We start from the raw sequence: 61681 nt of genomic DNA on the forward strand, positions 1-61681 counted from the left end.
AGCACCACGATGACAGTTGACAGTGACCCCGATCACGCTCTCTCAAATGAGGCCATGTTTAGTTGCTCAATTTTGGAGTGCCAAAATTACTGTGCCAACACTGTAGTATACTGTAGCGTTTCGTTTATATTTGTGAATTATTGTCCAAACATTGACTAATTAGGCTCAAAAGATTCGTCTCACAAATTACAACAAAACTGTGCAATTAGTTTTTAATTTCGTCTACATTTAGTACTCCATGCATGTACCGCAAGTTTGATGTGATGGGAAATCTTCTTTTTGCAGTGTCAAAGTTGGGATTTAGGGGTGAACTAAATAAGACCTGATTCTTTCTGCATGCATCCCGAAAAGAAAAAAAGAAAATGGTTGTTATGCCGCCGCCTAAGCAAAGTGCACGTGCACGTGATGGTTGATTATGCCTGCGACTAAGTTGACCCTACTTGGATTCAATATTCATTGATTAGTGTTGCTAATAACACTGGAGGATGGGAGATTGGATCTACCACACGACAAAAGATCGATCGATGCGTGGTTAACTAATGAGCAGGTCGGGCCGTGCTCATCATTAATCCATGCCGACCGGAGTCAGCAGATCGATCTGGGTTCTCTGAATCTCTCTTGCCAGGCGATGGGCGATGGCCATGTCTCTGCTGTATTGTAAATGCATGCTACTCCGTACTCCATTGTCTAGTGCCTAGTGGACGCATGGGATGCCTCGTATGCCTGCTGTCTGCATGATAGCTCAGCTCAGATCCGCAGCCTGTGTGTGTACCCGGTCTTCAGTGTTTTGTTTCTATACAGCATCGTGCAAGAATATATGTACATCTTCTCTTTCTCCTTAGAAAAGAAGGTAAATGTCATTTTCATAGGAAGCTGAGATGACCGAGCTTTTCTTCTTCTTTTTTCTCAACATGTGCAATTTCATTAAGATGGAGAGAGAAGATGACGGAACTTTTTGGTTTGGTGCCGGAGATACGAACCAGCAAGGATGGCTGGTCGACAGAGAGAAAATGCATGCCATTCTCGTGTTTCATCAAATTCGGCAACACGGATAAGGCGGAGCTGAGATCGGTTATCCGATCTACATAGTTTAATGTTCTCGTCTGATCTACTGAATTTCCACTAGTACACAAACCCTAATCATTGCCAGCCCCAAATCCGGCATCATCGCCGGTTTTGGTGGTCGTCGGAAATAGGTTGGCGGTGATGGGGTTCCCCGTCACTACCGGATCAAGAGCTGGCAGTGATATTTATTAAAAAAATCCACCCGCCGACCTGAACCCGCTGGTCAGCCAACCGCACCCTAAACCTGCCTTCGTCCGCTCGAGCACCGGAGCCTCGGTCGTGCCCCGCCGCTGTCCCCCCGAGTGCTGGAGCCCTAGCCGCACAGCCGGAGCCCCGCCAGAGAGAGAGGTATTGCACTCACCCGTGCTGCCGCTGGGTCCAGCTCCTTCCTCACCAGATCTGTCGGATCCAACTCCTTCCTCGTCGGATCCATGTGCTGCCGCTGTTCTCGTTCCGCCGCCGCTCCTGACTGCCGCGAGTAAAGGGTGAGTGAAGGGGGGAGGGGAGGGGCAACTGAGGGAGGGCTGGAGGGAGAGCGCGCCGCTGGAGGGAGGAAGGGGATGGGCATGCCGCCGGATGAAGACGAGTCGAGGGCAGGGACGGCGCTATGTGAAGGAAAGGAGCGGCGGGGTGGGGAGGGAAGGGAGAGGAGGGGAGGGGCGGGGCGGCAGGGTAGGGAGGGAAGGGAGGGGCACCGGGTACCGACACGTGGCCTGTGGTGTGGGGATGGAAGAGGAAAGGGGAGGGGAGAGAGAGAGGTGAGGGACGTGCGGTCACCAACTGGCGGGAGGGGATAAGAGGGGACAGAGAGAGCGCGGACGTGAGCCGGTCAAAATCGAACTATATAAAATTTTCAAGTCCGAAAGAGCACCACCGCCGGCTTTAACTACACACCAGCAGTGATACTTTTCACCACCGATTTCAACTACCAACCGGCGGTGAAAAGTAGTGTCACCGCCGGTTCCACCATGTGCTGCCCCAACCAGCTCCATAATCGGCGGTGATGTGGTGGAAAGACATCAAACCGTGGTGATAGTCCGTTTGTGAAAGTTATTTCTGTAGTAGTGTTTAGTTTTGCCCTGTTGTGCAGTTTCTTTCAAGTTCCAAGCATGGTCCTGACTACCTCTCTTGTCCTGCCGGGCGTGCATGATCCTCTCTTCTCTGGAGCAGTTGTATGTGATCTCCCCGGCTCCATGATGCATTGATGCGCATGGAGTGGGAGCTTGGTTGCTCACGTACGCTGCGATCTTGTTGTATCTTCCAGTTAATGCTTGACGTTCAATAGAATACCGCCGCGCTTACGCTGCATCCTGATCTCTTTTAGATTTGTCCCCACCAACTCTGTGGAAGGACAACATGAAAGGAGGAGGAAGCAATTTGTTAGCCCCCACATTCCTAGCATTAAGAAAGAAAACTTCTTTATCTATATCTATATCTATACCTAATATTAAAGCGCAGTATTTTCTTCCAACCGTCGTAATCATTTTGCAAAAAGGTCCCTAATTTTTTTCTTAATCAACCTGCAGTCTTAATCACGGAAGAAATCCTTCATCCGTTCTCCACAGTTTCCCTGAAAAAAATGGCTGCTGCAGATTCCCCGTGAGGCAAGCGCTCCCCGCACCTAGGCCTGGCTGTTGCGTGTGCTGCCTCCTGCATAGCAGGCCTGGGCTGGCCTGCGTGAGTCAAGCCAATCAGCAGACAGCAGCGAATCGCAGCACCTGCACAGGCCAAATTGGCCGATGGTGCTGAGCGCCAGCATATCATGTGATGACATCATGGTTCCATGAACCCTTTCTGCGCTTTCTCTTCTAATCTCCAAAATATATGACATATCGAAAAAGTCATCTCCAATATTGTCTAAATTGATCCTACTTTATTTTTCAACATAAGCAAATATGCATCATTTGTATGATTTCCCCTATATTTTCAGCATTCTTTAGAGAAAATGAGCTACTTTAGGGATCGAAGAAGAATAACGAGAAGAAATCAACAAGTGCTGCCAGATCAAAAAAATACAAAAAAAAAACCCGTACATGATGCAAAAAAGAATTCGATGAGAGGCCGGCTTTTAGCTTGGAGGGGACAACATCTCCACCTATACACTTTCTTATCCTCAAGGTTGCCGCTACCGCAAGCTAGCCACGATGTTTGTCGTTCTCCACCAACACCCATCGCTGTTTAAGGATGTGCTGGCTGCTGCCAGTGTTAAGAATTTTGGCTAAAATTTCATGAAATTTTGATCTTTTCAATGGTGACCGAAATTACTCTTTGCTCAAAATTTCGTTGTCTTGGTCAAAAGATTAACTTTTTAGACCAAATTTCGGCCAAAATTTCACGAAATTCGGTGTTTTTTGCCAGGGACCGAAAAAATCAAAAAGCGAAATCCTAATCCCTAGCTACTGCGTTGCGCCCAGCACACATTGCGTACTAACCTTCCATAATAGATACGTTATTGGATGCGATCTAATCATGCATTATAGTGTGACAATATATGCGTATAGCTTGCATTCACCCATAGCAACGCACGAGCATATTTGCTAGTCGAGAAAAAATATGTAAAACAATTGGTCAAAGGCTTTACCAAGCAAAGGAGATCCTCTCGATGATCATGGCTTCAGTACCTTGATTTAAGTCTTGATTTAGATCATACTTGGATCCAACAGCTAAATTTAAGCGGGTTAAATTTACCAGCTAAAGTTTAGAGATTCTTTTTGCTGGTTGAACCTAGCTAAACTCAGCTAAACTGGTAAAAGACCAAATTGACCCTCCACCTTCCTTCAAAAAAGTTTCTAAAGTGGGAAGGAGGACAACTGTCATTTAGCTAATGGATCCAAATAGGATCTTAGAATAGACAAACTTTAGCTAGCTAAAAGAAAGTTTCTAAACTTTAGCTAGCTATAAGTTTTAGTTGGGTGGATCCAAACAGGAGCTTAGTGCCTTCTGTACTGTCCACCTCTTACTTTCACAGTTTGGATTGAGCTTTGGGATCCAGAATAATAACCTTGTGTTTTTTTTTCTAAAAAAAATGGTCCTCCTACTGATCCCGGAGCTATAGCCATTCATGTAATGTGATGTGAGTGCCCTTTTCCTAAAGTGCTTGCCGATTGGAAAGATCCAGATGCGTTTTTTCATGGTCTGGCGCTAATGATTATGTTTTGCGCATCGTAGCTAGCCTGTTGTGTGCATGTATAATCTCATGTATAAATATTACAGCTGCTGTTATCTTACCAGAAAATAAATTGTCTACCCATATATACATGTTCTCGCTTGTCAAAGCATTGTGCCAAGTAGAGGGACGAAAAGGGAGTTTGTTTTTTTCCCTTTTATTCAGAATATAAACAAAAAACTATTACTTGTATCCCGCTACTTGTGCTGCAAAAGATCTCCATATTCAGTCATCTCTACATAGTAAACTAAACTATGTGCACTGATTATTCCTCAGATTGCTTGTTGATATGTGCCACTAGTTTAGTAGTAGCAGCAAATCAGCTTTCCAGCACGATCCTGCACTCCTGCTGTAGGTGCAGGGCCGCAGTATGCGCATGTATGTGATGTTCTTTGCATGCGCGCGTGAGCGAGATGCACATGGAGTGGAGGCTGCTCACACTGTTCTCGGCACCATCATGTGCATAGCCACTAGGAATCCTCTGGTCTGCATCTGCAAAGGCTCTGCCACTGATGAGTGATGATGCCCTAGTCCTCCAATTTGTATTCACTTTTGTCGTCTGACCACTGCTCGGAAAAGCGCCTTGCCTCTACGGAAGAGGAGTACATTGTGCAACCAGTATTGCTAAGTCAGTACTAAAGGGGTCCTTTAGTACCAGTTCAAATAACCAGTACTAATGGGATCCAATTTAGTACCGGTCTTTTTCTTTTATGTTTCTTTTCTTATTTTCTTTTCTATTTCTTTATTCTATATTGGTATTTTGTATTTATTTCCTTTACGTATACTAGTTCTAATACACAATATATATAAAGTTGTATTTGATCTATAATATTACATTTGACATAATATTATACATAGACATATTGTACATACACAGATATGAATAATATTACATTGCATCAACTCTCCAAGTTCAACATTTTGGATCAACTATTCTAAACCCGAGTCCTGATGGTAATGCAGATTTAATTCATCATTATGAAACTCTCCCGCTGGATTTACTACCTCATCCAGAAGAAATCCACTGAGTTGTTTTTGGATTGCCCTGATTTTTTCCGTCTCGAGGAGTTCTTCCTTCATGTGCATAATCTATGTCATTAGCAAAAGTTATTATATTAGATGAATGGATGTGCGAACTAATTTATTGTTAAGAAATTTGTATACTTACTCTGAATTCGTGGTCAGTTATACGCTTGGGACCTACAAAGCCATGGATGAACTCACATACGTAGTATCCGCATAAATTACTTTCCGGATTCTATCTCAAACACTATATATATGACAAAAGAAGTTATGAAATATTTTTTGTATCCAAGAAAGTAACACGAGATGTGCAAATTCAATACATACTGGGAATTCAGAGTGGATATAAAGTTGCTCCTTGAATTCACCTGAGTGATGTTGATGGAAGCGAGCCCATGGTATCCTCAGAGATTCCAGGACATAGACAATGCTTCGAACAACCATGATAACAAGGAGTATCTAGTGGAAGTTGTACATATATGTATAGTGAAAAGCTATTTAGTCTTATTTTTAATTGCTAGTTCAAAAAATAAAAGAGATGGGAAACACGCTCACTTGAAGTTGTACGACAGAAGTATGTACTTCTTGTAATGTTGTTTGTCCAACAAATTATATATATTCTTCAAGATCCGATTTGGTTCATCTTTTACATTTGCCTCGTTTATAACATCCGGGTCCATGAAGCCGACGTCATACAATCCTATCCTCCAACAAGCTTGAATCTCCATCCTTCATGATACAAAAAGAATAGGAGATAAGACATCGCACAATGACTAGAGTGAGGATTTTGAAGTTAGAGAAAATTAAACACTTACAGAACTCAGGAACTGATGAGTGATTTATCAAGTGCGTCTTGATTGTAAATGAAATAAAGTTCCTTGAGCGGCACATTTATAATGGCATCACCATGGAAATAATGCTGATCTCCAATCCGAACTTCTAGCATGAGTAAACCAGTGGTTGAAGCCTCCATGTACCATTGGTGCAATTTGTACATCTTTGTTGGAAGACGGTCCACCAACTGCGGCCACTAAGATCTTTCCCTAACTCAAATTTCCATTTACTAGCCCCAGGGTGCTTTGGGATGTGATCCTCCCCTCGAAGTTGAACTGCAGTAAGATTTGTATCTTTGGCGAATAGAAGCAGGTTCTTACCAAACTCCGAAAATACCTGGAGCAGGGCAATCAATTGGTTGGATTGGGTTTCGAGCTGTGGAATACTTGACCCACTTTTATTCTTCTTCTAAAAAGCTTTTGTTATAGTGCGGTCATAGTCAGATAGTGGTGGTTTCTCTAGATTTTTCTTTTTCTCCAACTCTATGCCTCTAATGAAAGCCCAAAATTTAACCTTATCAAGTGGTGGATCTTTCTTCACGGGAGGCTTTGGTGCGAAGTGAGATTTAACCTCAACATCCACTACTGCGTTGATTTCTACATCAGTCTTCTCATAAGCTTTCTTGGGCTCTGGTTGCTTCTCCTTCTACTTCTTCTGCTTCTTCTTTGTAGGCGGAACTGGGGGCGTCTTTTGCCGTGTAGCCTTGCTCATAACAGGAGGAGGTGGACTCATGTTAGGATCCCTGTCAACCTATGGAAAGCATGGACTCATGCTAGGATCCCTGTTAGCTAGTGGACTCATGCTAGGATCCCTGTCAGCTAGTCGACTCATGCTAGGATCCCTGTCAGCTAGTGGAGAGGGTGCCTGGGCAGATGGTGTAGGTGATCTTGCCCTTGAGCCTTGAGGAGATGATCCCATGGTCGGGGGATTCGGTTGCGGAATCCTTATGTAGCGCTTGGGCTATAGAATCCAACCGTGGATGGCTTCTCCTAGATTCTTTTCCCTATCACCTCCAGGTACCTCTAGTTTGTGGTCATCCCAACCGTCGACCATTCAGTCCACCCCAACTTTGGCATAACTGCGAGTTGGAATCTCCACACCATGAATTGTTTGGCCTTGTGTCGGTTGTTCAACCACACCATAAGCCACCACGATGAGCTTGTTTTTCACGGGAGTAACAAGCTCACAAGGGACCCTCCCAGTGATGTCATCCATGGGGTGGAGTTGGTTGTCCTCAACCATGTCAGAAGATCCTCCAGCTGGGGCTTCCGTGGAAGCAATGCTGTTTCGACTCTGAGAAGGGCTTTCGTCTACATTAACCCCTGATGATGCAGCTGCTTGTTCACTGGCTTGCTTGCTAAGAGCTAGAGCCACACGCTGGTCGATTGTTTCCTCCATTCTTGCCTCTGTCAAAGCTACGTGTTCTTGCAACTCTCGCAGCTGTCGTGCGTGTTCGGCCTTACTTCTTTGACGACTTCTATAGGTATCAATGTGCTCACAAAAGGTAAACTTCCATGAAATTACTCCTTTGCCTCGGCAACGTCCAGAGTGTTCTAGATTACCTAGTGCCATAGTCAGCTCGTCCTTCTCTCGATCAGGCACGAAAGATCCTTCAGCCGTATCCTTTATTAACTCAACAAGCCTCGTAGCCACTTCTCTTAATTCTTGGCCGAACACAAATGATCCATCTTCGGGATTGAGCATGTCGCCATGAGCATAATACCAATGCTTTGCTTGGTCTAGCCATTCAAGAGTCTCCGGTACTATTCCCTTAGCAATTATGTCATATTCCATCCTTTGCCATTTGATGATCCCCTTCTTGTAACCACTTGGCCCAGGATGGTGAAAGTATTTCTTCTGAAGAGCATTGTCGGTGTTGGTTTTAGTTGCCTTAGCGCTCTTTTATGACTACTTGAACTGCGCAAATGAATTCTATGATCTCTTAACTTTGGGTGCTTCGTGAAATCTGGTGTCAGGCTCTCTTTATGTAGTCTTTGTTCAGATTCTTCTTGTACGTCTGCAAAGCAATTGCACCCTTCCGAAAATCTCATTCTTTCACTTTTTCTTCATGTACACCTTCGAACGTGAAGTTTTGTTTTATCTGCTCCCATATCATTGCCTTCTCTCGCTTGGGGACCGTTCTTATGGGGATCGTGCTTGTGGGGACCACGCTCTCATTGATTTCTGGGCTTTTCCAATTTTGAAAGCTTATTGGGATGTTATCCCTAACAAGAAACCCAACCTTATTCACCAATTTGGTCTTAGCATTATCTGGAGCAATTGGTTCACCCTCTTCATTAAGTTCTGTGATGATGATACAGTCCTCTAACTTCTTCGGCCTCGTTTCCGTTTAGGCCTGCTCGATCCAGATGGCTGAAAAATGAAAGAACTATTAATTTCTAATAATCTTGATAAGTAGAGAATTCAAATCATGTTTATGTATAATATTGATATATATTGCCTTGTTGCCCATCATTGTCACCCTCGGCAATTGGTTGCTCCTCATTGCCATCACCAGACATGTTGAGGTAGATGTCATCCTGGTTGTGATCAACCTCTTCATTTGGTGGATCGTTCGTGCGACCTTGAGCACTCAAGTCCATTAGGTATTCCTCGTCCAATCGGGCTTGCTCGTCCTTGGATCGCGCCATTGTAACTAATATAATATAAAAATAATTATTCTAAGAATGACAATGACTTATACAATTTTCAAACAATAAATGACTAAAAAAAGAATAAAACACTTGTACAATTTGTTATAATAAATGACTATAATAATATTTAATGTGAATTGCTACTAAATGACAACTAAAAAAGAATGACTAAATAAAACTTATACATTTTATAACAATAATTGACTACGGAATTAATGACTAATATTTATAAATTTGTAACAATAATTGACTATAAATAAGAATGGGTAAAACTTATACTTTTTTAAAAGTAAATGACTAATATTTATACAATTTGTTACAAAAAATGACTAATACTTATATAATTTGTTATAATAAATGACTAGTCAATGTTGTACATAGATCAAATTACAATTAATAGGCTTTTCCAACACTTTTTCTATAATTTCTAGCTAATTAAAGATTTTATGCCCATTTCTATAATTTATTGAACTATACTATAGCTCAATTTGTGGCATAATAAAAGAATTATTATAAGTAGTAGGTAGTTTACAATTTATAGCACCATTTATATATTTTGTACCACTATTCCACTAATAAAACAATGCATGGCAACAATGTACATTAATTTCCTAGCAATATTTATAAATTTTCTAATTTTTATAACACAATTTCTATATTCACCATTTCCATACTAATAATTTTAATATTTTTTCTATAATTTCTAGCTATTCTAACAATTTTGTATAATTTCTAGCTATTTTAACTTATTCCTAAAAAACTATAATTAAAAAAAATAAAAAGAAAAAAAATGACGACAGCACGACTAGGGGCTTACATCAACAAACAAGACGACAAGCCTGCGGCCGCGCGCACTATCTCGGGAGGCCGCCGGGGAGGAGTGCCGGCGGGGCACAGTACGGTCGTCGACAGGTTGGGGCTGCCGGGGCCGGGGACGGCGTGATAGAGACGGCGCCAAGGGCGGTACGGTAGAGATGGCGGCGCCGGGAGCGTGGACGGGCCAGGTTGGGGGAGGAGGAGCACGTTGTAGCGAGTCGGGGCACGGCGGCATCACGGGGGGAGGGCCGGCGGAGGGGCGGTGGCGTTGGGAAGGAGGGTCAGCGTCACCGGGGAGGAGGAGGGCCAGTGGAGGGGCGGGCGTCCTTGGGCCAAGGAGGACTGCCAGAGGGGTGGCGGCGGCGCGGCCACCGGGGAAAGAGGAGTGCCGGCGGAGTGGATGCGGGGCGTGGTGGCATCGTGGGGAGGAGGGCCGACGAAGGGGTGGCATCGTGGGGATTGGAGGAGGGCCATCAGAGGGGCACGACGGCGTACATTGTTGGGGAAGAGGGCCGACACGCGGAGGGGCGGCGTCATTGCAGCCGCTGGGGAGGACGCGGCTGGTGGGGAGAGGAGGAGGAGCGCGGCCGCCGGCGTCAACGGGGCCGAGGATCGGACAACATGGCGGTGGCGGCAGATCAAGGTTGATGACACGAACGTCTAAGTGTTGGGGCGAGGAAGACAATGGGCTTATATGCCCCCCTAGTACCGGTGCTAGAGAGGACCCGGTACTAAAAGCCTTTGGTACCGAGTGACAATTTACACAGATACTAAAGACCTAGCCTTTAGTAACGGGTCCAGCTAACACCCGATACTAAAGGGGGCAGAGCGCGCCAAAACGAACTGCCCCCTTTAGTACTAGGTATTTTTATCACCTCGTACAAAAGAGCTTTGTATCCCACTGTTCTGGCTTCCCGCCTAAACATCTTTTTTTTTACAAATGCTATTATATTAATTTATTGTGTAGTAAATTAAGTAACGTTCATAAATATTGCAAAAATAATTTGTTAGCTTGTTGTTGATCAGATATACACTATAAAAATATTACATGTAGTCAAATATCAAACATAGTAAAGTTATTAATTTTAACTTAGTAATTGGTTATAATAGTGATAATACTTATGTTAACTTTAAAATTAGAAAAAATAGATATTTTGACCATGCAAGAATTTAGAAAAATAGTGCCTGTTGTGTTATTAACATGTTTACCATGACTTAGTCATGTAGTTGTTTAATTGTACCTAAATTTATTGTTTAATTTTTAATGGTGCTAAAAATCAAAATATTTAATATTTTCACCATACAAAAATTATTTCTTGTTTAATAGGGAGAGATTTTTGCAAATAGTATTGTTAATAAACTCATAGAATACATTACATATCATTACAATATGTTATTACATTAATTTGTCACTTGACCACCAAATACATCATTATGGTTCTAATATATTACACATCATCATCTAATGGAACGTTAATAACCTTCCTCTTGATGAACATCCCTTGGTTGTGATCGCAACATAAGTATGGAGCGTCTTCTTTTCCTAACAGGATGCTAGGGTCAATCTTGACTGGAAATGGAGGAAGATGATCGAACTGATCATAATCTTCTGAAAGTCAGTTTTATCCTCAACTCCAATAATTTTTCTTTTCCCTGGAAGAACTGTGTGGCGCTTTGGCTGGTCATCTAACTTATTATCACCCTTCTATTTTTGTTTGCTTGACATGTCCTTCACATAAAAAACTTGAGTCACATCATTGGTTACGACGAATGGTTCGTCTCTATATCCAATCTTGTTGAGGTCTACTATTGTCATCCCATAATTGTCTATCATTACGCCTCCTTCAGTAAGTTTTACCCATTGGCACCAAAACAGAGGTATTTTTAAAGGTCCATAGTCAAGTTTCCATATCTCCTCAATGACACTATGGTATCTGTTTTTTTTCTATTGTTGTCTATTGTATCTATACAGACACCACTATTTTGGTTTGTGCTCTTTTGGTCTTGGGTTGTCGTCTAAAATGTGTACCCATTTATCTCGTATCCTTTGAATGTCGATACTGACATAGATGGACCCCTAGCCAACCATGCTAGTTGCTCTTCAATCATATCATCACCCATCAGTCCTCGCCGCAACCAAGAGGCGAAAGTGTCAATGTGATGATATGTAATCCAGGCCTCAATCTTCCCCTGGTTTGAGGAGTGTACAATGGTCTTGTGCTCCTCCAAATATGGAGCCATCAGGGATGATTGTTGTAGGACCGTGAAGTGTGCTTTATGAAATGTACCCTCATCGATGTCCATACGAGCTTTCCTCTCCTAGTATGCCCTTTCCCTTGAGTCTCCTCTCATAGTGTGATGTAGATACTCCAATCGAACTTAGGTCATTAATAAAGTCAACACAAAACTCAATGACCTCCTCTGCTCCATATCTTTTTGCGATGATTCCTTCTGGACGGGCATGATTACGAACATACTTCTTCAGAACTGCCATAAACATCTCGAAAGGGAATATATTGTGTAGAAATACAGGACCGAGAATAAAAATCTTTTCAAAAAGGTGGACTAGAAGGTGGGTCATGATATTAAAGAAGGAAGGTGGAAAGACCATCTCAAAGCTGATAAGGAATTGCACCACGTCATTCTATAGCTTTAGTAGATTGTTTGGATGGATTGCCTTCTGAGAAATCACGTTGAGGAATGCACATAATTTCACGATTGCCATTCTCACATTCTCATGTAAAATACCCCTCAGTGCAATAGGCAGCAATTGTGTCATCAGGACGTGGTAATCATGGGCCTTTAGGTTTATTAATTTCTTCTCTTTAATATTTATTATCCCCTCTATATTCGAGGTATAGCCCGATGGAACCTTGATACTATTCAAGCACTTAAACATGCTTTCCTTCTCTTCCTTATTGAGAGTGTAACTGATAGGATGCAAGTAATGTCTATCATCTCTCTTTTTCGGATGTAGGTCATTTCGTTATTTCACACGTTTCAGGTCCCGACGTGCTTCAATTGTATCCTTTGTCTTTCCATATGTACCCAGGAAGCCAGGCACATTCATGCAAAGATTTTTCGTTAGGTGCATCACATCAATTGCATTACAGACCTCAAGGACTTCCTAATAAAGCAGCTCCCAAATATATGGATTTCTTCTTCCACATGGGTACATGTCCATCCTCATCGTTCGGAATAGGTTGGCTATCAAAGCCCTTGCCAAAGACTATCATCACATCATTTATCATAAAAAATACACGTTTATCATTACGATGAATGGGCTTAGTATGTTTTTCTTCCACCCCTTCAAAATGCTTCCCTTTCTTTCTTAACGGGTGCTTAGTAGGAAGAAATCGACGATGGCCCGTATACACGACCTTCCTACAGTGTTTCAAATACATGCTGCAAGTATCATCTAAACAGTGTGTGCAGGCTTGATATCCCTTGTTTATCTGTCCGGATAGATTACCAAGCGCTGGCCCATCATCGATGGTTATGAACAACAATGCTTGTCGATTAAAAGTATCCTTTTTGTCCTCATCCCACACACGTACACCATCTTCCTTCCATAACAGTAAAAGTTCATCAACCAACAGTCTTAGGTAAACATCAATATTGTTGCCAACCAACCTTGGATAATTACAGGCATCATAATGAACTTCCGCTCCATGTACATCCAGGGTAGAAGGTTGAAAATATATAAGGTCACAGGCCAAGTGTTATAACCACTACTGAACTCACCGAATGGATTGAATTCATCTGTACTTAAACCAAACCGTGTGTTTCTTGCATCCGTTTCAAACTTGGAAAATTCTCTGTCAACTGTTCTCCATGGGACCCATCAGCACAATGTCTGATCATTTCATCTTGCTTACATTCTTGTTTGTACCAACGCATCAACTTTGCATGTGCCTTGTTTCTGAACAAACGCTTCAAGGGTGGTACTATAGGAAAATACCACGTTACCTTCGCAGGAACTTTCTTCTTGCTGGTTTGCCCCTCAACATCATCGGATTCATCTCACCTGATCTTATAACACAGCGCTTCGCACACAGGACAAACCTTCAATATCTTGTATTCCACACCGCGATAGAGGATACAATCATTAGGACATGCATGTATCTTTTGTATCTCCAAACCTAGAGGGAAAACAACCTTTTTGCTTTGTACATTGAGGATGGCAATTCGTTCCCCTCGGGAAGCATATTCTTTATGATTTTCATTAAATCATCAAAACCCTTGTCAGAAAATCCATTTTTGCCTTCCATTGCAGCCTTTCCAGTGTGATACCCAACTTTTTTGCGCTCCTATTTGCAATCTAGGTACAACATTCGTTCCCCTCGGGAAGCATATTCTTTATGATTTTCATTAAATCATCAAAACCCTTGTCAGAAAATCCGTTTTTGCCTTCCATTGCAGCCTTTCCAGTGTGATACCCAACTTTTTTGCGCTCCTATTTGCAATCTAGGTACAACATGTTCTTATGATCTTCTAGCATACGCTCGAACTTCTTTGACTCCTTCATATTCTCGCAGTCTTCCTTTGCAATTCGCAACACCTGACCTAAATCATCGGTAGGACCTTCTTTTGCAACCATCTCTTCTTCAGGCTCGCCCATTGCAGCATCTACAAAGGCACCTCCTTGAGTCCAATCAGGAATGTAGTTATCATCATCATCATCTTCCATCATAACTCCTCTTTCTCCGTGCTTGGTCCAACGAAATAGTTAGGCATGAATCCCGAACTGTATATGTGGGCACGAATAGTCTTTCTTGATGAGTAATCCTTCCATTTTTGCAAATTTGGCATAGACAAAAAATGAAACCAGACAACGGCTTGTTGGACTCTGCCAGATTGAGAAAATCACGCAAGCCATTAATGTATTCCATAGAGCATTTGTTCACGTTGTACATCCATGGTCGATCCATCTACAAAGTATTACCGAACCAAAAATATTCTGATCATCCATAGAATTATACATGAAACATAACAAACATGATATAAATTTCACTAAACTTAAATGTTGCTGAAAGTTTAGATAGAAATACACAAAATTAAATTTCAGACCCAAACAACATGATACACTACGACAAACTCAAATGTTGCTGAAAATTTAGATAGAAATACACAAATTTAAATTTTAGACCCAAACAATGATACACTACGACAAATCATCCACTGAGTATTATTCCCTCGGTCCCAAATTACTATTCATTTTGGCTTTTCTAAATACATAGCGTTTGCTATGCACCTAGATATATAATATGTCTAGATACGTAGTAAAAGCTATGTATCTAGAAAAGCCAAAACGAATAGTTATTTGGGACGGAGGGAGTATCTAGGAGGACTTTAAGCATCCTTGGGCGGCGAAGACGAAGGTTTCACTGACCCAGCCTCATCCTGTGGTTTATTTATGCCTCCTGTGACAGTAGTACTAAGTGGACCTGAAACCCCGGGACTAGCGGTGGAGCATAACGACCACCAAAAGAAGATTCCTGACCTACCGTAACAGCATCTTCATGACATCTTCCCAAATAACGAAGCATTGCTCTCTTCCACGTGCTCATTTTCTTCGACTTATCATGATGGCGAACTATGGTTTTCCCCTTACCTCAAGAGGAACGACGATCGCCCCCACCATCGCCACTACCTTTAGCAGCAGTAGCCATCTCTATATATCACAATTTATTTATCTCATATTTGCAAATGACTAAACTATGAACAAATTTTTTTCCCACAATTTATTTAGCTGAACATAACATATAAATGAAAAATTTCTCTATTGTAGATTTTTCTAAAAATGACTAATTACATACCTCTATTTCATCTCATTATCTCTATGTACCACAATTTATCTCGCTCATATTTGCAAATGACTAAAATATGAATAAATTATATATTTCCCATAATTTATTTAGCTCATATTTGTGAAGGACTAAACTATGAAATTATTCCTCTAACCTCATATCAATTTCTTTGTCTAATACGAAACATAGCATCCAAAAAAATTGTAGCTTATTCTAAAAATCACAAATATGAGCTCTAAATAACGCATGCATATAAATAAAAAAATTTCTCCATTGTACCTTATTCTGAAAATCACAAATTACTCTTGCTCTCTTGCTCTAAAGCATAAAACTTAGTATACTAACCATATATAAAGGGAAGATGAAGTTTCTAATCTTTAGAACACTTGAATGAGTGAAATCTCCACAAAATGTTCAAAAATCCGTAAGCACCTCCCCTATTTCGCCATGAATGGATGAAGCCCGAGTTGGAAGAAATGGCTAGGGTAGGAGGAAGAAGGCACCTGATTTATAGGAGCCTTCAACCGGTACTAAAGGGGGCTAGGGGGGGCTCCTAGGGAACTAGCCGTTAGACCCGGTACTAGGTCTCAGGATAAATGTCGAGTTTTTCAGTAGTGGACTGATATAGTACTGTAGATCATAAACTGAACATGACCTTCGTAAATCGTCGGTCCATTTTTCTATACTGCCAATGACTGTTGGAGCCCCGTACTGTGTGTGTCCTCGTACTACGCTACCCCAGTAACAATTGGTTGGAAGAAACTCGATGGGCATTATTCTGTATATGATAAAAAGAACGTGGGGGTGTGATTGCATGCGCCATCTCCTTATTCAGGGGTGTGGTTTGCGTGCGCCGTCTCCGTAATCGGAAACAAACCACACACATGTGCTTTGATCTGTCTCTTGACTTGTGCTATGAAGGTGAAATGTGGCTGAACTGATGAAGCAAGCAGACCTTGCGGGGCGTCGAGGCTATGGGATGAACTTACGTTGTTCATTTGAAGGTCTAGGAGCATATTTTTTTAAGATGGTATCGGTCGAGTCAAGGAGAAAGGTGATGATGATAAGTTCAAGTAGCAGGTTGTTGGAAGCGTGAAAGAATTGAAGGCGTCTGCGCTTTGATGGAGGTGGGTTCATGTCAACATCGAGATGATTGAATAGCCGCTACGTGGGCTCCGAGGTTTGACGGTTTGGACCTCAAAACCATTAACGGATTGGTTTTCCGGTTTATTAGGCTACAAGACCAGGGGTTCTCATTTACAACCTATATACAGAGAATTCTTTTTTTTTTGGGTCATATCCAGGTAATTTTATTTCATGCTGGTTAGAAAATCGGCAAGGATAAGGATTGCACCTTGGCTATGACAAGATGTTATCTAATACTAGTCACATACGAGATTCTTGTAAATTTACGGGTTCCAAATATGCTCGTTTACCTTGCTATAAGAACTCTTATTAATGATGGCTTAGAAGGAGGTCTCAGTTATCATGATGTAGATAGGTTTTCACTCAGCCGTTCTTTCATTAGGCTATTCTCACTCACGGATTTCATGTTTATGTTCCCAAAATGCCCACATAAGCAATGAAACATTTAATTCATAGTTGAAATGGTTTCATACAATGTATCGTTTCGTTCATTGTTGTTTCCTAGGCTACATGCAGAACACAAACAGTGTTCGAAACAGTGTATACATGGTTTCATCATCATGAAACTCATTTCACATATCTCTTCATTAACTCTTTGCCATGTTATCAAAAACACTGACATGGAACTCTATTTAATGAGAATGAAACTCCAGCGACCTTATCATGAAAGGATACCCTCTTGATATCAAGAGTCACAAGTGCATTGGAAACCGAACCAAACCTCACTTTAATTGCGGGTGCTTACTTAATCATATGCATGCAAAATTAAATGGCTTCCAAAATTTATAAGGGCTATCAAAGCCAACTAAATAAATGATTAGAGGCATGTAGGACATTTAGCATCCTTACTATTTTATCTGTAATTTTCTAAAAAAGCATTTATTTTGGGATCAAGGAAATGTTACTCGCCAGGAATACATGCTCTGGCTTGGTCAAAGCGTTGTGCTAAGCTAAGTACAGGCATAAAAAAGAATGTGTTTTTTCTTTTATTCAGAATATAAACAAAACAGTATTAAACTGCATATCCCAATGGCCACTACACGCCCCTTGTGCTGCCAATCAGCTTTCCAGCAGGATCCTGCTGCAGGTACAGGGTCGCGGTGTACGAACATGTATCATGAATATGATGTCCTCTGCAAGCGTGAGCAAGATGCACAAAGAGTTATTAGAGTGAACATGACCCCTTGTGATTCCTGTACTCAAGCTAGGGCTAAATCGGTCACTTCCTCTGTACTGCCACTTGCTGGTGGGCCCTCTCTGGTCCTCGCACATAAGAATGGATGGAGCGGACATAAAGAAGAGGCTGGTGTGAAGGAGCCAAGCAGGAGCTTTCGCAGTGGTAATGACTTGACAGGAATAACTCGGTGTGCACTATTTGTAGAAAAGAATTTAAGAATGTGTGGGATTGTGCTTGCCTGCGTCATCTCAGTATTCGAAAAAAGAACTCACGGTGATCAGATGCTTTGGTCTGGACTCTTATAGTGGCTTCGTCGGCTTAGTTAAAGTATGCTAAGATGATTGAGCTTTTGCTTGTTCTGGAGGTAACGATCGACTGAATGAATGCTGGGTTAACAGAGATATTAGCCCGTTTTATTTTCATACTGCATGAAATTTCAGAATGCATACGAGACAACTCAGATCGATTATCTAAATATCTGCAGTTTTTCTCTTCTTTGATATGACCTGCAGATTTTCAGTAGCTCTGTTGTTATTGTACCGCACATTAGTGCTATTATATCAGCTTTCCAGCATGGTCATGACTCCTTCCCTTCATCCCTTATCCTGCTGCAGGGGCACGCATGGCATGATCTTCTCATGGGGTGTAGCTATGTTGGTTACACTGCTTCCTCCACACATGCTCCCTGTATTTTCGAAATTAACGAGCAGTGCCGGAATATCCTCTCAACTGAAAATATAACGCTCTCTGTTGATACTAAATCTTGATTACCAATGTGTGGGCAGGGGGCTAATATAGAGATGTGAATCCCAAGTGAAGTACATTGTCCCTGATGATTGCCGAAAGCTGTTCCTTGCTATTGTTTTTTTAACAAACTACACTCTGACAAGCTAAGTGTGTTTCTATTGATATAGTAGAATACAAGATTATATCCCTTAGAGGTCATAACCAGACAACCGAAAGAAACTCAGAAAACAACTAAATAAAACGGTGCGCACTGAAAGAAGCACCGCCACAACCCCAGCCGAACATAGTTAGACACTGAACTTGCTACCGTTAAGCATGACCGATCACCGTCAAGCCACAAAGGAGCCACAAGCGAAGCGCCAAACCATATGAGCAGCTGCACACTACTAACATCGTGGACACCCGGACTCCAGCATAGGCAAGGAGTGCACAGGGAGAGGACGAGAAAGAAAAAGAATCCACGTATCCCTCTCGCACAAACCCGTTGGTGCCAAAGACCAAGAGTACCACCGCCGTCCAGGATGAGCCGCTAGCAAGATGAAGAGGCCGGAAGCAGAACCCCCAACAAAATGATGCCATCAAGAAGGAAAAGCGATGCCAAAAAGGCGCCGCCGCCACCGCCGCCACCCTCCTAGGAGATCATGGGCAAGGTTTTCAAGGGGAGAACCGCCAAGAAGGATGGTACCACCTCAACAACACCCCCAAATAAGAAATATGATGTTAGAGAACACCACCGCTGTCGACCCGGCTCAAAGCCGGGCGAAGCTTTAGCCACAAAAGATATCATTCATTGTCGTAACTCCATCCCCTCAGGTCACCGCTGCTGCCAACCTGCAAGCATGGCACCACCCGTTGTGTAAAAGCTGCACGAAAACAAGGCAGCCACCACAGACACCAAACACGCCACCGTGCCTACGTGGCCTCCACACCACCATGCCTCGATGCACACGGCCTCCACGCCATCACATGTATGGCCACTCCTTATGCGCATGTCCTCCATGCCTTCTCACGCACGACCACTGTGTCGGCTTGCCTCTTCGTGTGCAACTAGTCCGCACAGGCGAGTGCACATGGAGAGGACAAGAAAGAAAAAGAATCCACTTATCCCTCTCGCATGAACACGTTGGTGTCAAAGACCAAGAGTACCACCGCTGTCAAGGAAGAGCCGCTAGCAAGATGGAGAGGCCGCATGCAGACCCGCAAGTAGACCCCCAAAGTGATGCCATCAAGAAGGAAAAGTGATGCCAAAAGGCACCATAACCGCCACCCTCCTAGGAGATCATAGGCAAGGTTTTCAATGGTTGAACTGCCAAGAAGGATGGTAGTGCCTCAACAACACCCCCAAAGAGGAAATACGTTGTTAGAGAATGCCGTTGCTGTCAGCCCAGCTCGAAACCAGGTGAAGCTTTTGCTAGGAACGACACGATTCTTTGTCATAGCTCCATCCTCCCCATGCCACTATTGTTGCCAACCTGCCACCATGGCACCACGACCGTCGTACAGTAACTGCACGAAAACGAGGCAGCCACCGTGGGTACCAAACACACTATGGTGCCTCACGCACACAGCCTTCATACCATTTGGCCTTGATGGATACGTCCTCTGCACCATCACATGCGCGGCCACTCCTCACGTGCATGGCCTCCACGCAATCACACGCGTAGCCGCTCATCGCGTGCATGGCCTCCGCGCCTCCTCGCACATAGCCACTATGTCAGCTCGTCTCTTCGTGTAAAAGTGGCTGGAACTGGTCCGCACGGCAGCACCTCACCACCGTGCTCACACGTGCCCCACAGCCACAACGTGTTCCCATGCCTACAAGCGGCCCAGCCCTTGCACGCAGCCGCACTCACTTGCCCGTGTAGCCCACGGTTTCCGCACACCGCTTGCCGACTCTCCACGCAGAACAGGCCATGGGAGCACCAGATCCAGTCTCCAAAGCACTAGATATGTTGCCCGAGCTATTGCCGTCATTATGCCCACCGGTGCCATCGATTTGTTGCATCAAATCACATCACAAGGAATGGCCTCGCCACTGCCTTCCTTGCGCCCACATGGGCTTTTGATAGAGCACTCTAGCGGCGGCAAGGTAGAGGAGTGGGGAGGGGGTTGGTGATGTCGAGGCTGCGTTTCCATCCGTGCCACCCGAGAGGGAGTGACGCGGGGAGCCTTTCTACGATGGATGGGTCCGCCAGGATGTTGTTCCTTGCTGTTGTTCTTGTTCTTGCTTACACTAGCAAATGATGACATTGCATGCATTCTGAAGCGTCCCCACATAAGTAGAGACTAAATGTGATTCAATTATCAGTCCCAGGAGGCTGATAACACATTTATTCAACAGATAGTTCAGAAACCGTACAGCTCTCGAAGGAGCGGGCGGGCAAGCCACACCCAAAGTAAAACTAAAGCGATAACAATACAAATCCAAGTTGCAGTCCAGTCGGACTCTGGGCTGCAATCGGAACTATGCGTCAGCAGAAGCATCCTGCAAAAGGGCCAACACCGCAGGCAGCGTTGGGTGCAGACGCGACCTCCTACTCGAAGTCCTCGGCGACGTAGTCCGGATCCTCCTCTGAAGCAACAAAACAGGGGTGAGTACAAAAGTACTCAACAAGTCCAGCCCCATCCACGGAGGGGGATACAACAAGAATATGCATGGGATACAACAAGGATAAGGTTATGGTTTATTTGCAACAAAGCTAGTTTTTTATGCAAGGGTTCATTTTCCAAGAGTTTTCACAAGTACTTTATTTTAATAACCGAAACATTAAGTGGGGTTGACCCTACACAAAGGATCCAAGTTTTATCGCTACCGGACTCCCCGTCCGCCGTAGCACACGGCACACCTGCCGGACACTTCCAAAATCCAACACACACCGAATAAATCAACCATCCCCAAAAGCTAGTTATGTGACCAAGCCGTAACTCGTCCAATGCCGTGGACACGGCTACCCAGATAGATTTTAACTCTGCAGAGGTTGTACACTTTTTCCACAAGTAGGGTACTGCAACACGAATCACCCTAGTGCCGATGCGGATCCTAACAAAGCCATTACCCACCTTAGCTAAAACTGACTAGTCAACCCGGAAGCACCCAAGAGGTTAACGACCCATCCACGAGGCCGAAACTGGGACCTAAGTCACCAAGAGCTTAATCCTATTCCATGGGCTCCCGTCACTCACCAGCACACCTGAAGCCTAGCAGTTTAGCTAGTGGGGTTTATGCTAAGCCGTTGCCCATACAACGGTCGAATGGTTGCACGATGGTTGAATTAGGCAAGATGACACATCAACTCGGTCCGTAGCCATGACAAGATGGATATCTCCCAACTTTGCTCAACCACTAAGGTACGAGCTCATCAACCCGGCATTTCACACAAGGAACGCCCATCCATCTCATCCAAGCACCACTTCTCTTTACACCCGGAAACCCATCTCCTCAGTTTAACACACTCACACATTTATTTTCCGAAGAAGCAAGTGTAGTCATGATTGAATATGAGTAACGAGTTCCTAAGCATTCTAGCAGTATTTATCATCTAAACAGAGCAACTCATATTTAGAGACAAATATAGGTTAACAAGGAATAATCACAACAATCAAGGGGTGGCTATCCAACCATGTCTTGCAATAAAACAATATACATTTTAGAAAACAGGCCAATAGGTTGTGTTTGAAAAACTAGGTATTAAATATACATCAAAGGATAACGTTGGACTTGCCGTTCTCAAAGCCCTCCGGGAGCTCCTGCTCGCGGTACTGGTCCTCGAGCTCGGGCTCGCGGTCGAACTCCTCCTCGTGCTCCTCCTCGGGTACTCCGCGATCTACGGCACACACAAACGAGCACACAATAAATAAAAAGGAAATAAGATTTTACCCGTTGAGCTCTGAACAGGAAATATGAACGGAAAATAGGTAGGAAAGGTATTTTCATGAAATTTGGATATGCGTCGGCGGAAATATATGAGAGGAGGCCGTGGTCGAATTTGGGATCGATTGGAGGAAGTTTGGCACATGAAATGACGGGTTAAAGGGATGTTAGGAGCTTTAAAACAAGGTTTACGACTGAATTGTGACAACCGAGGACCTATTTGTAAATATTCTAAAAAGTGGAAGGGCTCAGCTGTGAGAATCCCTGGAGAGAGGGGGAAGGATCGGGTTGTAAATAAAGGAAAATAGAGGGGCGGATCGAAAATCGAGTTCTTTTCTTCCTTCTTCCTTCCTCTGCTTTAGAACAGAGGTGGGGGGAGGCGCACAGCCGGCGACGGGCCGGCCGGCTTGGCCTGCCGATGGCGAGGCCGAGCGGTGGGGAAGGGGAAGGAGAGGATGGGGAACCCATTTGAGGGGTCACCTCGGGCGATTGGTGGCCGGAGCGAGGGGGGCCAGCGGTGGCAGGGAGACGGCGGCGGAGTTCCTGGCGGCGGCGGCAGGTGGCGCAGGGGCAGAGAGAGGGGCGGTGAGCTGGGGCACGGCGAGATGGTGATGAGGATGGCTGGGCCTTGGCCCTCTTTTATAGGCGACGGGAGGGGTGGTGTGCGGCCGGGCAATGATGGCGGCCGGTCCTCCGGCCGGTGGCGTGCCGGAGTAGTGCAGCTCATGGATGGCGTGGTGGGGGGCGCGGCTCGTTCGACGAGGGCACAGGGGCGGCGACTGGTGTGGGGAGGCGCGCTGGAAGGGGGCATCGTGCGGTGACCGGCGGGCGGGCCGGTGCACAAGAGCGGAGATGGGACGGCGGCTTGGCGCGGAGTTGGCGGCGCGGCGCGGTTGACCCGGCTCGGACATGCGCGTGGGCGAGCAGGCGCTCGTGGCGTGGGGCCGGCACGGCAGGAGGCGGCGCGGGCGAGCGGCGGCGAGCTGAGCGGCGCGGCGCGGCGCGGCCCGGCGCGCGTGCGCGGCGCCCTGGCGGCAAGCGGCCAGGCGCCTTGTGCCAGAGAGAAGAAAAGGGGCGGCAGCAGGAAGGAGAAAGAGGGAGAAAAAGGAGGAAGGAAAAAGAAGGAAAACGAGAGAAAAGAGGGGGAAAAGAAGAAGGAAAGTGAGGAGGAAAAGGGAGGGGCGGTTCGGCGAAAGTTGCGGGATTTGACGGCACGCCGTGAAAATTACGGGGAACGGAAAAAGAGGGTTGACAACGTCAGGTCCGGGACGGCAAATCCGACGGGAAGGAAAAGATTTAACGGGGCTCAACGGTCGGAAAGAATTTTGGAATGCATTTTTAAGGAGTGATTTAATTTGGTAATTTCCACGGGCGTTACACATTCCAAGATCTGTTACTTCATACTTATTGCATGAATGAATGCAAAATATGCATTATTTCACCTTCAAATGAATGTGCATTCATCTTCAAATGAATACAATGGGTTTTCTGCCGTTCATTTAGACCAAGTATAGGAACTGCATTTAAAATTAACCTAATGTTGTTGTGAAACCATTCTTTTCTTTGTAGCTTTGCCACCGGTACTCCTACCAGTTCATGGTTACGCTGGGTATGCTATCTGTACCAGTTCTATGTTAATTAGAGGGAGTAATACGTTGGCTATCCAAACTGGCTCTCATTTACAACCTGTTTGGATAACGCCTTTTCCTTCCAGTTACACAACTGGCCAGGATGCCTGCCCCTATCATTGTCACTCTGTAAAATGCCGATAACACTACCGGAAACAGAACGTACGAGTGCCTGGGGCACTCGGCGAAGGCTCAAAAACACTCGGCGAAACATTTGCGAGTGTAACACTCGGCAAACGTTACACTCGGCAAACGGCACACGGTAAATTTTGACTCAGCAAAGTTAAGTTTGCCGAGTGTTTTCTGTTGTACACTCGGCGAAGCTTTCGCTGAGTGAAAAAAAACACCCGGCAGACATATTTTTCGAAAAAAATAAAAAAAATACAAAAATGCCAGGACACCACTGCCGGCCACCACCACCGGCCTCCACCACCGCCGCCTCACCACAGCCGCCGCCCACCGACCTCCACCATCGCCACAACTGCCACCCGCCGTCACGCCGCCTCGCCACGGCCGCCGCCCCCCACGCCGCCACATCCGCCGGGGAGGGGCGGGCCACCCGGAGCTTCCGGCGGCCGACCTTGTCGACGAGGATGATGGAGACGACGGTGGCGGGGGAGAGCCGGATTTGGCCCGTCCGCCCGGATCTAGCCCGTCCGCCGCCCGGATCTAGCCCCCGCCGCCCACCGGACGCCGCCTCCCCTTCTCCCCTCCTCCTCCCCTCCTCCGCCGCCGCCCGCCGGTCGACGTGGATGATGGAGCCGGATCTAGCCCCCGCCGCCCAGATCTGGCCTGTCCGCCGGGGGAGAGTCGGATCTGGGGGGACAAGGGGAGAAGGGGAGGCGGCGTCCGGCGGGAGGGGAGGAGGAGGGGGGCGGCGGAAAAGGGGTGCGGCAGAGGAGGGGGCGGCGGTGTGAGGGGAGGAGGAGGGGGCCGGCGGCGTGAGGGGAGGAGGAGGGGGCCGGTGTGAGGAGAAGGGGGGCAGCGGCGTGACGGGAGGAGGAGGGGGGCGGCGTGAGGGAAGGGGCGGGACGGCGGCGTGAAGAGCTGAGGGGAGGCGCGGGCCCGGGGGGGCGGGGGGGTGTTTTGAGGGGGGGGGGCGGTCTGGTTTGCCGAGTGTACGATGTGGACACTCGGTAAAGGTCGCCGAGTGTCCAAAGTAGGACACTCTTTGGACACTCGGCAAACGTTTTTTGAAAAAAAAATAAAAAATATGCAACAGTTTCAAAAAATACCAAATTTTCACACGAACCAATATATGTTCTCTATTGACTATACAAAAAGTTTTGTAGTCAAACCAAACTCGACCATCACTTCGACTCTAAATCTTATCGAATCCTCTCAAAGTTCTTATTCTTATTCTGAGATGCTTCGGTTTGTAATCATTGTACATGATGAAATGTGCAAAACCTTCTCAATTTTTTTCCACAGCCTCCACGTATTATAACATCACATCATGACAAATCTCATGATTTTTAGACTTTGCTTGTTTTTTTACAATTTAAAAACACTACTGCCACACGTTCATGGTCGTGTTTCTTGAACAATATGTTCGAAATTTCTTTTGATTTCATGGGTCAGGTCTCAAATTGGGCCAAATAACATGAATACCATTTTTCTACTCATTTTGTTCCATAATTTGAATCACTTGCAGTTCAAATTTGACTTATACCAAAAATATCCTTGAAACGCAATTAATTAATTAAATATAGCAAAAAAATCCAAAAATGTACCAAATTTTAACATGGAGTACCAAATGTTGTATGTGGAGAGTAGAAAATATTTCATGGTGAAAAGAGGGAAAAAAATTATTTTTTTGCCGAGTGTCAAAAAAACAGTCGGCAAACCCCCCTCTTTGCCGAGTGTCTTTTTTGACACTCGGCAAACCCCCCTCTTTGCCGAGTGTTTTTTATTTGACACTCGGCAAAGCGCCGATTTGCCGAGTGTTTTTTATTTGCCGAGTGTTTTGGCTTGGCACTCGGCGAAGAGCTTGTTTGCTGAGTGCTCGAAAAAAAATACTCGGCAAAAAAAATACACTCGGCAATTTTTAGCTTTCCCGTAGTGTAAGAAAATCGGTACGGATTGACAAAATGTGCGCCTAATAGTCGATCAATATATGCTCTTAGATTGTAGATACGCTAGACTTGTTTCTTTGCTACTAAGAACTCTTAATAATGATGGCTCGAAAGGAGCTCTCGGTTATCATGATTTAGATAGGTTTTTGCCAGGGTGTTCTTTCATTATCACACACGTGATGAAGCAGTGCCTCCCTAATTACTATAAGATCGACATTGAAAGGTCAGTTTGGCACCACTCCAAATTTTTCCTCTTCCACATATAAAAGCAAAGCCCCGCCAAACAAGTAATTTTAAGTAACATGTAGCTGCATTTTTTATTGGGTTGGGGTTACGGCAGTGTAAATTTAATATCTTTATATTCCCATTCCATGATCCATAGTTCCATGTATGTATTCTTACACAAAGATCCATATAAGTATTGTCCCTTATAATTCAGATACCTTCGCCGATCGAATTTTATGTTGCTAAACAATTACCAAGAGAAATCCAATCAGAATCTTCTAAGGAAGCAATAATTGTGTACAGATCCGTAGTGGGTCAAGGTGTTCATCATAATAGAGCTAGGGCCCAAAATTTTGTTCTTTAAGATGAAAGAGATTGGTGACAAAGAAACAAACCGATCTGGATCCGAGTCAGAGAGGAACACAAAAACTAGTGTCCCTCTACTTGTGGTACAGAAAATTGTTTGATACTTCCAACCAAATTCAGATTTCTCTAAATACAAGCTGGCATATTGAACTCTCTGTGCATTGGTCGTTGCCATCCCCTGTGGGTCCAGGGGCCGCACTGGGCCGCGTCTATCCAGCAGATCCAACGGTGCATGTTCCCAGTCCCCTTGAATGGTGGTGGAGAGGAAATTAAGTTGGTGTATGTGAGTAAGTTTCACATGCCAGTGCCAGCATTGTCTTTCTTTAAAAAAACATGTGGCAGCATTATTGTCCAGGCGAGTGATTGATACTAGCTAGATCGCAAGGACCGGAAGCGACCTTGTCTCCGTGGCCCTCCCGCCTTTGGCAGTTGGCACACTTGTTGTGAGATCTTGGCCGCATCCTCTGCTTGCACTGGTGTCAGGTGGTGCTCCATATGATCGTCATGTCCTAGGTACCTTTCAGACAGGTGTGCTTCGCCGGAGCTATGAACCTGAACCATAACAATTATATTCTTTTCAGAAACACAAAACTCTATACGTAGAGGGAGAAAAAAAAAAATGAGCCGTGGAAAGCTTGTGCGACCTAAAAGCGGCGAGGGCTTATCGCGAGAAGCACATGACAAATCCTAACACTTTTGTGTATATTCTTGGCAAAAGAAAACTGACATTTATTTAAGAATGGATGGGTATTTGTTAACGACATTTACTTATTTCAATGAGTGGATGTGTATTATTTGCTGGGGCGACATCGATCAAACGGGCCCTGCTGATTGTTCAACGTATGTACTATACACCGTGCATGTCACTCTCCAAGAAAGCTAAGCTGTGGTGGAGGTTTGCCGTTTGCTCCTTCCTTCCGGAGATAAGGATCCAATGATGCCAGCAGGGATCAGAAAAAAACTCCATGCTTATCTGAAAACGCAGTGTCCAGATGAGGCCACAGGAGCTCTGGTTGGCTATCTGATCTGCGTGCTCGTTTTTCTCGATCTGATCTGAAGCCGGGGATTTCATGCAGATTATTGCTCCTATAAGTTTTATTGAGCCTACAGGACACGTACTGCAGTTTTGTTTGGGGGACCAAGTCCATCATCGCAACCTGCCACTGCACGCCAGTGCCAGCATGGCCGTGGCTCCTTGTTGTGTCCTTGTGTCCCTGTGAGGCAAGGGCACGATCGAGGAAGAAAGGGATGGCCTCCTACCGCTGGCCTCTACGTGATGCGCGTGAATTAAGAGCGTGTTTGGGTGACGGCCACAGCTTACTACGTCCCAAATCAAAAGCCACACTTGTGGCGAGATTTTGTGCTGGGAAGGCACGTGGCTGCTGTAGCTTTTGGCTGAACCAAGTAGCAGCCTATACTAGCTTTTGTTTTGTGGCACGCCGCGTGTTAGGTGTGAACCACGGTGGGAACCAAACACGCCCTTGCAGTATTATTGATAGCTAGATGTGTTATACGTACTCTCCACTTGCTCTTCCTCTTTTTTTAAAAAAAATTGAATCACCTCTTCTCCCTGCACTCACATACACTGATCATTTAGCAGGGATCAGAAATACGGATTCCACCAAACAGCACAAACGAGGGGAGTGGCTGTCAATTCTTAGGATCAAACTCAGAATTGTCCTTCTCTTTGGTGATTGTCATGCATGCTCATGTCTCAGAGGATATAGAAGTGGTTCACACATGACACATGGCTTCATATACTATTGCTGACCTGCCGATCCATTCACGATGTCTCGTCGCTTGTGCCACAAGGTTTCATCCCCGGAATGCTCGTCACTTTCAAAGATCCAGATGCGCCTCTCTGCATGGCTTTTGGCCGTAGTGATTATGTTACGCCGCTCCTGCTCTCCTAGCCCGTTGTGAGTGTATATAATATACAAATACACCACATGACCACAGTAGCTAGCTGCTAAGCACTTTATTGACGTACCCTAGTGTCGTTACGAAAACAAGAGTGAAATGTACCAATAATGTACCGTAGGATTCTAAACTACGTACTCCTGCATTCTCATATATATGGGTCGTCTATGAACTCTCAAAATAATCATATAGGTCATTCACTTAAAAAGTTGGACAGACACATATAAAAACGTACAAATTGTTTAGAAGCAGTTGCAGTTCTCTCCGAAGAGCAAGCTAGCTGCAGTTCCAACTTTTTGTTACCTCCGTGCTAGGACGAGCGAGGCCGCTGCCCGGGACCGGAGGTAGCTCTTGGGTCTTGGCAACTAATGAACGGTGGCCAACGCATTCCGTCGCCGCCGCGCACGTGGCGCCGCCATGAGAACCGGAGCCGGCCAGCGCTAGCATGGGGATCCCCTAGGTGCTCCTTGATGCAAAGGTTATTTTCCTAGCCGGCTTTTGTGCCCTCGAAAGTAGGGAGAGATAGAAATGCTTGTCACTTTCCACTGCACAACACCCAGACGTGCCTCGACCCCAATCATTGCTGCTACACCTTTTCTTTCCAATCCGAATTACCAGTACAGTAGAAATCCCTATTACGCAGCAGTGTTTAGCATGGTAACAACCAGGGGCATTTCAGTCACGGTCCTCGCTATCAGGACGCGTTTGGCCGGGCCGTGGCCAGCTCCGGCTCCACTGACACGGCATCCTGTACGGTACTATAGCATGGACAAACCGAGACACCAAATGAACCAGAAAGGGGAAGGAGCCGGAGGAGTTTGAAAAAGTGGATCCTCCGACTTCACCTCGCTACAGTACGCTACAGGAGGAGGAACTGTTTGGGTGGAGCCGTACCAAACCGCTCTCAGTGTCAGGCCATAAGTAATTGCTCCAGCGGTGTACATGTCCGGGGAGGATGCAAATGCATGCGCCACAGCAATTGCAGGAAAATTAAGTGATTGGGACCCGGGACAGTTCGATCTGGATCCCTGTCAGATCAAATCAAAGAGAGCTAAACAAAACATAAAACAAAAAGGAGAAATTGGACCACGGCTCGTCTTCAAATTGCTTGTGCCGTCAACAACCAACTGTCAGCCTGTCTCCTCCCTCTACAGTCTATATGAGATCCAGCGTCATCAGGCATATGGCATCCGGCGCCCGGTCATGTCTGGATCGATCTCGGCCGTCCAGCCACCCGATCGGACGGCTCGCGCTCCGACCAGCATCTCGCGTGCGGCGCAGTGGGTGCGGGGGATTCACATGAGACCAGAATCTTGTCTCTCTTTCCTCTTTCTTTTTTCTGAAAGACAGAGATCTGGCCTTTTTCTGAAGCTAGCTAGTGGTATCTTCTTGCTGTGAAGAGTGAGGATATGATGGTACGAGCACTACAACACGTCAGGAGTATATGAAAAGTTTCCAATCTTATTACAGAGTTACCATTGTTTCTTCTTTAATTTCTTACTTTTTCCCTTGAACCACGAGATCTCAGTTTAACTTGTGTAACGAAAACGACTACGAGTACTAGACATGCCATGTGGTGCCAAATAAACATATGACATACATGCTCAACTAACCCGACGGATTGAACATCCATGCATGAAGAGGACATGCTTCAAGACAATGTACGTTTTCCCCACTCCAAAAGACATCCGCGTCTCTAAATCAACTTTAATTTGTTTTCATTTTTTCTGATAAGAAAATCAACTTTAATTTGGTTCGAAAAAGATTGATCACACACATCTACACAAAAATAAAAAGGAAAATGATTGAGCTTGCCACCAACACCATTACACCATGCATGCATATCCAATATTTTGTGTGGCATTAACTGCGTGTGTACCATGCATGCATGAGGTCCTAGGGACGAGCATGTCAAGGGGGCAACCCTGGCTAGAGCCTAGAGGAAAAGGAGGATAGAACTTCACTGCCCTCGTGAAGAATAGCGCCAAAACAAGGCTTTTGTTTTTCTTCTACTTTGAAATCAATAAAGCTCTTGTTTCTTCTACGAAACGGCAAAAACGTAGCACCACTGCTACATTCTTCATCACTACACGACGTGTGTAGTGGAAGGAATGTCTCGGAAAAAGAGAAAAAGGCTTTTCTTTCTTTTACAATAAGCCAAAAAATACATGAAATGCTTTTTCATCATAAAATGACATGCTCACAATGTTAATTTCATTATTTCTTTAACTCGTTTTGCCAATGTGCTACCGAATTTCTCACGTATACATATACCTAATGAAGCAACTGGCCAAACAATTAACGAAGACTTTTAGTAGTTATAGTGCTACCTTTTACCTCCAGTATTTTTCATATATCTTTTGTCACGGGATGCATGTTGATATATCAGCTGAGAATATTATGAGTTATAGATTACTGCATGCTACTTTAATTTTCCACTGCTTGTTTCAGCCGCATGAACGTGCAGGCGACAAGAGCAGTTTTAGTGAATATCATATGCACACCCCTACCAGCCTCGCCAACATTTGGCGGCGTCAGAGTTTGTGGTGGAGTTTTTCGGCACCACAGCCGTGACGGGAATCACTACTCATATGCACTTTTTTTTCTTTGGTGTGGCTAATGTTGCTATCCAACCAAATAAATGCTTAAATTGATGTAGCAGCCACAACTTGTGGCGTGGTAAGTAGTGGCGTAGCATCAAACATACCCTAAATGTTACCATCTCTATATGTGACAAATACTTGAACAAGAAAAAGAAAACCTCTGGAGGTTAACACGATGAGGCAACCTGCCCATATGCTCCCATAACTATGAAAAAAGTCATATTTGAGAGATACTCTATGAGGCAAATCAGAGGTACCATAATAAGCTCGAGGTCTGGTGTCGGCAGATCTAGAACTCTTAACATGGGATCATTATGCCTTAATGTTGCCTTGGGTGTCTTCCTGTTGTATGTATAACAACATAGAGCCACAAGACAATCCCATAAGGCCCCGTTTGGATCCTTAGAATTGAATTCCACTCTAATAATCATAATTTAGACACAAATTAATTAAGCTAATATAATTGTATGTGGAATATATTTGTATATTATTGTTGGCCATATGAAAGAGATACTTATGTGCTGCATTTCTGCTACATGGAAGCGAGTCGAAGAGCGTGCTATAAGAATTGAATTCCATTCTAATAATCATAATCTATAGAATCAATTTCCATCTCCCACCCTATGAATTTAACATAGGCTTATATCTAAACTTTGGAAAGTTGTGGAATCCCATATTCCAAGATAAATTAGCCTACTCCATTAAATAGATTCCAATTCCTTCAAAATGAAGGGAACCAAACGGGGCCTAATGAGATTTTCTTGGTGTGCAATTTTCCCACGAAAATGTGGTTCATGTTTTTTGTAGAAAAAAAAGGGAGTGAGGGAGGGAGAGAGAGTATGGACCGTGCATCGCGATTTCAAGCACTTATTTAACAACATTTTCCCTTTCAACTTCAGCGTCCAGCTTTGGAAAAGTGCGATTGTACAGTGGCCAAAACGGAAAAGCGTCACGCCTCTAAATTTGGCACCGAGTTCATCGCCTCCCCATCCCGTCTCCGGAGACCGCAGTTCACACGTTCCCTGCCGCTCCCCCTCTCTCTATCTCCTCCTCCCTCCCTACACCGCCGTGCATCTTAATTCCTCCCCCATTGCCGTTGCGTTCGTCCCACTTGCCGCGGGTTCTTCCTCCCCGAACAAGCGCCGCCGCCATTCCTGCAGTTCTCCTCGTCCCGCTCACTCAATCTTCCAAGAAAACCAACCTTTGCACGTTTTCCCAGCCTGGGACCGCAAGAACGCGTTCGATCCCGTGATTTCCGAGGCTCCTATCTTTCCTTGGATTCTTTTCGGTTCCTGGAAACCGCATATAACTCTTCATCAGTTGGTGGTGTCCGGGAGCAATGGGGAGGAAGTGGCACGCCGTGGCCGCGCTCGCCGTCGCGTTTGCGGCGGCCGCCGCCGCCGTCGCCGCCGACCGTGGGCTGTCGCTGGTTGGCGCAGCGGTGGCGCCAGAGGAGGAGGAGATAGGCCTCCTGCGGAAGATCGCCAATCTGATGTGGAACAGTGGCAACACGTACCAACACGTTTGGCCGGTAACGCGAAATTACAAACTGCTTCATATTTTCGAGCATTCTTTTCGTTTGACGGAAAGGGCATTTGTTTGTTGAATTGCTAGTTTAGCAGTTTGATTTGGATAAAGTTTGCTATTTTAGAAGATTGGATACGTAAATACTTGTAGGCTCACAGTGTCAGAGCTCTTCTGCTCTGGATTGTATCACGGGATTCAGTCTTGCTCATGCAGATAGAACGGAGCTATCTTATTTAATTTGCCGTGACTTGTTGAACTGCTGTGATCCGAATTGTACTTCTCAGTACTTCCTTTTCACTACTGTTTATAAGACATGAGGTTCTGATTTGGTGAATCTTGTGGGTTGCTTTCAACAGCCAATGAAATTCGGGTGGCGAATTGTGCTGGGAACACTGATCGGATTCTTTGGTGCGGCATTCGGAAGTGTTGGCGGAGTTGGTGGTGGTGGGATCTTTGTGCCGATGCTGACACTCATCATTGGGTTTGATCCAAAGTCATCGACTGCGATTTCAAAATGTGAGGATCTAAGTGCTTCCTGTGGATGCTTCCTCTTGTATGCATACTCTGAAAGCAACAGCTCTCTGTTCGCAATTGATTTATCAAGCTTATTTAGTATTATGTGCTTTCGTGAATGATTCATGTGTGCAGTGGTATGCATCTTCATCTGGTATCTTTTCTGGCCCCTTGCTGTTGTAGTATACTTCTGGAAAGCGAGCTTTTGGCTAATTGGTGTCCTTTTATTATATCCTAAAAGCTGTAGTTGCTGCTATTCTTTTCAGTAGTTTTTTATGCCATGCAGGTTCCTGTGGTGGTTGGTAATTATAGATTCATGTGTAGACAGATTACATCTTTTTACCTTTATTGGAAGTAGTACTTATTTTTCAGCAACACCTTGATCCCATGTATAGAAATGGAAGCTATACTGATCGAAAGCTGTACACAAGTAAATATGTAATAGAAAATCTAAAATATGGATGAAAGTTGAAAGGGACACATGTACTGTGTTGCCCATATCCATAGTGATACACCTTGCCTGATGGATGTCTTTAACTTGCAAACTAATTTTCTGATATCCTTCTCTATTGTCAGGTATGGATGGTTTACATTATTTTCTGTTTTTTTGGAGCTCCTTTTTTTTTGTTAAAATCTAATTACCTAACTATTCTTTGTATGGTCGGTTTACATTATTTTCAGCCCAATTCAAGGAAAAATCTTCTTATGAATTTCGATGTATCCATTCAAGATATAACAAATTACATAATAAGAACATATACTGTAGAGTATCAATTTTTATTACTTCTTATTGTGATGTTATACTCTTTGGCACAGGTATGATTATGGGAGCGGCTGTTTCAACTGTTTACTATAACCTCAAGCTGAAACATCCGACTTTGGACATGCCAATGATCGATTATGACCTAGCTTTGCTCATCCAGCCTATGCTAATGCTTGGGATCAGCATTGGTGTTATTTTCAATGTTATATTCCCTGACTGGCTGGTCACAGTTCTCCTGATAGTCCTTTTCCTAGGTAATCCTATACCAATTCCCAAAACTGAGAAAATAGCTCATCTATTGTTCTTGAAGCCTTACACCTTGAAACTGAATAACAGGCACATCTACTAAAGCCTTTCTGAAGGGCATTGAGACATGGAAGAAAGAGACAATAATCCAAAGGGTAATCTCTTGTAATTTCTTTGCCTTCTTTATGAACAGTGAGACTTTTTCTTTCCTTATTTTCACGGATCTCAGGTTATACTAATGAGATTACTTTATTTTCTTTCAGGAGGCTGCAAAACGGTTGGAGACTGCAGGTAAGAGCTAAGCGCGCATGAAAAAAATTGCTTTCTGTCATGAATATGAAAGTTCCTCCTTACCTTTTTCAACCTTTCAGGTGGGGAAGCAGAGTACGCACCACTTCCTACTGGACCAGATGCGGCAGCTGGCACGAAAGCCCTCACATCAGATGAGGCGGTAAACATCTAATGATCATATACATACTCAGCTGCATTCTTTTGTAACCATGTCATAAGGATTTTAAGCTAAAAAATTGCCAAAATTTCAGGCATCAATGATGGATAACATCCAATGGAAGGAGTTTGGTCTTCTTTCATTTGTGTGGGTGGCATTCCTTGTTCTTCAGGTCACAAAGGTGAGTATTTCAGCACAAAGTTACAATTTGAAATTGTAGACCATCGACATCAGCCTCATCTAAGACTAAGTGGATCTTGTGTAAACTCAGATAATTTATTGCCAGTATTTTCCAGTTTCTTTGGGCCTTTTCAAAGGTAATTTGTTGACATCTATGCTGTTTTCCTTCCATGGTTTCAGAATTACACTTCTACTTGCTCCACATGGTACTGGGTCTTGAACCTTCTCCAGGTACTACATGTTTGAATACAAAAGATGGATGCTGTATGGTTGCAATATTGTCCACACCCCATATAGCAAGCACAACATGATTAAATCTTTCTGCTGATTGGACATAGGTCCCAGTGTCAGTTGGAGTGACAATGTATGAAGGGCTTGGGCTGATGAGTGGGAAGAGGGTGCTATCATCAAAGGGAAGTGAACAAAGTACCCTGAAACTTTACCAGATATTCATATACGGCTTCTTCGGTATCGCTGCTGGACTTGTTGGTGGTCTGCTGGGTCTTGGAGGTGGCTTCGTTATGGGGCCACTGTTCTTGGAGCTCGGCATCCCTCCCCAGGTACACTCCTCCCCAATCCTTCTTTTCATGTCTGCTCATGTTACGGATTGACACTGAAACGCCTCTATAACTGAAACCATGGTAGGTTTCAAGTGCTACAGCCACCTTTGCAATGATGTTCTCATCTTCCATGTCGGTTGTTGAATACTACCTCTTGAACCGGTTTCCGGTGCCTTATGGTACGAGCTGTTTCTTTACATATTTATTTACCCTTCTCAAAGTACATATACTGACTTGACTTATTTCTCACTCTTCAGCTGTTTTTTTCGTCGTTGTGGCATTCTTTGCTGCCATCATCGGTCAGCATATAGTGAGGAAGTTGGTTAACTGGTTAGGGCGGGCATCGCTTATCATCTTCATATTGGCTTTCATGATCTTCGTCAGCGCTCTCTCTCTTGGTACCGTCTTCTACACCTGATTGCAGCTGACCAATCCCACTCTTTGAGCTATGTTACCTATACAATCCTCCTCTTGACCTGCAGGTGGGGTCGGCATCTCAAACATGGTTAACAAGATTGCACACCACGAGTACATGGGCTTCGAGAACCTTTGCAAGTACGAAGCATAGGAAGCGAAAGTGGATTTTGATTGAAGAACCGAAGTGTTGGATGATTCGATTTTCAGGGCAGGTGACCGAAAAGATTCTAGTTGTGCCACAGCTTCGATTGGAGGCAATCTGCATAGATTGGAATCAGATGAATTTTAGAGCATGTTTCTAAGTGGTTCCTGATTTCCAGTTTATGTCAATTCAGTGTGCATCATACTTATTCTGTACGAATTTTTGTATCAATTGTAGAGCTGCCTTTCTGCCAGCACAGAATGTAGTCAGTTCATTACCCAAGCTATATATATGCGTTTTTGTTATCAGAAACTCTCATGGCAGCTCTTTAGACAACATACCATAGTATTCTGCAAGATAAAATCTTCGGAAAGCTGTATTGTTGTGCTCCCTCTGTGTGCATCAGTAGCAGCGAAAATTCCTCATTGATTCCACCTGTTGAGCCGAAGTCTTCCTAAATCTGAAGATCGAGTTTCTAACCTAACCTAACTAAAAAATCACAGTTGTTCTCTGTTAGTGTTCAGTTTAATCGTTTCTAATATTGAGTTCAAACGAGCTGTGTGAAGCCCTATTGCATTCGGAGAGCTGCCTTTTCCTTCTACAAGTGTGTCTGAAACTTCCGAGTTCCAACATAACATGATAAAATCACCCGTCACACCCATTTCTCTAAGGTGCAAGATATCATCAAGCCAAGTTCTGTCTCTGTTATTTTTCTCATGCCTTTGCGACAAAAATCATGCGAGAACAATGCCTGATCCAATGAGATTGGGAGGAGAATCTGATGCTCACTTTCTGCAGGCAGCACTAGCAAAGGACAAGATTCTTGATTCCAACTGGTGAGCCAACAAGGATTGTTGGTTATCTATATCAGCACGCTCAAAGAACTCATCAGGCATCAGCCTGCAAATTCACACCAGCGAAAAGCCCAGGCGGCTCTCGGGCGATCGGCCGGGTGGCGAGATGACGGACAGCCGGCGGCCGGACGGGAGCTACGGGCCGGAGTACGGCCCTTTGCCCCCTGAGCATGAATACGCCATGTACCGTCACTTGTCATCCAGGAGGAGGGCCCCTTGGCCTCTGCAACATGGGGATGGGGTAGCAACCCTGCATCTTTCTTCTTTGCAAATTTCAGAGAGATAGGGACTATTATGTTTCTGAGGATGAAATATTTTGATCGAATTTATTTGCTCGTTGTTTTCATACTTGAAGGCGTGCTTTTGAATTTGAATTTTTTGATCCAGGGTTACCCTGGGAGGATATTGGAGCAGAGATTGAGAAGAGAACCTTTTGGGCTTTCCAGGTACAGTTCAGTAGACTGTTATTTCTCTCTTCTTCATTTCAGCTTCAATTCCTTCAAATTTTGGAAATAGGAAACCCATGAATCCATGGTAATTGCCATTTTATCACAAGTAGAATATGGATATGTTAATACTGTGCTCAGGCACCCTCTGCAACCATATGCACCATTCCGAATTCGCCATGCCAACGGCGGAGGTGGCCCAAGACACAGGCGAGAGGACCCTGGACTAACTGATGAGGAGTTCAGGGAAGCCATGGATCAGCTTAGGAAGCAGGAATACAGGCCCTCAAACCCTCAGAAGAAGAGACATCACTGGACCGGGAGTGCCAGAGCTGGGGCGCCACCGGCAGTCACAGAAGAGGAGAAAGCATGCACCATATGCCTGGAGACGTTCCTGGTAGAAGAGCAGGTTGTGGTCACGCCCTGCAACCACATGTTCCACCAAGGTTGCATCGCCCCCTGGGTGAAGAGCCACGGCACCTGCCCCGTGTGCCGGTCTGCACTCTGCGAGAGGAGGAACGCCGTCACAGGGAACATCAACAGCAGCAGGAGGAACGCCGTCACAGGGAACATCAACAGCAGCAGCAGCAATGGCGAAGATGGTGAGGTGGATCTGGACCTGGTGGCAATGATGAGGGCCATGGAGGAGGCCTTCAGCCGGTTCAGGCTCTCTGACTTCATGTCATACCACCACTAGGTGAATGAGCATCAGGACATGGCACATGTAACGTTCCAACTCTACTAGCACCAGCACATTGTAATTCAGTTTCATGACATTCCGGTGCCATCAGACATCTGGCAATAATGTAAAAACTGGCATAAGGTATTTCCATTGTGATTTGCTGCTTACCATGCATTTACTTTGCAACGTCAGACCAGATAATGACTGCTAAAACTGCAAGACAAACTTAAATCTGTCATTTGCAATGTAATTCACTGAAAGAGATGTGACATGTTGCTTCTCAAATGTATACCTTACTCCAACTTGTATCATGATAACCAATGGGAACGATTTAAAGCAGCATTCTAACTCATTGCAAATATTTCTAAGCAGACTCATGTTTACAGTAGGACCAACACCACGGAGGGGAGGGTATGAAAAACTTTATCCAAACACCAGAAGAAGTTGGAGAGAACACCGTATGCTACTAACAACAGAAAAGCCTTTTTCTCAAAGTTACCAAAGCAAGCTTGAAATCTGCATCAAGCATGCTCCAGTTACCAGGACACTCAAGCAGGGATTGATTTAGCATCTGAAGTCATTTACAGTTTTTTACATCACTAGGTCTTTCTACGGCTGCTCTTCAGCTGTCTCGGATAAGGTTGGTTGGTTCACTCAAAACATACTTGGGCAGTTCATACTTGGCACCTGGCATATCAAAGAGACTTATTAAAACGTTAAAAATGTAAGGAGTACAGAAGGCAAAGGAATAAGCTGGAAAAAGTCGCACCCCTTTCATCATAGCAGAGAGTCAGATCAGCATTAGAAACGATTATGCCTGCACTTTCCACAATAGCCTGGGCATGGGATACCTCAGATTCTGATGCAACTCGAAGGGCATCCCAAATTTCTGTACAATGCATGAAATGTTTAGTGCAAGAACTATAGACAAGTGCAACTAGAAAGCTAAACTACGCATCCAAGCAGGAAAAACACGATGAGTTAGCTAGTATGATGCGAATAAGATGGGATCATGGAAAGACACATGAACACAGCAAGGATGACAATTACCTTTCTGACCACCATAGTGAGGAGCTGTGTCCCAAAACTCGTCGCGCATCTGCCTGAGCTGGGCCACTGTTATGGGTTGGGGATGCTTCCAGGGCTTGGGCTTCCTGACTTTCTTAGTACTGTCTGCATATTATAATATAAAACTCACCAAATAAGATGAACAATGAAGCATGCAAAAGCTTCCAAAGGTAATCACTATCATAATAAAACCTGTAAATGTGAATAGCGGACATGGTAAAATGAATTTGTCAATACAGGACAAAAAAATGAATGTATACAATGAGTAAATAATCCGATTCTTTCCTTGCACATGGTTTGATAAAAAAAAGCTAATCTTTAGAATTATTCTTCCTAGTTCCTACCATTATTCTTTGTGTTAGTTAGGTACTTTGTTCCTACGCGGTTAACACATGTATATCCATCCTGCAGATGTGCTATTAGTATCAATAAGCTACTTTCAGTCGACATGACCAGCTAGTTATCCAGGCACCAGGAGGGTAACTGGTATATGATCAAGAATATAAATGCAATACTTGAACAATGTTCATAAATAAACTTGATTGTCATGATTTAACCAGATAACAAGCCACTGCACTTAGCTGAATCCATAAAAGTGCAATTCAATGCAATGTAAGCAAATAACAAAATTGCATGCATGTGCCATCTTCCTTACAATATAGAAAAAGATCACGTCCGCAAATATAATATGAATATCTACATTGCTACCACCCCCACCCAAAAAAGAAAATAATAGCACGCACTTAAAAGTTTATATTCTTGCAAATATGCTATACAGGGCATCAGAAATCAGAACTATAAGTGTGCATAGCTGTGCATGTGCTCAAATCAAGGAACAGGCAGATCAAGCACAAAAGACTATACACATGGATTGCACTCAAGGATAAACATATTTATTATCCATGCTTTATATGGGCTACATGTTCTTACAATTTAATGGGACAAACAGTATAGTGTCGTCACTTAACGATCTTGGAGAATCCAGATATAAATACAAGCCAAGTTGCCTAAATATCTCATAGTGCAGGAGACCCTTCAAGTCTCACCTCAGACAACTATAATCATAACAAACCCAACCAATCAAGACATTCTAATGGCTCTTCATGGACACCTGCAGGATCATGCTCTTCCTATCTTTAATAAGAGCATACATTCGACAAGAAGAAAATGGCAGGTACCATAATCGACACACTAATAAGAAATGATAAGTGCAAAAGAAAACGGCTGTCCAGTTCACTCTCTTGTCGCCACTCCATAGCATTACCCAAATGCATAGTTCATCCAGAACGCACTGGCTGTGGCAGTGCAATTACAGACACCGCACAACCTCATCCTCGCCCAATCTCAAGAAACCCGTTCTCCCAAACTCACCAGTCTACAGAGAAATTCCACAACACCAAGAATTCAATTCATTCCCCAGTTTCAAGAAGGGACATTCCTTCAGCTACTTGAATGGGATAATTCAGAAAACCACTTGACCCTCACCCATTTATTTCCATCAATAACTAGGTCCCCTACGACAGCATAACTCTTATCCCTCCCAAGATTTCACCCAAAAAAAAAAACTCAAATTGATTCAGAAACCCACTTGTGACCCTCATCCGTTTAATTCCATCAATAACAAGGTCCCCTACGACAGCATCACTCGTATATCTCCCAAGATTTCACCCAAAAAAATAAACAACTAAGACCTCAAATTTGTAATCGAGCTGGGACCAAGAACTACACCCTCGCCGAGCACAGCTCGACCGTGGAGCCCATCCCTTGCGGCCACACGATCGGCCGCAACTCACTCCATCCCAACCAGCAGTACCGCATTGCGCCGCCCAAAGCCCTCCTAAGATCATGCCTTGGCGAGGGGCCAATAAATCCCCAAACCCAAGAACCCAAAATTTTCCCCCCAAGAAAACCCCGATTCCAACCGGACGGATCGCCCGGCAAAGCGAAGAACTTGGGGATCGGTATCGTGAGCCCTTACCGCTGCTTCCTCCGGTTTCCTTGGTGGCCGGGGTGGATCCTGCGCAGCCCATGGGAAGGGAGAGGGGAGCCCGCCGCGTCTCGGCGGCGGCGAGGCAGTGGTTTGTGGGGGCGGCGGCGCTGGCTTTGGCTCGGCTTGCCTTCCAACGAAAGAAACGAACGGAAAGCGACTGTGCTTGTTTTTTTAGCCTTTTCTTTTTTTTTTTCTTTCCTTCACGGGATGGCTTACTTGTGCGGTTAAGCCTAACTCGTACTAGTACCCGTGATTGGATGACGTGGCAGGATAAGAGCAGCATGTTATCACTAAGCTTAGTAAGTACAATGGTGTCGTCTAATAGGTTGTCTCATGCATTGACACGTAATCTTGAGACGATTCAACAGGCAACTCGTATAATGGGTTGTCCTATAAGTTATCTGGTAGTATATAATTCCTTAATTTGTGCATAAGAAAAATAAAATATTATGAGTTGCATGGCAACAATAACTCGTACAATGGTTGTTAAGTTGTCTCGTAGTCCTACAATTTAGCTCATGAGGTGGTTGTTTCGCAAAGCAACGACCTCTTTCTCTCTCCTCGCTCTCTCTCCTCCACATCGTCAAAAATCCTACGTGGCACTGCATGAGATGACCTATGAGACCGCTGACGTGTAGCAATGTACTTGCCCTAATCCCTGTAACGTGTGAGGTGAGCTGGCAATTGGCATCGACGGTTGATAAGGGCAAAAGATGGGCCACACGAGAGTGGGCTATATGCTTATTTTCAGTCTCACAACGTTGAGCCAATAAAAATCTCACCCTTAGTAAAACCTCCCGTTCCCCTCTTTCTCTCTGCCTCGTGCTTCTTCCTTCCTTCGCGCCGCCATCCATCTCCCGCAAGTGCTGCCATCGCCCATCCTCCCATACCCTCCCTCCTCATCTGCACTATGCACGGATCAAATTCCCTACATAGCACCTCCCTCCGGTCTGAGTTACCCTTTGTTTCAAGTTTTGCAAGGGAGAAGGGGAGATCTGTCCAACCTTTGGCTACCTCCATGAGCTGCCGCCAAGGTGGCCGTCTTCCCAATCCATGCGGCGTACATGGCTAGGGAAGACTAGAGCGTGGAGAAGACTGCACGGAAGGTGTCACTGGCGTTGAGGTCTGCGAGCAAGGAAGGGGGCGTGTTGCGGAGGTTTGGATGGACCGGCGCCTGCGGCTTCAACCTCCTCTTCGATTTCAGGTTAACAGCATCCTCCTTCAACTTCATCCTCGTACTCGTGGTGGAGCTCACGGCTCACGCATCTCTCGAGCTCAAGTTGGTGGCGGGAGCAAACGACGAGAACACAAATAATGGGAGGAGATGGTAGTGGAGAGAGAGAATATTGATTTTTTATCTATATGGCTAGTCTTCTCATAAGTTATGAACCACTATAAAGACTGCTCCACAATGGTGAGCCGGCCCATATAGATCTATAAAGATCACTTTTCCTCTCAATTGTAGCTGCCCTAACTAGTACGACCGGTCAAGATCACGTTGTATATATTGGTGTTAGCTAGGCGCGTAGCAATAACCAGAATCGCGCAACAAGATGCGTGCTTCTGCGTGACAACTGATACACTCGCTCATTTGCTTTTGTTAGTAATTAGTGATATGTAGAGGAGATCATCGAGAAGCCCTCTAGATTCATCGTCATAAGAGAAAAATCAGAACTGTATTATACTACCATTTAACTTAATTCTAGATTGTACTGGACCTCTGAAAACTTGTATTAATTTGTGTCATTGCTGCGTGCGCGTAAACGAACCACATTTCCATTGCCAAGCTGCATTGATCTCCTAGTAGCCGATTTGTGAACTCTCCTTATTTCCATTGCCGTGCACTAGACCATGCATGATTGATGTGCATCGGTACGCTGCATGCACTCCTTTGGTACCCAAGAAGCTATACATCTTCCGATGAGTGGTGGGTCCAAATTTGAAGCTAGCATCCATCAGGCCACGGGGGCAGCATGTATGGGTGCACGCGCGTGTAGAGTTTGACTTCCATCTCTTCGGAGTTCTGATGAGTGATGACAGGAGCGAAGACCGGGAGGAGTTAACAGGAGATTGAGCAAAGGCCTAGCCGGCTAGTAGCTACGACATCATGAGCCTCGGGCTAGTGAAATGGCCTACCGGTGAGCAGCTTGGCCTGGGTGTTTTAGGCCCGTTTGGATACCCTTGTTAAAGTTTAGCACCTGTCACATCGGATGTTTGATGCTAATTAGGAGTATTAAACATAAATTAATTGTACATATGGAGTCGCGAATTGGAGTCTAATTCGCGAGACGAATCTATTAAGCCTAATTAGTCCATGATTTGACAATGTGATGCTACAGTAACCATTTACTAATGATGGATTAGCACAGGGGTTCTGCAATTAGTTTTATAATTAGCTCATGTTTAGTCCTCCTAATTAGTATTCGAACATCCGATGTGACACTGCTAAAGTTGAGCACATAGTATCCAAACACCCCACTCTGGACCTAGTACAAATCAATCAATAATGACCACGCCCACCAATCCAATTCCAAACGAAAAATGGAAGTGACACTGTCAGGTATACTTGAACTTAGGGCCTGTTTGGATACCCTGTGTTAAAGTAGGCCCTTTGGATACCCTGTGTTAAAGTTTAAATGTGTTAAAGTTTTAACACTCTCAAATGGAGTGCTAAAGTTTAACACAGTGGTGTGTTTGGATGGTGTGTTAAACTTTAACACCTTTGGTGGGAAATGACTCCATTGCCCCCTCATTTATGGCTAGCGGAGAGAGAGGGAGGAGAGAGAAGGGGGTAATGGTGGGAAAAAGTGGAGAGGGGACCACTTTTAACAAGTTTAACAACTTTTAATACCCCTTTGAGGTGTTTATGAAATTGGAGGTGTTAAACTTTAACACATCCCTTTTAACACATGTGTTTGGGAGGTAATGTGATAAAAAAGGTATTAAAAGTGGGGTGTTAAACTTTAACACCCCCTATCCAAATAGGACCTTATCGATCTGTACCGAACTCTGTGTTTTTTTTCCTTCTACATGTATTTAGGACCTATTTGGGAAGGGGGTGTTAAAGTTTAACAGGGTGTTAAACTTTAACACCCTCAAATGGAGTGTTAAACTTTAGTATCTTGAAGTGTTTGGATAGTTTGTTAAACTTTAACACGTTACATGAGAAATGACAATATTGCCCCTCCTTCCTCTTGCACACTACCCTTTCCCGTGCTGCTGCGCTATCTCTGCTCTCGTAAAATCGATGAGAGGTGGGAACTGCGTGCTCTCCTAACATTGCCCCTTAGGAGAGGAGAGGACCGGGGATGGAGGGGCTGTACTTAGGGGCCGATGGTGGTGGAGGAGAAGCCGCTCGCCAGCTCTCCCACGCGGCCACTCATCGGCGCCGCTCGAAGCCGCCCTCCGCGCCCGCGCCTACTCCTGCCGAAGCCGCCTCTCGCACCCACCGCCGAAGCCGCCACCTGCCCCGAAGCCGCGCCGCCGAAGTCGCCACCTACCCCGCCGCCGAAGCTGCGCTGCCCCGGTCCCTCCTGCGCCCATCACTGAAGCCGCCACCCCCGCCGCCGCCTGCCCCGCCGCCGAAGCCACGCCCGCCCGGCCGCTGTTGCCGCGCCAGCTGCTCCCGGTCGCCCGCCGCTACCTCCGAGAGGAGAGAGGATGGAAGAGAGGAGGACCTGTGGGCGGGAGGAGATGCCACCGCCCGCTGCCCGCGCGAGGCCACCAGCTAGCCGCGGGGCCGGAGGGGAAGACCAAGGTGCCGTCCACCGGCTCGCCGCGCCGTGGATCTGGGGTGGCGTGGGGAGGAGACGAAGGTGGGCGGAATGGGAGGACCTGCGGGTGGGGATGGCCGGCGGGATGGATAGCCCGACGCTGCTTGCTTCCGCCGTCGCCCTCCTCCCGAGATCCTGTCCCGGCGCAGGAGCGAAGCGGACCGGTGGTGGCAGGCACAGCGGCGGCGCGCGACGGGCGGACCGGCGGTGGCGGGCACAGGCGCACAGCGGAGGGAGCGCAGAGCGGCAGCGCCGCGCGCGGATCGAGGGAGGAAGATGGGGGGCAGCGGAGGAGAGGGGGGCAACCAGGGGATATGTGAACTAGGGGACCACTTTTAACACCTTTAGCAAGTTTTAACACCCCCTCTGTGTGTTTATGAAAAATAGGGTGTTAAACTTTAACACAACTATTTTAACACAACTATTTGGCAGCCAATATGTTAAAAAGATGTTAAAAGGGTGTTAAACTTTAACACCCCTTCCCAAACAGGAGCTTAAGAGCGTATATCAATTTTTTTTCCGCATTGTATAGAGACCGGCTCTAGAATCCGGACTGCATGGACATGACATAAGCCACTTTATGTGCAGGGCTGATGACTTTATATCATGTGCTGTGCATAAAAGGATACTTCATTTCATGTGAAAAGCTACCTTTGTTAATTTTCGTGCGCCCCTCCAATAGTTTCTTACCACTTTCCCATGTGCTGCCAGCAGCTTTTTTTCTCCTTTCAGGAATATTTTAACATATGATGTGCTCCGTCAGGGCCTTCGAGTAAATATCAGTGGTACATCAATATGCAACGGTGTACACATAGGTGCAAATCAGAAAGAATCTGTACAGTCCCGGTACATCGTTGTTCACTAAAAAAACAAAATGAATTCTAGCCACCGCCTGCGTGTACACCCACCACCACCGAATCTGACCCCAGCGCCGCCGCCACCGTCGTCGGATTCGTGCCACCGCTGATGGATGTGTAGAGAGAGAAGATGGCCGGATGAAAGAGAAAAGGAGGTGGTTCAAATGAATTTGAAATCTTGTACATGAATGTATTGCGCTATTTATTATATCTACAACACGTATAAAATATGGTCCTGTATGCATACATGTACATGATGTGTTTATATCTCAAGACGCATACAACTGATACATCAATGGGTAGGGTAACATCTACGATAGCATTAGGAAGTATTAAATCTTAGTCCAATTCCAAACCCATGCTGCCCTCTGGCACTAACATGCTCGTATTGCCGCCGTATCCTGCACCGAACGCGTTCGAGCTTCTCCCTCACAGTCTCACACACACTGTGCTCGCACATACGCATATACTGTGCTTCCGCTGTGTTACCACTGTAGCAACATACACGATCCTCCCATCATCATTGTGCTGGAGACTGGAGGAAGCTTTTGGCGGTCGGTAGATCAACTTGCTCACGTCATTATAGAAAGGAAATTATTATTATTATTATTATTATTATTATTATTATTAGAAGCAATTCAAAGTCCATGACGGATTCGGTGCAAAAGTACTAATACACATGCATGATCTCGTCATTAAGAACATAATAAGGTAACAATACAATTGTACAAAGCAGCTAACTTGCGTCTTCATGAGAATAGTCAACACGTGGATGTGCCGTGTGCGTGCAGTGCAGTGCAACTAGTTCTGGTCCTAAACACAACGAGCGAATCTGTCAGGTAGACGTACACCATACAATTGCATTAGCTAGCCAAAACATTTCATCTAATCATCAAATCGATGAGCTCTAGTAACATTTGAACCAAAGCAAACTGCACACCTGATGTTTTCTACGAATTAAAGATAGCAAGCATATACGGACAGGTGCAAGCCAGGACCAGGAGGTGAGAATATACGCGGCGCCACGAGTCTTTCACGCCCTCTGCGACGGCAACCAGAAAGAACAGGCCAGGCCCTTACCCAGGTGAGACCCGACCAACACAGCTGAAGCTGACCGACCGTTGGGTCTCGAAGACATTTCCCCTCGCTAGCATCGGTGATGACCGTCCTAATACGCCGCTACCGGTGGATTGATCATTCGAGTCTTATTGGCACTTTGACGTGCGCCCACAGCAAAAAAAAATTATGTACAGAGATACGGACAGCACTGGAGCCAAAATGCAATGATATATAGCAGGTAAAAGAGAGCCCCTTCTTCTGTGTGCGAGCTAGTACCACAGTGCACTGGGCAGCTAGCGAATGAATATTGCTATGGCATACACATGATATGTGTAGATAGGGTGCATGCAACACACAAATATCTCTTCCTTTTTTTGAAAAGGAAATCTCTTCCTTGAACATGTGTACAGACTTGCGAGGGTATCAGTGGCAGCGGCGCAGCGCAGCGTAGGGGCGTGGGAGCTGAGAGCGTTGGCTTGGTCTTACGTACGTACGTCTACGGTAAATTGCTGGAAAAAGGCAGAGAGGAGACAGAAGATGAGGAGAGCCTAAATTAGAGGAGATGGGTGCGTGCATCTCATGAGTCATGCATGACTCATGGCAACACCACAAATGTTTGCCATCAATTGCATGCACATTCGGATTTTTTTTTTTGCATTGTGCGAATTGAATTGGAAGGAGTTTTGAATTTAACTTTGCAAGGAAGTATATATATATCATCACATGAAGTATAGATATGGGCTAATTTCATTTTTTTTTAAAAAAAACTAGTGATGGTTTTTTCAACAAACTTTTACCTTTTCCAATAATGTCATGTGTTGTACGTGCTACCAGAGATGCACCTGTGTCAACGTCAAGACGACAACCTCTTTCTTCTACGGCTCCATGCCATGGTAGGAAACACTAGCAAGGCAGGCGCACTACGCCGCGCCAGTACAATAGAGCACCTGAGATGACGTGACATTGTACGCATCCAATTTGTTCATCTTTTCAGCGGTAGCCCCTGCTTGCTTCTAAGCATACAGCTAGCTGTTATATATACCACCAGAAATTATATCTGAACTTTTTTCCTGTGAATCAGCAATGTAATAACCCAAAGGATCTTACATACTCATCATGTTCCCAGATGCATTGTACATAGAACTGCTTCATGCATGGTCTCCCATGGGCGAATGTATATCAAATATTAAGCAGCACAGACCTTAATCAACTTGCTATTTGAGTTCTCCGATGCGCTATGCAGCAAGGCTCATACAAAAGCAGATTGTATATTAGATATTAATCACTAAGGGCCTTCAGCAGCTTTCCATTTGGTATAATTGCTACATCTAAGGGGCAGAACACACCTCAAGGTAGTAGATAGTTCCAAAATGGCAAGATCCATGCATTTATAGGAATTCAGGGCATGTTTGGATACATGCTCATAAAGTTTAGTACCTGTCACATTGAATGTTTGGATACTAATTAGGAGTATTAAATATAGTCTAATTACAAAACTAATTACACAGATGGAGTCTAATTCGCGAGACGAATCTATTAAACCTAATTAGTCCATGATTTGACAATGTGGTGCTACAGTAACCATTTGCCAATGATGGATTAATTAGGCTTGATAGATTCGTCTCGCGAATTAGTATAGGGGTTCTGCAGTTAGTTTTGTAATTAGCTCATGTTTAGTCCTCCTAATTAGCGTCCGAACATCCGATGTGACCCCTCCTAAAGTTTAGTACATCGCATCCAAACACCCCCTCAGTCCAAACTAGTTTGTAAAAAAAAGAGAGAATATGGGAAATATCTGTCTCTGTCTGCTGCTGATCATATCCGTGAGAGAGAGAAAGAGAGACCGTACCAGCTTCACCCTGAGGATGCCGCCGCCGCAGGAAAAACAGAATTTGACGTCTAAATTGCGTCAGGTGCGAAGCAGGGGAGGTTGACAGCGTGAGCGTGGGGCTTGAGGTCAACTAACAAAGACGACGGCTCGGGGGTGCTTCCTCGAAGGTGAAAGGCGAGGGGAGGAGGAGCGACCTACATTGCGGCCGCCGCACAAGCACGCACGGGAAGGATGGGAGTTATTGTCGCACACCTCCTTGCGCCAGGTCCCGAGCCGACTGCGGCGCCGCTCCTTCCCGGAGTCGACGACCCAGGTCAGCTCGACATCTCCAACTAACATGGCCTCGCTCTTCCTTCCATCAGTGATGAAGTAATAGGGATGTCGAACACCTGACAGGGCTGGGCGCGCTGGTGCTTGATGGTTGGACTGAGGCGGCGAGACCGCGAGAGAGGCTGAGAGGAACAAGGGCATGTACAATCGATTTAGGCCCTGTTTGGAGAGGGGGTGCTACACCTTTTAGCACTTGGACTCCCAAACAGAAGTGCTAAAAGGGATGTGCTAAAGTTTAGCACCTCCATTTTCTTTAGCACACCCAAGAGGTGCTAAATTTTGCTAAACCTGCTAAAAGTGGTCCTCTATGCACTTAATTCCACCGTTGCCCCCTCTCTCTCCTCCCTCTCTCTCCTCCCCGCCACACCACCCATCACTTGCCTCTTCCGCCCGACCCCGACGGTGGACCCTGCTGCCTCCGTCGGCCCCGCCTCCTCCGCCCAACCCGCGCTGCCACCACCTCCGCCATCCTCCTCCGCCTGGCCCCGTTGGCGTGGGCGGCTGCCTGCTGCGTCCGCGCCCACCGCGGCTATGGCCGCCACCGCCGCTGCCCGACGAGAGAAGCGAGGCCCTGAGCAGCGCAAATCTAGAAGGGGATCTGGGCGAGGTCGGCGCCGACAGCGCCTGGAGCAACGGCATCCGGTGCTTCCTGGCGGGTGCCGGTGCGGAGGGCGGTGTCACGGGGGTGGCATCCGCCGGTTGCTGCAGGGGCTTGGTCTGGCACCGCAGGGTCGAGCGTGATGAGGGAGCAGGACGCGGCGGCTGCGGAGGAGTAAGCCGCGTCGTCCGGGGACTCGGACCCCTCCGCGATGAATAGCACGTGCGAGACGGTGACGGAGAGGTGGCCGAAGCTAGAGGCCGTGGTGAAGGCCTCCCCGACCTAGTAGTCCCCGCCGCCGCGGCGGAAACAGAGGTAGGAGGCAAGCAGGAGCGAAGCGAGGAGGACGAGGGCGCGGACATCGGGGATGGAGCTCACCGCCACGAGAGCCAGGCTTCGCCCGACCATGCCTCCTCCGCCGGTGCGTAGATTTGGAGGGGGCGCGGGCGTTGGGGATGGAACTCGCCGCCACGGGGGCCGGGCTCCGCCCGGCCATGCCTCCTTCATCGGGGTGCGAGGGAGGAGCGGGGAGGGAGGCGGCGGCGGTGGTGGCGGGAGGGAGAAGGTGAGGAGGCGGGGTGGAGCGCGTGAGGAAAGGGAGCACGGGGAGGAGCGCGGCGAGGTGGGGCAAACCAGCTCGTGGTGGAGGGGGCAGTGCGCGAGCAAGGAAAGAGGGAAAAAGAGGGGCACTTGGATCATTTCCCACCAAAAGTGCTAAACTTTAGCACAGTATCCAAACAGTCCCAAGTGCTAAAGTTTAGCACTCCATTTAAGCTAAAGTTTAGTATTGTGTATCCAAACAGGGTCTTAGACGGCTGCTGTCCACAAATTCTATGTCATGTCACATTAAGACAATAATACAGACAACTTAGACAACTTATACAACAGCTTGTCTATTAGGCTGTCTGCATACTATTTAATCCATACATGAACCCATAGATCATGGTGACCACGTATAAGTGCGATCTTTATGTACCATTTTGTGATTTTGTGTATGAGATTACATTTGATAACATTTAGATATATATCACTTATCAGTGCAAAGTCTCACTCACAACTCGAGAAAAAAGCGGAAAAATACTGCAGATCTAGTAATGCTAATCTTGACAATTTAATGATACATGGCTATAAATTGTAAATTCTTTACATAATGGTTACTGTATCAGAACAAGATTCAAGTTCGCTTGCATGACCAAAATGTTCCTTTGAAAAACTTTAAAATAACCTGCATTATAATAGCATAGGTTCGAGCAGAGATTGCTTGGATAGTAAGAGAAAAGGAAAGATTCAAGTTGTAGCAGAAAATACTCATGCCCACAATCAGGCTAAAAAGAAGCATGGCAGCACACCATTCCTACGGAGTGTAACTACAACTGTAATAACCTAGGCTACAAATGCACTGCCCAGTTAGCGAGGCACTGCGATATGTACGGTGGGGCATTTTTGGCCTCATCTCTGTGACTTGTGTTTGATTGAATAAATCCTACAAGTATCAAAAGAAAAAAAAAGTTGTAGCCAAGAGATTGAAGCTCAGTTCCACCTCCATAAAAATGACATCTCCAACCATATGGTAGCATAGTTAGGCTGCCATTTTTAAGAACACTAGTTAACTGGTTATATTTGTAAGCCTGCAAAAATCAATGGCAACATTAGCACCTCTTAAACTGTTCAAGATTATCAGAATATCAGGAACATGTTAGCAGACAGCTTTGAACTGATATTAGGTTTCTATTGTCTTCGTATGGAACTGTAAAACAACTGATGTTAGTACTATATAATGCTTGTCGAACAGTTGACTGAACCAAGCTTTCTATGATCGAAAGGATAACCAATAGACAGAGCAACAGGCCACATTTCAACTTGCTTAATATTTCATCATATTCTGAATCATAAAAATTAATCATGAAATCAAAAATACAGATCTAAGCTTTAGGTTTAAAATTTGAAATCGGTGATGCTGAAGTAAACAAAAAAGCAAGCGGCGATTGCATTCAGTGATTCAGAGGAGCAAGCAAAACGTCGCATACTTTACAAGATGGACATGAAGTAGTAGAGCTGAATGCCACGCACCCTTCGCCGGGGCTGGGCCAGATCCAGGCGTCGAGCAATCCGCCGCCACGCACCCTTCACCCTGCTCTCCATATATTGCCGCGCCCGTCGGTGGAGGAAGCAACGGAGCCGGAAGCGGCCGCCGCCACCGCCGAGCCCTTCCGCTTCCCATTTGTCGTTGCGCCGGTCTGCTCGCCCGACACCACCGCCGGGCCCGTCGGTTCCAGCGATGCTGCCGCATCTGCCAAGCCTTGAATAACTTTCGCGTCCTGCATCTAACAGAGGAGGAGAAGAGATGGTGGCGGATGAGGGAAGATGGTGACAAGGTTGGAGATTTCGCGCGCTCTCAGTACCAATTTTGCCGCCACCACAACTGATTTCGCGCGCACCACAATCGATCCGGAGGAGGAGGCGTCGGCGACGACGAGGACGTACAACGGCATTGGCGCTAGCGGTTTGGCCTGGGAGCACGAGCCAGTGCCGTCGTCTAGCGAGACGACGGCGAGCTTCTTTCTCATCATTAAACACGGCACACGTCGGATCGTTTTGCTGTCGTGGCAGTAAAAAGACGGCCGTTATTTATTAATTTTGTCAGGAGGCAAGGACTACTGTAATACCCCATATATTAAGGGTATTATTTAATTAATATTAAGGATCATATTAGCTTAATAGTGGTTATACTTTAGTCCGTAACCTGTTTGATCCAAGGACTAAAGTCCACTAATACAGATAAATAAAGATGATAATACCCCTAATCAATGCACAAAACTCCTGCTCCATGTGGTTCCATGATTTTCCTCCTGCTCCATCAATCTCCTCTTTCACTTCCAATGGGCTGCAGGGAAAAAAGAAACAAATGTGATGGTGCTTGTGCTTGATTGGGTGGAGATGGACTATGCGGCGCGATGCGCCACCTCCGATTCACCGGGTCACTCGCCGCCGTTCATGGGTAGTGGAGATGCGGCGCACGCGAGCTAAGGACGGAGGACTAAATGGTTTAGTCCACATTTTAGGGGGTGCTTGGTAGCACTCCACTTCAGGAAAATTAGCTCCACTCCACCAACTCCAAAAAACTCGCAACCAAACACGTCTAGCTCCACCAACTCCAGCTCCATAAAAAACGTGGAGCTCGGGATTAGATCCACTTTTTCCTGGAGTACCTCAGGGGTGCTCCAAAAAATCAGTTTTGGACTTCCTCGTGGAGTTGGGGTTATTTACCCACCTTTGCCATTCGTTACACAACATACCGGTTCGTTTCTAATTTTTCCTTTCCGCTCATGATCTCCGTTTCCTCCCTCTGGCCGCTGACCCACACCGCCGTCGCCTGTCGGAGCCGTGCGACCCTCATCCGCCGGTGACACGCTAAACCGTGCCGCCCTCTGAAGGTGCATTTGGCCCCCTAAGTGGGTTTTAGTGTTGGTGACATGTATGGTTAGGGGACTAATAATTTTATCAAATGATTAATAGGTTTTAATTCTAAAGAAGTGCAAGGGTTATGAAAGGAATCTCAAGAACCCCCAAATTTCAAAGAAAGAATGCTGTTGGAGCTCAAAAGAAGACTTTTCTATAATTTCTAATTTTGAATTTGAGTATAGGAACGCCGTACTATTAAGGGGGATGCGGATGGATAGCTTGAAGATGCTAAAATGCTCAATTGAAATGCTAACCACCCATTGAGAGACATAACTCACTCACTCGCACACTTGTTTTCTCACATTTTGAGACACAACTCACTCACTCGCACACTTGTTTTCTCACATTTTCTATGAGTGTCGGAATTTCCGATAGGGGGTCGGAAGTTCCGACACTGGCCGGAAGTATTCAGAAACTTCCGACCGGGGGTGCTTAGCCATTTTTATCTGCCAGTGTCGGAAGTTCCGATAAAGGCCACCGGAACTTTCTTGAAACTTCCGAGGAGAAGCTCTCAGGTATTCTAATTTAACTTCGTTGACAAGCATATAAATGTACTGTAACAGCTAGTTTTGGAGGCTTAGGTATAAATACCCCCTCAGCCCTCCCATTCATTGCTGCTGAACAACTCGAGCTAAAACAGGTCCCAAGCATTGAATACTCCTCTCCCACTTCCCTTTGAGCTAAATCCTTGAGAGTTTCAGCTAGGGATTAGGTGAGAGCAAGGTTGAAGGTGTGAGTCTTGGGGATTTGAGTGTGAGGTCCAACAAATTCATCTCAAGAGCAATCCAAGCATCTTCGACCATCGATTCACGTTTGTTACTCTTGAAACGTGCTTCTAGACGGCTAGGCGTCGCCCGTTTGAGCATGCTCTTTGTGTGGTGCGCCTAGGAATGTTTGTATTACCCATCCTTCATGGATTCATAGTAAGTGACTCAATCCTCCTTTGTGGCTAATTGAGGGAGGTAAAGGGTTAGTGAAGACCCGGCTCTTTGTGAGGTCCTCAACGGAGACGTAGCTTCCTTTGTGGAAGTGAACTTCGATAAACAAATCCTTGTTTCTTGTGCTTATTGTGTTCGTCGTGTTCATTTTGACCTAGAAGCTTGATTTAAGCCTTGGAGGAGGCAACGTTGACCCCTTTAGTCAATTTTCAAGGAGTCGACCACCCTCCATTCATGTGGCAAGCTCAAGTGATAATTCGAGCTCAAGCAATGAACTTGAGGGTGAGGACTTGGTGGCCAAGAAAAGAAGAAAAGAAAACTTGAAGGCCAAGATCGAGAAGAAGGCAACCAAGTTGATGAAGAAGAGGATCAAGGAAGAAAGTGACAAGCATCCCTTCTTCGGATATCACCAAGTTCCTCCTAACTACCCGCATGCATCGTCTCAATATCCTTTTTCTCAATTTCAATCCGTCCACTTGGTAAAACCTCCTTACTTTGATGGGACAAATTATCCCACGTGAGCATATGATATGAAAATTCATCTCTACGGGCTTCACCCTTCTATTTGGAAAGTTGTGGTTGTAGGTGTGACTCCGCCAAGGAATGGAATACCAACAACCAAGCAAGCTCAAGACTATTTCCACAATGTTCAAGCCATAAGAGTCATCACCGGCTCTCTATGTCCTCAAGAATTCAACAAAGTTCGTTCCGTTGAAATTGCCAAGGTAATTTGGGACACACTAAATAAGGCACATGAGGGGACCGATCAAGTAAGAGAAGGAAAGATGGACTTGATTCATGAAGAACTAGAGCATTTCATCATGCTTGAGGAAGAAACCATGAGGCAAATGTTTGATGGACTAATGCTCCTTGTATCGGACATTAGATCTCTTAGAAGCACGGATTGGGATGATCACAAGGTCACAAAGAAGATGGTTAGAGCTTTCACTCCAAGGAATCCCACTCTTGCCACCATGATTAGAAGAGATCCAAGCTTCAAGACAAAAACTTCCAATCAACTTCTTGGTGAAATATTGCATCAAGAATTGGTTGAGAGAGATGTGGCAAAATCTCTTAGCACGAGGATGAACAAGAGTATGACTCTCAATGCTAGCTCTAGTGTTATGATTGAGCCAAGTCCCAAACCTCTCAAGTCAAAGAAGGAAGACTTAAGTGAAGAGGGATGCACCGATGAAGGGACCGCATTTGCCTTTAGAAAATACAACAAAATTCTTGAAGAAGAAGGTTTTCAGGAAGAATGGTGAAGATAGAAAGAAGACACCACAAAGAAGATGCTATGAGTGCAAGGAAGTTGGTCACTTCATTGCTGATTGTCCTTACAAGAAAAAGAAAGAAATGGAGGAGAAGAGGTTCAAGGAGAAGAGCAAATACTACAAGAAGAAATATTAAGGTCAAGCTCATGTTGGTCAAGAATAGGATTCTAGTGATGAATAATCCAACAAAGAGTGTATGGCAACTCTAGCCATATCAAGCCTACTACACCAACTAGACTCTTCTCCGACAATGAAGATGACACTCTTTTTTATCTCATGGCAAAGGGGACCAAGGTACTAGACACTACATCCCCCTCATCCATCTCCTCCTCTACATCTAGTAATGTGCAAAATAAGTTGGATGATGAGGAAAAAAAGCTTAAACCCAACATGATAAAAGAATTTCGAAAGAAAGGCTATAAAGAAATTAAAAAGCTTTTGGAGAAATTGGAGAAAAAGAAGGAGTCTCTCAATAGGCAGAGGACTTGCTCATCCTTGAAAAGGAGAGAAACCTTGCTTTAGAGAAGGCTTTAGCCGAGGAAAAAGCTAAGGGTGAAAAATTAGCTATTGACTTGTCTCTAGCTAATGATTCACATGAGAGGATGTCAAAGGAGAACACTTTGGCAAATGAATCTCTAACTTCTCTAAAGCCCACTCATAGTGAACTTCAAGAAAGCTTATCACGCTTGAGGGTCAAATACAAAGACCTTGAAGTTAACTATAGTGCTCTTTGGGAAAGCTCCAAAGCCAATTTCGAGGCAAATCTTAACTCCAATGCCTCCACTAGTGAAGGTTGCTCAAGATGCTATAAACTTGATGTAAATGCTTGTGTTGCTAACATTGCTAAGCTAGAAGAATCAATCAAAGAAAGGGATGTTCAAATAAAGAGATTGAACATGCTAGTGACATAAGGATATGAAGGCAATGTCAAGCCCGAGCCTAAGATCAAATATAAGGATGGGAAGCATCCTAGGCACATGGACAAGCTTGGACACTACAAAGGGAGCAAGGTAAATACTGGAAGGTGGTGAATGGTAAGGAAGTCATCAAGTTCAACAAATGTGCAAACCTTGGTGACTTGATGGATATGGCACATGGCATAAAAAAGACCAACACAACTCAATTCAAGCCAACGGCCAATGCAACTACCAAGGTAAATGTCATGGTGAAGTCTACGACCAAGTCAAAGGACAAGGTGGTTGCACATGAGCCCTCATTAAGTTACACCACCGACTACATGGTTACAATGGACCACAATGGTAAAATAGTGGTCAAATGTGTTGGTGCCTACACAAAAAAGACTATCTTTAGGAGTGTGTGGGTTTCAAAGATATATCCATCTAACCAACAAGGATCCAAATCTTTTTGGATACCTAAATTCTAAGCTTAACTTGTTTTGTAGGCCTACTCCTCCGGTGGCACCGCATTGTTGCTTGATAGTGGATGTTCAAGTCATATGACCAGGAAGAAGGATATATTTTCATCCCTAGAGCATTTTGACACACCTAAAGAAAGCATTGTCTATGGTGACAATAGCAAAGGGGATATGATCGAAATGGGTAACATTGCTATCTCAACTGACAACTCTCTCTCAAATGTTTATCTAGTTGAATCTTTAAGATACAATTTGTTGTCTGTCTCACAACTTTGTGAGAACAGCTACAATTTTCTATTTACTAATGAGGGTGTGACCTTCTTTAAAAGGGAGGATTCCTCTACTACTTTTACGGGTCATTTGAAGGGCAAGCTGTATTTGGTTGATTTCACAACGGATAGAGTTGAGCCCAAGACTTGTTTAGTGGCAAAAACTAACTTGGGTTGGCTTTGGCATCGCCGACTAGCCCATGTTGGGATGAGGAACTTGGGCCAAACTTCAAAAAGACGATCACATCCTAGGACTAACAAATGTTGTCTTTGAGAAAGATAGGGTATGTAGCGCAGGTCAAGCCAGAAAGCAAGTTGGTGCTCCACACCCCATCAAGAACATCATGAACACATCAAGACCATTGAAGCTTCTACACATGGATTTCTTTGGACCCATTGCTTACATTAGCATTGGCGGTAATAAATACGATCTTGTTATTGTTGATGATTTTTCCTATTTCACTTGGATATACTTTTTGTAATATAAAAGTGAATCTCAAGGGATAGTCAAGAAATTCATAAGAAGAACTCAAAATGAATATGAGTTGAAAATCAAGAAAATAAGAAGTGACAATGGCTCGGAATTTTGCAACACCAATGTTGAAGAATTTCTTGATGAAGAAGGAATCAAACATGAATTCTCCACTCCATACACACCTCAACAAAATGGTATTGTGGAGAGGAAGAATTGAATATTGATTGAAGTCGGAAGAACCATGCTTGATGAGTACAAGACCCCGGATATCTTTTGGGCCAAAGCAACTAACGCCGCTTGCTATGCCATCAACCGCCTCTACCTCCACAAGTACTTGGGGAAGACACCATATGAGATAATCACCAGTAACACGCTCAAGGTGCATTACTTTGGAGTTTTTGGGAGTAAATGTTTCATTCTAAACAAGAAACTCAAAAGCTCAAAGTTTGCACCAAAGGTTGATGAAGGTTTTTTACTTGGTTATGGTACTAACGAACATGCCTACCGTGTTTTCAACAAAACCACCGGTTGTGTTGAGATCACGATAGATGTGACTTTTGATGAATCCAATGGCTCTCAAGTAGAGCAAGTTGATAAAGAACTTGTAGATGATGAAGAACCACCAAGCCAATCAATCATGAGGATGGGCTTCGGTGAAGTAAGACCACGTGAAGTTGAAGCTCAACCACCAGAAGAGAATGGTAGCAATGATCCACCATCATCAACAAGGGTTGAACCACCAAGTTCTCATGAAAGCCAAGATCAAAGTCAAGTTCATGGTGATGACCAAGCTCACAGCATTGATCAAGGGGAAAAACAAGGTGGTGAAACTCAAGAAGATCTTCCACAAGTTGAAGATGATGATGATGGACCTATTCAACGTCAATCACAAGTGCTTTTTCGTAGAGTTCATCAAAGCATTCAATGGGATCATCCCATCGACAACATCATTGGAAGTATCCGAAGAGGGGTAACTACTCGTTCATGTTTAGCAACCTATTGTGGATGTTACTTGTTTGTTTCCTCCTTGGAACCTCTTAAGGTAGAAGAAGCACTTGATGATCCGGATTGGGTGATGGTCATGCAAGAGGAACTAAACAACTTCACAAGAAATGAGGTATGAGAGTTGATTGAGAGACCAAAGCAAAATGTGATTGGCACTAAGTGGATTTTTCGCAACAAGCAAGATGAACATGGTGTGGTCACAAGGAACAAGGCAAGGTTAGTTGCAAAAGGATTCACCCAAATTGAAGGTTTGGATTTTTATGAAACCTATGCACCCATAGCTAGGCTTGAGTCAATTCGTATTTTACTTGCCTATGCTACTCACCATGATTTCAAGCTTTATCAAATGGATGTGAAGAGTGCATTTTTGAACGCCCCCTATCCTAGTTGGTGTATGTAGAACAACCACTGGGCTTTGAAGATCCAAATTTTTCAAATCATGTGTACAAGCTCCATAAGGCGCTCTACGAGCCTAAGCAAGCACCTAGAGCATGGTATGAATGCCTTAAGGGTTTTCTTCTCAAGAATGACTTTGCAATGGGCAAAGCCGATTCTACTCTCTTTATTCATAAAGTTGGTAAGGATATATTTATTTGCCAAATATATGTCGATGATATTATATTTAGTTCTACTAATGAAAAGTTTTGTAAAGAATTTAGTAGGATGATGACCAAGAGGTTCGAAATGTCTATGATGGGTGAATTGAAGTTCTTCCTTAGGTTTCAAATCAAGCAAATGAAGGAAGGGACTTTCATATGTCAAACCAAGTACACAAAAGACATGCTCAAGAAGTTTGACATGGCCAACGCCAAACCCATCAAGACACCCATGGCATTATATGGACACCTTGATCTCAATGAAGAAGGAAAACCGGTTGATCAAAAGGTATATCGCTCCATGATTGGCTCTCTACTTTACCTTTGTGCATCTAGGCCCGATATCATGCTTAGTGTGTGCATGTGTGCAAGATTTCAAGCCAATCCTAAGGAATGTCATTTAATGGCTGTTAAGAGAATCTTGAGATATTTAGTTTACACTCTTAACCTTGGCTTGTGGTATCATAAGGGCTCCACTTTTGATTTACTCGGCTACTCCGATTCAGATTATGCCGGTTGCAAAGTAGATCAAAAGAGCACCATTGGAACTTGCCAATTCCTTGGTAGATCCTTGGTGTCTTGGAGCTCTAAGAAGCAAAATTCAGTTGCTTTATCCACCTCCGAAGCTGAATATATGGCAATCGGTGCTTGTTGTGCCCAACTTTTGTGGATGAAGCAAACGTTGAGTGACTTCGGTTGTGAGTTTAGTAAGATTCCACTCTTGTGTGACAACGAGAGTGCCATCAAGCTAGCTAACAATCCGGTGCAATACTCTCGAACAAAATACATAGATTTTAGACATCATTTCTTGAGGGATCATGATGCTAAGGGAGATATTACTTTACGTCATGTAAGCACCGAAAGGCAACTTGCCGATATCTTCACTAAGCCTCTAGATGAGCAAAGGTTTTGTGCTTTGAGGAATGAGCTAAACATCTTGGATTCTCGTAACTTGGCTTGACTTATTGCACATATTTGAATATTGCCTAGATAGGGAAATGGATTTGTTTGTGTTGAGTTTCTTTCAAAACATGAATCTTGATCCTCGGATCAAATCTTGACTCAAGTGATCATTGTTATATAATGTTGCTTGTTGGCTGGTCACTTTAGGGTTAGGATGTCTTATATGTCCATAAGCCATATATCTAGAAATCTCAATCTATATCCATCTCAAAATCTATCTTTTTAGAGTTGTCCTATCTCTATCGGAACTTCCAATCCATCATCGGAACTTCCGATAACCACTAGAAGTATCCAACAAGCTCTGATAGAGTGTGCTCAGGAGAATTCTTTTTATTATCGGAACTTCCGACGCTTCGTCGAAACTTCCGATAATCGTCGGATGTTTCCAGTTTCCTCCGACAAGGGTGCTCGGGAGATTTCTTTGCCTTTCGTTGGAACTTCCGACAGTCCGTCGGAACTTCCGACAGATAGCATGAGGCTATATATACCCCTTGAACCACCGATTGAAACCCTAACTCCTCTTTCTATGCAAACCGGCGCCCCTCACTCTCTCCACTCCACCCCTTGCGGCAATCTCAATTTCCAACCATGGAATCTTGAAGCTAATATATATTTGGATTCTCCATCCTTCAAAACTTCCGATCCACCTTGAAAATCATTCGATCCGCTCGGGAAATCTTCGAGGTAACCTAATCGAAAATCCCATCGCCTGATCTCTAAATGCCATAGGAGTTATTCAATTTCCTTTGGGGGATAGACTCTAGATACATCTTAGAACTCATGCCTGTGATATATTTTGGATTGGTGGGCTAAATATCAAATTCCACGAATTTTGGATGAACTCGGGTTCTGTCGGAACTTCCAACACTAGATTAGAACTTCCAATCGTTGGAAGTTTCGATAAGTTCCTGAAGTTTCTGCTTTCACCCATGCGTATCATCTTTGATCCATCTTCTTTTTCGTTTGCAAATCCTGTCAGATGGATCATGAGAAAAGAAGCAAGAGGCGTGAGGATACCCCGAAGATTGAGTCCAACTGCTCCACTGAATCAGATGAGGTCCCTATTTCTTAGAGGAAGGGGAAGAGGAAGGCAACTCCCAAAGTACCGGCCCGTGCTAGAGGAAAGGGGAAGCCTACTGCAGCTGGGGGATCTAGTCAGGGTGCTCATCCTCGCATGAAGAATGCATCCGCCCCGAGTGCACATATGGATGAGAATGAGAGGATCACCTTGGACTTCCTTGAGATAGTAATTCTTAGAATGTCAAAGCCTATTCAGGAAGCTAGACTCGGCTATTTGGGATCAAAGCCAATGGATTATCAAAAGGGGAAGCATGACATCCAGGCTCTCAGGTATGATGATCCATCCAAATATGAGAAGGAGTTCTATGGGGATGTCCGCTTTTGGTTGTGCTTCCATGCATATTGGTATGAGTTAGTTATCTTCCGCAAATCTCATCCAACCACTGAAATGAAATCCATTGACTAGCCATTCTTTAAAGATATTGATTTGCCTGTCATTGATCAAGCATGGGAAGCTTGCAACAACAAGAACCTCATTTCTATTATGGAACAGAATCAGGATTGGAATAAGGAGTTGGTGGCCCAATTCTATGCCACTCTATATATTGATAAGGCCACCAAGGTGATGCACTGGACTCTTCAGGGCAAGCCTCTTTCAGTCACCTATGCAAAGTTTGCTGATATACTTGGGTATGGGGTTTATGACATTGCTCGATATAAGATACGTGATGAAAATGTCATTGAGGACGGGGAGATCACCTTTATGTATGATAGTGCATATGGGCCGATTGAGCATGGCACCATTAAGGGCATGATTTTGTTCTACAAGTTGCTAAATCAGCTTTTCCGTTACATGCTTTGCCCTAAAGGTGGTGATGCGGATAACATCTCCAA

The 61681-nt window shown here is 44.9% G+C and overlaps 3 protein-coding genes across 3 annotated transcripts; 2 read left to right on the top strand and 1 right to left on the bottom strand.

Annotated features, from left to right (window-relative positions):
* The first annotated feature begins 32106 nt into the window (after positions 1 to 32106).
* LOC117842696 (sulfite exporter TauE/SafE family protein 3) lies at positions 32107 to 36234 on the top strand. Its single transcript, XM_034723202.2, has 12 exons — positions 32107 to 32657; positions 33010 to 33169; positions 33983 to 34183; positions 34266 to 34330; positions 34439 to 34466; positions 34547 to 34626; positions 34718 to 34804; positions 34984 to 35034; positions 35142 to 35363; positions 35449 to 35542; positions 35621 to 35761; positions 35846 to 36234. Exons 1-12 carry the CDS (start codon positions 32466 to 32468, stop codon positions 35929 to 35931), a joined length of 1407 nt encoding a protein of 468 aa, XP_034579093.1. The 5' UTR covers positions 32107 to 32465; the 3' UTR covers positions 35932 to 36234.
* Positions 36235 to 36669: 435 nt separating this feature from the next.
* On the top strand, positions 36670 to 38071 carry LOC117842697 (uncharacterized). Its single transcript, XM_034723203.2, has 3 exons — positions 36670 to 37017; positions 37164 to 37222; positions 37364 to 38071. Exons 1-3 carry the CDS (start codon positions 36883 to 36885, stop codon positions 37917 to 37919), a joined length of 750 nt encoding a protein of 249 aa, XP_034579094.1. The 5' UTR covers positions 36670 to 36882; the 3' UTR covers positions 37920 to 38071.
* A 163-nt stretch (positions 38072 to 38234) lies between these two features.
* On the bottom strand, positions 38235 to 41141 carry LOC117842698 (uncharacterized). Its single transcript, XM_034723204.2, has 4 exons — positions 40951 to 41141; positions 38955 to 39077; positions 38674 to 38793; positions 38235 to 38591 (listed from the first exon to the last, which is right to left on the bottom strand). Exons 1-4 carry the CDS (start codon positions 41000 to 41002, stop codon positions 38527 to 38529), a joined length of 360 nt encoding a protein of 119 aa, XP_034579095.1. The 5' UTR covers positions 41003 to 41141; the 3' UTR covers positions 38235 to 38526.
* Between the last annotated feature and the right edge of the window lie 20540 nt (positions 41142 to 61681).

This window comes from Setaria viridis, chromosome 2 (assembly GCF_005286985.2).
Source record: "Setaria viridis chromosome 2, Setaria_viridis_v4.0, whole genome shotgun sequence".
NCBI classification, from domain to species: Eukaryota; Viridiplantae; Streptophyta; class Magnoliopsida; order Poales; family Poaceae; genus Setaria; species Setaria viridis.

Excerpts from the sequence above, each read along its gene's own strand:
- LOC117842696 (XM_034723202.2), top strand. The coding sequence starts at position 32,466 with ATGGGGAGGAAGTGGCACGCCGTGGCCGCGCTCGCCGTCGCGTTTGCG. Across the intron at positions 32,658-33,009 it reads CGTACCAACACGTTTGGCCG|CCAATGAAATTCGGGTGGCG; the intron begins GTAACGCGAAAT and ends TGCTTTCAACAG. Across the intron at positions 35,762-35,845 it reads CGTCAGCGCTCTCTCTCTTG|GTGGGGTCGGCATCTCAAAC; the intron begins GTACCGTCTTCT and ends CTTGACCTGCAG.
- LOC117842697 (XM_034723203.2), top strand. The coding sequence starts at position 36,883 with ATGACGGACAGCCGGCGGCCGGACGGGAGCTACGGGCCGGAGTACGGC. Across the intron at positions 37,018-37,163 it reads CTCTGCAACATGGGGATGGG|GGTTACCCTGGGAGGATATT; the intron begins GTAGCAACCCTG and ends TTTTTGATCCAG. Across the intron at positions 37,223-37,363 it reads GAACCTTTTGGGCTTTCCAG|GCACCCTCTGCAACCATATG; the intron begins GTACAGTTCAGT and ends TACTGTGCTCAG.
- LOC117842698 (XM_034723204.2), bottom strand. The coding sequence starts at position 41,002 with ATGGGCTGCGCAGGATCCACCCCGGCCACCAAGGAAACCGGAGGAAGC. Across the intron at positions 38,794-38,954 it reads TCACTATGGTGGTCAGAAAG|AAATTTGGGATGCCCTTCGA; the intron begins GTAATTGTCATC and ends TGCATTGTACAG. Across the intron at positions 38,592-38,673 it reads TCTCTGCTATGATGAAAGGG|GTGCCAAGTATGAACTGCCC; the intron begins GTGCGACTTTTT and ends TTGATATGCCAG.